The 72089-nt window shown below is 45.5% G+C and overlaps 1 long non-coding RNA gene across 1 annotated transcript; it reads left to right on the top strand.

Annotated features, from left to right (window-relative positions):
- The first annotated feature begins 5150 nt into the window (after positions 1–5150).
- On the top strand, positions 5151–51427 carry LOC117062444. The gene is made up of 4 exons (XR_004428376.1): positions 5151–5429; positions 25235–25441; positions 37992–38187; positions 50745–51427. It is a non-coding gene; the product is annotated as an uncharacterized LOC117062444 (long non-coding RNA).
- The last annotated feature ends 20662 nt before the right edge of the window (positions 51428–72089 follow it).

Below are 72089 nucleotides of genomic sequence, written 5' to 3' on the forward strand. Positions count from 1 at the left end.
CAGGAGTTCGAGACCAGCCTGGCCCACATAGTGAAACCCTGTTTCTACTAAAAGTACAAAAATTAGCAGGGCGTGGTGGTGCGCACTTATAATCCCAGCTGCTTGGGAAGCTGAGACAGGAGAATCACTTGAACTCGGGAGGCAGAGGTTGCAGTGAGCTGAGACTGCACCACTGCACTCCAGTCTGGGCGACAGAGCAAGACTCTGTCTCAATAAATAAATAAATAAAGTACATCAGAAACAGGACTGATCGTCACTGGAAGGGTCTATAAGGGGAGAGCCTTTCCCTTGACTAAGAGGTGATGACTTAGATGGAAAAAGTTTGAGTACTGCCAGAAGGTGTTTAGAATCATAATGGTTCCCATGGACTGCATGCTTCTGGCTAGCTATAGCTGTGTGGCCACACCAGCTGATGGAGCCTGGGAAACACCAACAACCTCATTACATTTCCTGGTCACGGCTCTTTGACAGCAGTCCTATTATCAGCCTGTTCGTAGATGGGGAGACTGAGGCTCAAATAGGTTGAGCCAAATGCCTGTTGGAAAGGGACAGAGCAGGTGCTTAAACAAGCAGCCTCAAAAGCTTTCACCTTGGTACTAACCCATCAAGCTAATTTCCCTCCCATGGGTCCAAGGGGCCAGAATCATCCTTCATTAGTTTCACAGGAAATCTCAGCTTCTTTGGTCCTTCCCTTCCCTGTTTATCTTCTTGCCACTCTCTCCTGTGTAACCTCCCTCTTCTCCCTCCATTTAGTGACAGTCTTTCCTCCATCTAGCCTGAATGCTTTATCTTCAGAGGTCTCCTTGGGCTTCTGCGTGCCTGATCATCCATCATAGCCCTAAAAAATAATCAGAGACAGAAATTTTTATTTAAAAACATTTTTATTCCCTTGTTTAAAACACAATCGATTCTGAATAATACTTATTAACTGAATGAAGGACCAACAGGTGGGTCCCTCTCAAATGTTGATGATGTTGGGCTGAGGTGGATTTTATAAATTAAATCACTGGTTTTGGAGTCCCAGAGCAATAATTTCCTAGGGAGTTAGGATGAGTAGACCACATCTTCCAAGCGGCTGCATGTGAATCTGACCCTGCCCTTTGCCACTATTCTCTCCTGGTTCGATTCTGAATCCTCTGGAGTAGGGTCCAGGAATTGTGTCTTTTTTTTTTTTTTTTTTTTTGAGACAGGGTCTTGCTCTGTCACCCAGGCTGGAGCACAGCACTGCAATGACAGCTCACTGCAGCCTCAATCTCCCAGGCTCAAGCAATCCTCCCACTTCAGCTTCCTGAGGAGCTGGGACTGCAGATATGCACCACCATACCTGGCTAAGTTTTAGAACTTTTTTGTAGAGATGGGGTCTCATTATGTTGCCCAGACTGGTCTCAAACTCCTGAGCTCAAGGGATCCTCCTGCTTCGGCCTCCCAATGTGCTGGGATTACAGGTGTGAGCCACCGCATCTGACCTGAAAGTTGGTCTTTTTCAGAGGTCCCCAGTCATCCTTACAATTAGGCCAGTTTGGGAAACACTGAACTTGAAGGAGTAAACCATTGGTCCTTTCATTTCCTTGCACTTCCACATAACCCATCTCAGAAGCCCCCTCTGGACATCCTGAGGCTGGGGGTCCCAGGACCAAAATTTGAGAACACTGCCCCAGAACAGATGTCAAACTCAGAGGCTTGTTCAAGTACAGATTATGGGCCCCACGTCTAGAGTTTCTGATCTAGTTGGTCTGAGGTGAGGTTGGGGAATTTGCATTTTTAGTGAGTCCCCTGATCATGCTGATGCTGCTGGTCCAGATACCACACTTTGAGAAATCTCCTGTGCTAGATCATTCTGTTGTGTTAAAGAGTAGATTTGCCCTCACCCAGACCAGAGACTTTTCTTCATGTCAAGCTTAGATGTATATAATTGCAATAACTGACATACCAGGCCTTCCTTATAAATCACCAGCTTCCTTAATTATTACAGAGCTCTGCTCTTGCAATGTGTAGAAACATTCTATTTACTGTTAGAAGTAGGTATTAGGTGGCCAGGCGCCATGGCTCATGCCTGTAATCCCAGCACTTTGGGAAGCCGAGGCGGGTGGATCACAAGGTCAGGAGTTCAAGACCAGCCTGGCCAACATGGTGAAACCCTGTCTCTACTAAAAATACAAAAAATTAGCTGGTTGTGGTGGCGGGTGCCTGTAATCCTAGCTACTCTGGAGGCTGAGGCAGGAGAATTGCTTGAACCCGGGAGGCCAAGGTTGCGGTGAGCCGAGATCATGCTGTTGCACTCCAGCCTGGGCAACAGAGCAAAACTCCGTCTAAAAAATAAAAAAAAAAGAAGTAGGTATTAGGAAACTTAGGTGCTAGGATTCCACTTACAACCCGGAGGCAAACTTCAGGAATGTCTACAGAGAAGTCATTTCCCTCTATATGGCCTGATTTTCCCCTCATTTGCCAAATACAACATCTTGAGAAGATGAAATGAGAGAATAAAATAGAACACACATTTACCCTCTGTTAACTGATCATAGGGTAAAAAGAAAATATTTAAAAAAAAAAAAAAAAAGGCTGAGCATGGTGGTTCACACCTGTAATCAGCACTTTGGAAGGCCAAGATAGAAGGACTGCTTGAGGCCGGGAGTTTGAGACCAGCCTGGGCAACATAGCAAGATCCCCATCTCTAAAAAAAAATTAGCCTAGTGTGGTGGTTGCACGTCTGTAGTCCTAGCTACTGGGGAGACTGAGGCAGGAGGATCTCCTGAGCCTAGGAATTTGAGGCTGCAGTGGCACAAATACAATTGTGTACACTGTACTCTAGCCTGGGCAACAGAGCAAGACCCTGTCTCAATAAATAAATAAATAAAATTCAAACACATTCAGAAAAAGTTTAAAGCTCAAGGCACAAATATTAGCCATTACCCTCAGCTTCTGACTTGGGGAGATGAGGAATGTGGCTCCTGGGTCCTAGTTTGTTATTAACTTTAGGGGCAGTGGCCAGGCTTCCCTTTCTTCATCTCTAAAAGGCGGGGATTAGCCTGGACTGTTTCAAACATCGCTCACAGCTGGGAGATCACGAGATTTCAACCCTGACCCAGCACCTGAGACTGGGTTCATTTTTATGTTGGTTCATATGGAGATCTGTTTCTACTCTTCAGATTGTAATCTAGGTTTGGGGCATGAAATATTCCATTTAAAACATCTAGGATGCTTGCAGCAAGTGGGCAGAAAAAGTGTGAGGGCCATTTAACACAAAACAAGGCCAGATGGAAACAAAAAGCAAGTGAAACGTGGGCCGTGGTGTTCTGCAGAGTGGCCCGACTTATCAGTGTGTTCTCTTCAATGCCTGTCAGAGAAGAGGCGATCACTGTGTGTTATGAAATCAGATCTGTAACCGGAGAAAAGATGAAATTGCTTAACTAGCCCGACTCATGTCAGTTTTTATTTGAGAAGAGAAAAAACATCCCTTTGAATAAGAGAAATATAGCAGTCCTTATCTGTCTAGCAACTGTACTCTCTGTATAAAAAAAGGTAGCCCCATGATTCTGCAATTATTATTTTTTAATTATAAATAAATACAATATAAATGTATTGAAGGAAGGTGTGCAAACTTATTTTACTAATGGTCTGTGTGATCATAGTAGTTTGGAGACCACTGCTCTAAGTGATGAAATTTCAGGGGTCACTGCTTTGTCCTTTGCATATTTCTTTTTAAAGAAACTTTGAAAAATAAACATTATAATTATTATTATTTTTTGAGACAGAGTCTTGCTCTGTTGCCCACACTGGAGTGCAGTGGCATGATCTCGGCTCACTGCAAGCTCCGCCTCCCGGGTTCACTCCGTTCTCCTGCCTCAGACTCACAAGTAGCTGGGACTGCAGGTGCCCGCCAGCATGCCTAAAAAATTTTGTATTTTTAGTAGAGACGGGGTTTCACCATGTTAACCAGGATGGTCTTGATCTCCTGACCTCATGATCTGCCTGCCTCGGCCTCCCAAAGTGCTGGGATCACAGACGTGAGCCACCGTGCCCGGCTGACATTATTTTTAAAAGTAGTTTTAGTCCACAGAAAAATTAACCAGAAGATATAGAAATATCTCATATCCTCCCTGCCCCCGTACATACATAGCCACCCTCTTATCAATGTCGCTTCCACCAGAGTGGTACATTTGTCACAATTGATAACCCACATTGACACATCATTATCACCCAAAGTCCATAGTTTACGCTAGGGTTTACTCTTGGTGGTGTACATTCTGTTAGTTTGGACAGATTTATAGTGGCATGTATCTTCCATTAAACCATCATACAGAGTATTTTCACTGGCCTAAGAATCCTCTGCGCGCTGCCTATTCATCCCTCCCTCCACCCTAACCCCTAGCAACTACTGCTCTTTCTACCATCTCCATCGTTTTGCCTTTTCCATGTTGCCATATAGTTGGAATCATACAGTATGTAGCCTTTTCAAATTGGCTTCTTTCACTGAGTAATATGCATTTAAGTTTCCTCCATGTATTTTCATGGCTTGATAGGTCATTTCTTTTCAGTGCTGAGTAATATTCCATTGTCTGAAAGCACCACAGTTTATTTATCCATTCTCCTACTGAAGGACATCTTGGTTGCTTCTAAGTTTTGGCAATTTTGAATAAAGCTGCTATAAACATCCATGTGCAGGATTTTGTGTGGACATAAATTTTTGACTTCTTTGGGTCAAAGAGTATGATTACTACATTGTATGGTAACCATATGTTTAGTTTTGTAAGAAATTGCCAATCTATCCTTAAAGTGACCATACCACTTTGCATTCCTATTAGTCATGAATGAGGGTTCCTTTTGCTCCACATCCTTGCCAGCATGTGATGTTGTCAGTTGTCAGGTTCATGACTACGCCAAATATTATGCTGAATCTGAAGGGAGTGGCTGGATGAGCAGAAAGAACACTCAGGGCTGTAGGCAGGTGAAAGATGGTTTTATTCAGCAGCAGCTCTCATCAACAGCTTTCTCTCACACTGCCCGCCCTGTCTCGGCTGCTTAGTCTGGCGGCTCCCACACACAGCTGCGTAGCCGGCTCTCCCTTGCCTTCAGGGTGAGCAGCTTAACTCTTTCTCTCTCTGGGCACGAGTGAGCTGAGCTATGTCCTGGCTCCTTCTGTCCATCTGCAAAGACGGACAGCTCTGACTCACTCTTTCTTTCTCTGGGCACCTGCGCGCCCACCATGTCAAGTCATGCTGAGGCGTGCCGAGTCCAAGAGCCATGTCTCTGGTGCACAGTGTTAACAGGGCAGTTATACCTTTTACAGACAACTGTGGCTCCAAGTCAAGTATGAACTTACACAAACAGGTTATATAACAAGTGGAGGTGTGCGCCTGCGTGCCAAACTTGCTGACTCACACAGGCCTGGATACCCGCCTCGGCCTATTCCTTGACCAAAGCACATCAAGGTACCTTACATCAGTGTTCTGGATTTTGACTGTTCTAAAAGGTGTGTAGGTGGTGTCTCATTGTTGATTTAATTTGCATTTTCCTGATGACATACGTCGTGGGGCATCTTTAATATGCTTATTTGTCACCCGCATATCTTTTGTGGTGAAGTGTCTCTTAAGGTCTTGGCCCATTTTTAATTGGTTGTTTGTTTCCTTACTGTTGAGTTTCAAGAGTTTTATTTACGTTTTGGATAATAGTCCCATATCAAATACATCTTTGGCAAATGTTTTCTCCCAGTGTGTGACTTCTCTTTATATTATCATAAGTATTTTTTACAGAGCAGAAGTTTCTAATTTTAATAAAGTCTAGCTTATCAATTTTTTCTTTCATAGATCACACCTTTGGTGTCATGTCAAAAAAGTCATAACCTGGCTGGGTGCAGTGACTCACACTTGTAATCCCAGCACTTTGGAAGGCCAAGATGGGAGGATCACTTGAGCCCAGGAGTTCAAGACAGCCTGGCAACATAGAGAGACTCTATCTCTACAAATATTTTCAGAAAAATTAGCCAGGCATAGTGGCATGTGCCTGTAGTTACAGCTACACAGGAAGCTGAGGTGGGAGGATCACTTGAGCCTGGGAGGTCAAGGCTGCAGTAAGCTGTGGTTGTGCCACTGCACTCTAGCCTGGGTCACAGAGACCTTGTCTCAAATAAATAAACCAAAGCAAAACAAAAAGTCACCACTAAAGCCAAGGTCATCTAGATTTTCTCCTATGTTATCTTCTAAGGGTCTTATCATTTTATGTTTTACATTTAGATCTGTGATCTATTTAGAGTTAATTTTTTGTGAAGGGTATAAGATCTATGTCTTCATTCATTTGTTTGAATGTAAATATCCTGTTGTCCCAGTACCATTTTTTTGAAAAGATTATCTTTTCCCCATTGTATGACCTTTGTTTTTTTGGTCAAAGATCAATTGACTATATTTATATGGGTCTGTTTCTGGGATCTCTATTCTGTTTCATTGATCTCTTTATTCTTTTTTTTTTTTTTTTTTTTTTGAGCTGGAGTCTCATTCTGTCACCCAGGCTGGAGTGCAGTGGCCCAATCTCGGCTCACTGTGACCTCCGCCTCCTGGGTTCAAGCAATTCTCCTGCCTCGGCCTCCTGAGTAGCTGGGGTTACATGTGTGTGTCACCACGCCCAGCTAATTTTTGTATTGTTAGTAGAGATGGGGTTTTACCATGTTGGCCAGGCTGGTCTCAAACTCCTGACCTCAAGTGATCCACCTGTCTTGGCCTCCCAAAGTGCTGGGATTACAGGTGTGAGCCACTGCGCCCGGCTCTTTATTGTTTTGCCAATACCACACTGTCTTGATTGCTGTAACTTTATAGTAAGTCCTGAAGTCAAATACTGTAGGTCCTCTAACTTTGTTCTTCTCCTTCAATTTTGTGTATCCTACCACTATTTTCAAGGAAGTTTAAAAAAAAAAATCCATCTTTTTTTTTCCCAACTCTTGCTATAACCCTCACACTGTGCACCAACTCAGCCTCTGTCTTTTACTCACTGGGTGATCTTAGCTGTTCTCTGCTTTTGTGAAGGAAAGAATCTACGTCAGGATATTTATAATTATAACTTATAAACAAAATCCAAACACACTCAGAAAAAGTTTAAAGCTCAAGAAAGAAATTTCATTACCCTCAGCTTCTGACTTGCGGAGATGAGGAATGTGGTTCCTGCGTCCTGGTTTATTATTACCGTCATGCGCGTCTGTGTGAAGAGACCACCAGACAGGCTTTGTGTGAGCACCATGGCTGTTTATTTCACCTGGGTGCAGGCGGCTGAGTCCGAAAAGAGAGTCAGCGAAGGGAGATAAGGGTGAGGCCGTTTTATAGGATTTGGGTAGGTAAAGCAAAATTATAGTCAAAAGGGGGTTGTTCTCTGGCGGGCAGGAGTGGGGGTCACAAGGTGCTCAGTGGGGGAGCTTTTTGAGCCAGGATGAGCCAGGAAAAGGAATTTCATAAGATAATATCATCGCTGAAGGCAAGGACCGGCCATTTTCACTTCTTTTGTGGTGGAATGTCATCGGTTAAGGCAAGGCAGGGCATTTGCACTTCTTTGTGATTCTTCAGTTACTTCAGGCCATCTGGGCGTATACATGCAAGTCACAGGGGATGCGATGACTTGGCTTGGCTTGGGCTCAGAGGCCTGACAATTACCTTTAGGGGTGATGTGGAGCCAGTGGCCAGGCTTCCCTTTCTTCATCTCTAAAAGGCGGTGATTAACCTGGACTATCTCAAACATCGCTCACAGCTGCGAGAGCACGAGATTTCACACCTGACCCAGCGCCTGAGATTGGCTTCAGTTTTACGTTAGTTTATACGGAGGACTGTTTCTACTCTTCTTCAGATTGTAATCTAGGTTTGGGACACTAAATATTCCATTTAAAACATCTAGGGCTGGGTGCTGTGGCTCCTGCCTGTAATCCCCACACTTTGGGAGGCTGAGGTGGGTGGATCACCTGAGGTCAGGAGTTCGAGACCAGCTTAAACTTATGTAATTATAACTCATATAACTAAGTATCCTGACTTAGAGCTGATCCCGACCACAGTGGAGCCTCTAGGATGCAGGTGAACACACAGCCAGGGGAACTAGGCATCCCAGCAGAAGATGAGTGTGTGAGCATGAATCCCTCCCTCTCTCTACACAGGGCTGTACACTTCACAAGGCTCTAAGCCTTGCAGCCAGCCAGGGAGAAAAACAGGGCTAGTAGCAGAATCTTTATTTCCCTAGGAATAAAACTCTGGCTCTTAGAAGTCAAATGAATTTCCCATAGTCCTCTAAATAGGACTGTAAAACACCTGGCTTGAGTTCAGTATTTTTTTCACATAGCTTAGAAGGGCAGGAGAACCAGGGTCTCTTTCTGAGTAAACCCAGGAAGGACCTGAATCACCAGCATCTCCTCAAGGAAGAAGAAACCCTGGCTTGAACGTGGGGTGGAAGCAGGTGAAACAAGGGACCCTCACCTGGAGCCAGCACAGAGGTTCCTGGACTGGAGAAAGCCTGGCTCCCGTGGGTGTCCTGAGGCACAAAAAACTCATGAATCCCAGTCAGTCCCTGGGGGCAGTTTGTTAAATTGAATTCTGAAGTAAGCTGGATGATCTGAGCTAAACATAACTAGACCTTGTTTGAGAATGGGTCTCTACAAATTTAGCTACTTCCCCATGCTTGCTTGTAGTTGGCAAGTTGCATTAAAAATTGTCCACTGATTGCTGTAACATCCATTCTCACTTATATGTTTGTATGTAAGTTCTTTCATTTTAAGGGGAGAGCTCACTGAAGGCCACTGCCTGGGTGGTAGCAGCAGGCTATTGGGCAGCAAAGGCTGGGGGTGGGGCCAGAGGGCTGCCATTGCACCAGCCTTGCTCTGGAGAACAACTTTTGGTTGTTGAGGAATGGTATGACGATTAGTGAGATGTCATTAGAGAATATAAAATATAAATGGCTATGAACACTAATTGTTGCAGTAGTTAGGGACTGACTGATAGTAAGATTTGCCAGGCACAGTGGCTCATGCTCATAATCCTAGCACTTTGGAAGGCTGAGATGGGAGGATCACTTAATTCCAGGAGTTTGAGGCCACCCTGGACAACATAGTGAGGTCCTGTCTCTACCAACATATTTTTAAAAATTAGCCAGATGTGGTGATGTGTGCCTGTAGTCCCAGCTATTTGGGAGGCTGAGGTGGGAGGATGGCTTCAGACTGTAAGGTGAAGACTGCAGTGAGCCAAAATCACACCACTGCACTCCAGCCTGGGCTACAGAGCAAGACTGTGACTCAAAAAAAAAAAAAAAAAAAACAAAAAACTAGAATTATGAAGTAACTGGTGTGCAATTATATTGAAATTGTCTGTTACTTGTCCGTAGCTAGACTATAAGGTACATTCAGGTGGGGCCCATCTTTGTCTTTTCACTGATGTCTCACTGTTTATAGAGTTAGGCATTTAAAAATTATTTGTTGAATTAAATTATTGAATGCAATTGAGGATAGAAATGAGTTAACTTTAAAAAATATTATCTTCTAGGCCAGGCACGGTGGCTCACACCCATAATGCCAGCACTTTGGGAGGCTCTGGATAAATTAGTTTCACCTTAAATCCATTTTGTAACAAAACAGGGATAAGTATGTTAATGAATGAATGACTAAGTAAGTCAATGATCAAAACAGTAAGCGAAACAAATGGGAAATAATACATCAGTAGCCTCTTGACCTGCCTTGGTGGAATGAGGCTCTGGGCATCTGCTCTGAAGAGTATTCTGGGCTCCCCAGAGGTCTGTAGTAGTCCATCCCAATTTTGATGGAGACCAGAGGAATGAGACCAAGGCCATCATCTCAGTTCACACAGGAACCACCTGGAGTTGCTCAACCTTGCAGCCCAGGTTGCAGCATGGAACCAAACTAGTCCTGCCAGAATGATGGTGTGAGCAATGTCTGCCTTCTCGGGGATTTTTCTTCCTTCCTATGGGAGCTGGAACCATGCTCCATGTCCTAGCACGTATTCTCCTTTGGGTCCCTCATAGGACTGACCATGTCCCATGTGTCAGCTTTTCCCTTGACTTTCTTTTACAGCCTCTCCCCATGGTGTCCTGCTCTGCTCTGTGTGGGATCTGGTTAACCTGGTGGAAGGGAACAGCCTTCAAGAGACGGAAACTCTCATGGTGAGAATGTCAGACATAACTGAAAGCCAGAGTTGAAGGCATTTCTGGAGGATGGGCCACGGATTCCTTCCTTCTATGGGTCACTTGGGTCACTTGTGTACACGCTAGAGACCAGGCCGGGTGTAGTAGAAGATTAAACACAGGACCAGGCGTGGTGGCTCATGCCTGTAATCCCAGCACTTTGGGAGGCTGAGGCAGCTGGATCACGAGGTCAGGAAATCGAGACCATCCTGGTTAACACAGTGAAACCCTGTCTCTACTAAAAATACAAAAAATTAGTCAGGCGTGGTGGCAGGCGCCTGTAGTCCCAGCTCCTCGGGAAGCTGAGGTGAGAGAATGGCGTGAACCCGGGAGGTGGAGCTTGCCGTGAGCCGAGATCATGCCATTGCACCTCTAGCCTGGGAGACAGAGTGAGACTCCATCTCAAAACAACAACAACAAGATTAAACACAGACACAGACCTTTTCCCTCCAGAACCTTATACATGAATGAAGGGACCAGCAGCTGCACAGATCATTGTAGTAAAGACAGTATATAATAAGAGCAGTCATTTTTTGTTTAAATATTGATTTGCTGATTCCTATAAAAATGCTTCTTTTGCCCTTTTTTTCTTCCCATGAGCCTTTCTTGCCTCTTTAATGTTATTTGATTGTACTTTCCAGCTCATGGACATTACACAGAATGGCAGTTCCTAGGAAAAGCGAAAATAGAAAAAAACCATAGCTTTTCAGTCAATTCTTGTTAACACTAGAGCCCAGAAGGGTCATGTAGGTCAATGAACTGTTGCTCCTGGCAATTGAAATAATTAATTTATCCTCTGAAAAAGAGAGATCAGGATTGCCCCAGAGCTAAGTTAAAAACTGCGGGGTTGGCCGGGCGCGGTGGCTCAAGCCTGTAATCCCAGCACTTTGGGAGGCCGAGACGGGCGGATCACGAGGTCAGGAGATCGAGACCATCCTGGCTAACATGGTGAAACCCCGTCTCTACTAAAAAATACAAAAAACTAGCCGGGCGACATGGCGGGCGCCTGTAGTCCCAGCTGCTTGGGAGGCTGAGGCAGGAGAATGGCGTAAACCAGGAGGCGGAGCTTGCAGTGAGCTGAGACCCGGCCACTGCACTCCAGCCTGGGAGGCAGAGCGAGACTCCGTCTCAAAAAAAAAAAAAAAAAAAAAAAAAAAAAAAACTGCGGGGTTAAGACAGGGCACACAGTGATGCCTGTAATCTCTGTGCTTTGGAAGGCTGAGGCAGGAGGATTGCTTGAGGCCACGAGTCAGAGACCAGCCTGGGCAACATAGTGAGACATGACTGTGTCACTGTACTCTGTCTCTCCAGACAGAGAGTGAGACTCTGTCTCTAAAAACAGAATAAAACAAAACAAGCCGGGTGTGGTGGCTCACTCCTGTAATCCCAGTACTCACTCCTGTAATCCCACCCACCCTGTAATCCTGAGGCGGGTGGATCATTTGAGGTCAGGAGTTCGAGACCAGCCTGGCCAACATGGTGAAACCCCGTCTCTACTAAAAATACAAAAATTAGCCGGGCGTGGTGGTGGGTGCTTGTGATCCCAGCTACTCAGGAGGCTGAGGCAGGAGAATCGCTTGAACCTGGGAGGCAGAGGTTGCAGTGAGCCAAGATTGCACCATTGCACTCCAGCCTGGGCAACAGAGCAAGACTCCATCTCAAGCAAACAAGCAAACAAACAAACAAACAAAAAACACACAAAAAAACCCTATGGGATTACCTGAGGTCTAGGACTAGATTGTCAAGGCAAGAGAAGGGTAATGACCTGGGCAGTACAGCAAAGTCTTCTGGAAATGACGCACACAGCTTATTATCTCTGCTCTCTATATCCTGCTCGTTACTTCAAGACATGACGGTGCTTTTCTGAACCTCGGTCTCTTCATTTGCAGCATGGCTATAATATCCATTCTATCCACCTCACAGGGTGGTCATAAGAATAGAATGAGTTACCATATATACATAAACTCCATGCTGAGCACACAATACAGGGCTTAGTGGCTGCCTCTCATTTCAGGAGAACTCACATTTCTTAGTTCCCTGGGAAAAGGTTGAGATTGGCAAGTATCCCACATCCATTAGAGAGGTGACTCAGTGATTATCCTTCTAAGGATTAAAAACAGCTTTATCAGGCAGCCACTCTGCTGCAATGTACACAATTTAATTTCAATTTAATCATCTCAACAACCGTACAAAGAAGGTATTTTCTTCTCCCTTAGACAGAGGATGAAATAAAAGTTCAGAAAAGGTAATTACACCCTGCCTGAGTTCACATAGGGATTTGAACTGAGGTCTGTCTGAGGTTCATTTACTTTTTACTCTGCCCCACTGGCTTTCAGCTTTGATAGGTATGGAAATAAAACCTAGCCCTTCACATCAGGCCATTATCCTATACACCCAAGTAGGCCATGGAGAAATGGCCTTTCTCTAAGGGGAAATGGGATCTCTGGAAAAGTCACCTTGCCTCTGGGCCATTGCACGGAGACAGCTGGGGTCCAATGAGATGCCAGTGCCCAACCAATGGGCATCAGCTCTTCATCCTCCTCTCTGTCTTTCTCTAGCATCATATCGGATGACCTCAAAGCCAACAGCTATGGAATGCATATTCCTGGCCTCACAGGTCTCTTGAAGCTGCGAACTGCCCCCAGCAATCAAGCCAGATGGAAGCTTTGGATGGAAGCCTAGCTGGGGAACAGCTTGCGGGCTGAGTAGGGGTGTTCAGTGGGCGAGGGGCAGGCTTCACGGTAACTCTTTCTCCATGCAGTACTGCCTCCTCCTTCTGGCCTGCTTTCTGATGTCCCTAAGGTCTTTTCAAGTAGGAGGAGTGGAAGGACAGAGTGGATGTGGCCAATCAAGAAACACCATCCTCTAATCAGGTCACCCAGGCAGCCCCTCATCTAACCCGGCTGGCTCTGAGCCCTTTGCCTGGGGATCATTCTGTTTTGTAACAGCAAGACTGACCTCAAGCTAGGCCACTTGGTCTGGATCTTTGATCTAAACAAGCACGAGGGCTTTCTCCCTGGAGAGTTCTGTCTTGCTGGCAGGCCTCCAGAAGGGGGCGTTGCTGTTGCATATGTCAATAGGATAGTAAGCTTTAGGAACAAGCTGCAGTAGTTTAGCCAAGGGAGTTTACAAGTTAGTCCTTTGCTTGGACTGCTTTGGTCACCAAGGGTAAGTGCTTGCTGATGACTTTTGCTCTGGTACATTAGTATCTAAACTTTCCAGAGATGTGTAAAAGAGAGCCTCATAAAATTTATAGGAGAACACATCAAAGTTACTAGATAGAAGGTCATTATACAAAAATTAATTTGCATTTTAAGGTACCCACCACAGTTAGAAAATAAAAAAATTTAAAACTAACACCTATAAGAGAAACAAAAGCTATAAGGTACCAGAAATATATACATGACCTTTATGAAGAAAATTATAAAACTTTACTTGTTTAGGTATTCTTTTTGTTTTTGTTTTTGTTCTTACGGTTTTTTAGAGACAGGGTCTCTCTCTGTCACCCAGGCTAGGGTACAGTTGGCACCATGATAGCTCACTGCAGCCTTGAACTCTTGGACTCAAGCAATCCTCCTGCTTCAGGCTCCTGAGGAACTGGGACTACAGGTGGGTGACACCACACCTGGCTTTTTTTTTTTTTTTTGGTAAAGATAGGATCTCACTATGTTGCCCAGGCTGGTCTCAAACTTTTGGCCTCAAGTGATCCTCCTGCCTTGGCCTCCCAAAGTGCTGTGATTACAGAAGTGAACCACCGTGGTTGGCCTAGGTATTCTTTAATAGATAAATAGATGTATTTATGATATGAAGGTTTGGTGTCATAAATTTCTTTTCTTTTTTTTTTGAGATGGAGTCTCCCTCTGTCGCTCAGGCTGGAGTGCAGTGGCACAATCTCGGCTCACTGCAAGCTCCACCTCCCAGGTTCACGCCATTCTCCTGCCTCAGCCTCCTGAGTAGCTGGGACTACAGGTGCCTGCCACCACGCCCGCCTAATTTTTTGTATTTTTAGTAGAGACAGGGTTTCACCGTGTTAGCCAGGATAGTCTTGATCTCCTGACCTTGTGATCCACCTGCCTTGGCCTCCCAAAGTGCTGGGATTACAGGTGTGAGCCACTGCACCTGGCCTTGGTGTCATAAATTTCAGTTCTTCCCAAATTATAAATTCTACGTGACTCCAACCAAATTCACATAGGATTTTTTTTTTTATGGGTCTAGACAATATGATTCTAACGTTATTGTAAGGACCAAAAATGGTTAAGAAATTTTGAAAAACTTCAAAATTGATGAACAACTTCAAGATGAACAACTCACCCTATAAGGCTATAAGGCCTGTTAAGACTGTGTCGCTTTAGCTCAGAAAGAGACAAACAGACCAATAGAACAGAATAGAGACTCCCAAAACAGATCCCTGTACTTGTGAAGACTTGATATATGGCAGAGGTGACATGCAGATCAGTAGAGAAAGGATAAATTATTCAATTAGTGGTACTGGGAGTTTGATAGCCTATACTGGAAAAAAAAACCCAACGATATGAAATTTTAGGTGAAAAAAAATTTAAAGTAAAACTTTCAGACTTCTAGGAGAAATACAGAAAAACTTCCAAGATCACAGTATAGGCAATAATATCATAAAACAGAATAAGTACAAGCACTAAAGAAAAACATTTGTCAATTTGTGTGCATTAAAATGTAAAGCTTTGGCTGGGCATGGTGGTTCATGCCTATAATCTCAGCACTTTGGCAGGCCAAGGTGGGAGGGTCACTTGAGTCCAGGAGTTTAAGACCAGTCTAGGCAACCTAGTGAGACCCCATCTCTACAAAAGATAGGAAAAAATAGTCGAGCATTGTGTTAGTCCATTCTCACACTGCTATAAAGAACTATCTGAGACTGGGTAATTTATAAAGAAAAGAGATTTAACTGACACACAGTTCTGCAGGCTGTATAGGCGGTATGGCTGGGGAGACCTTAGGAAACTTACAATCATGATGGAAGGTAAAGGGGAAGCAAGCACATCTTCACTTGGTGGCAGGAGAGAGAGAGAGAGAAGGGGGACGTGCTACACACTTTTAAACAAACAGATCGCATGAGAATTCCATCATGAGACAGCACTAGGGAGATGGTGCTAAACCATTAGAATCCACCCCCATGAGCCAATCACCTTCCACCAGGCCCCTCCTCCAGCACATGGGAATTACAATTCAGTATGAGATTTTGGTGGGGAAACAGAACCAAACCATATCAGGCATGGTGGTGTGCCCCTGTAGTCCCAGCTTCTCAGGAGACTGAGGTGGGAGGATTGCTTGAGCCAGGGAGGTCGAGGCAGCAGTGATCTGTAATCATGGCACTGCACTCCAGCCTGGGTGACAGACAAAGACCCTGTCTCAAACAAACAAACAAACAAAAAAAGGTAAAGTTTCTTTTCCTCAAAATATGCCATAAAGTAAGATAAAAAATAGACAAACACAAACTGGGAGAAGATATTTGCAATGTGGCAGTCAGGGGAATGTGCTGTTCAGCTCCTTTCAACAGAGACACACGTATGAGGTGTGACTGACTGACAGCCTGGAGCTGCCTTATCTTCAGGATCTACCACTGTGTTCTAGCAGAGTCCATGCTCGCTCTGAACGATCCTAGCCAATGACTGAGCATGGAGGGAGTACCAGAGTTGAGTCATTCTTGCTCAATGTGGGAAATCTTTAAAAGGCAAACTTTCTTCTGGGGCTCCCCATTTCTCAGAGGTGCCCTGCAGATGGAGGCTTTTCCTACCCAATTCTCTTTCCTCTTCTTCCCTTTCACAGGCATAAAGACCTGCATTGGTGTCTGAAAACCCTCCCCAACCATGCCTGCTCTTTTCCCCACTATCCTGCACAGGTGTTACCCCCCATTATTGTCTTGCGCTTCCAATTTTGTTTTGATTTCTGCTTCCTGGAAGACTTGAATGAACATAGCCTATAAAGAACAAAAGACTAGTATCCAGGCTGGGCATGGTGGCTCATGCCGTAATCCTAGAGCTTTGGGAGGCTGAGGTGGGAGGATTGCTTAGGGCCAGGACTTTGAGACCAGCCTGGGCCAAATAGCAACACCTCATCTCTACCAAAAAAAAAAAAAAGGACTATTATTCAGAATGTATATGATTTGGAATCAAATGCATTCTATAGGATTCAAATCATATAGACAAATTTATATGCAATCCAAACTGTAGATTGATAAGAAAAAGGTAAATGTCTCAATAGGAAATTAGGCAAAAGACATGAACATGCAATTCACAGAAGATGAAATCTAAAAGGCCAATAAATACATGAAAAGATGCCAATCTCAGTAGTAGTCAGGGAAATGTAAATTAAAGCAAAGCAAGGTACAATTTTATATCTATAAGACTGGTAAAAACGACCATTTGCCAAAGTATTCAAGAAGATACAGAGCAACATGTACATTGTGGTGGGAGTATAAATTGATGCAACCATTTTGAATAGTAATTTAGTAATTACTTATCTAGTAAAGATGTGGAAGTACTTAACCATCATTCCACTTAAGAGATTCTCCCATGTGTACATAAGATATGCAGAAGAATATATTGTAGAATTATTTGAAAGAAGAAAAAACCCAGAACAACCTAAATGTTCACTAAGAGAAAAATAAGTAAATATCATATAACTGTGAAAAGAAACCAGAACAAAAATTTCCAGGAAATTTCTGAAAAGAAAGTGAAAAGTTGACTTTGGCTGTGAAAGTCCTATAATATTTATTTTATTTATTTTAAAGTAAAAAGAGAGGAAGAAAGAGAAAGAGATACTTGTTTATCTTCTAGTCTACAGAAACTAAATTAATGAGTACTTTTGATATGATTTGTATTGGCCACATTAACTTCTGAAGGAGACAAACTATGGTTTTGTCAATCCTTCATCTATCAAAACAGATGAGGAAGAGTCATTTGGTAACAATTTGTTTTCTTTTCTTTTTTTTTTTTTCTCTCATCAGTCTTGACAACTGTTGAAGGTGCTAGAAGTTTGGTGGTGCTCTCTTAAATGTCTGGCCTGAGTGTGCCTGGCATTCAGAAATACAGATGAGAAGGGGGAAGGGGAGGTGGGTTATGGCGGGTGGAGCAGAAAGGAATGTGGGCCACCCTAGCATGTGTCCCTGCTGGGGAACTGCCTTGCTACCCAGCCTTCATCTAGCATAAGGCTGCCAGCCAGCTGCTGCCTCATGTGTGCTGTCCTGGAATTCTTATTACATCTCAGAAATCCTGTTCTGGCCAGTGATGAAATTACAGACAGCAAAGTCCAGCCTTGCCTATGTGACCTGAGAGGGGAAACCTCTCTTCTGGATCCCAGTTTTGGAAAATCTTCCAGGCCTGTCTGCCAGGGACTTGTCCTCAGTTGCCTTCCTGATCTGGGACCAACTGAGAAGCCCTGAACTGTTTACTGCCCCCTCCCTTCCCACTGGAATGCATCTGTTGACTTTGTTACCATACCCTCCGATCAAGCCGGCAGCAGGTAATAAGCATCAATAAAGAGCAAGACCTGGGGCTAGCACTGAACATAAGCAACTAGATCAGATCTGGCTTCCAAAGAGGTTCAATGAAAAGAAGTGTTATTTTATTTTTTAAAATCTTATTCAGAAAATATTTATTGAGCCCTACAATGTACTTGGGGGGAAACATGGGAAAAGATTCATACCTTGTTCTCAAAGTGTTGAAAGCTCAGAGCAGAAGGTAGACAAGAGAATGGATGATTACTTTTGGATGAGATAAGTGCTAGGACAGATAAGAGCAAGGTACAATGGCACCCACTGGAGACCCCAGGAGACTTAAACCTGAGAGCTGGGGAAGGCTTCCTGGGGAAAGGACATCTCAACTGAGACCTGAAGGAACAGGACTTAGCCAGGTGCTCTGTGTAGGGGTTGGGGTACAGTGGGGGGTGACTGTTAGGAAATAGAGATTGAAATTATAGACAGAGCAAATAACAAGGGCAAAAGGAAAGAGCAAGGCCAAGAATGATTTGCAGGGGGAAATATTGGGGTCAAGGAAACTAAGTAAGAGACTGGGAATGAAAGGCATCCGTTGCTTCAGGGAGTCTATGGGAAGAGGCTTTCTTCTCCTCTCTCCCCTTCTCTTTATTTTCTCCTTCTTCTTCTCTCTCTTTTGTTCTTCCCCTCATTAAATACTTTGTGATTCTTCTATGCATTTGGAAGTGTATTGGTGACTCCAAATGAAGGAGATGGTGGCAGTATTATTGGGGTAGGAAGTGATGTGTGGTAGGTAGAATAATGGCCCCCCTAAAGGGGTTCATTTCCTAATCCCCGGAACATGTGAAAATGTTACTTTATAAGACAAAAAGTACTTGGATTAAGTTAAGGATCTTGAGATGAGGAAGTTATCCTGGATTATCTGGGTGGGCCCAAGGTAATCACAAGAATCCTTAAAAGATGGAAGAAGAGAGAACTTTGTCGAAACGGTAGGGGCCAAGGGAAAATTTCCCCTTTACTCTCTGAAGGTTTGCTGAAAAATCAACTCATAAATGGCAGATTACTTGGAGAAAAGGCATATAAACATGTTTAAGGCTTATTTATTTAAGGCTCTGTGTATAACACAAGAGCCTTCAGAATGAAGACCCAAAGATACAGGGAAAATTGTCCATGTTTATGCTTAGGTTCAGAAAAGTATGGACAGCCATGTAGAAATATAATTGGACAAAAAGATTATGATCTAATGCTAATGTAAGTGCCTGATGGGTTCTTCTGGCCTGCTGCCCAGAAAAGCCAAGTCACTGAGAACAGCAGGTGTTGCAGCAAAGAAAGAATTCACTAATCACAGGATCAGTCAAGCAAAAGGATGGAAGATAATTCTCAAATCCACCTCCCTGAGAACTCAGAGCCTAGGGTTTTTTAAGGGTAGTTTGGTGGAGAGAGAGCTAGGGAATGGGTATGCTGATTGGTTGAGTTGGGAAGGAAATCACAGAGGGTTGAAACTGTCTTCTTGTGCTGAGTCAGTTCCTGGGTAGGGGGTCACAAGACCAATTGAGACAGTTTCTTGATAATGGGTTAACTGTTCTGGATGGCACCAGCTGGTTCATCAAAATGAAAAGTCTGAAAGATACCCTCAAACACCAATTTTAGGTTTTACAATAGTGATGTTATCTGTAGGAGCAATTGAGGAGGTTACAAATCTTGTGACTTTTGCTTCTGAGGCTGCTTCTGAGACCTTCATTTTGGGATGTTATTTTCTGAGCCCCAACAATGCTCTGCTGTTTTCTTTGAAGCTGGAGGAAGGGGCCACAAGCCAAGGAATGCAGGTGGCCTCTGGAAGCTAGGAAAGGCAAGGAAGCAGTGCCTTTTCTAAAGCCTCCAGAAGGACCACAGCCCTGCCAGCCTCTTGATTGTAGGAGTTTTGACCTTCAGAACTATAAGATAATAAACTTGCGTTGTTTTAATCCACTAAGTTTGTGGCAGTTTGTTACAGCAGCAATAGCAAACTAATACAAGGTGAATAGGTTCCAGAGTGGTTTAGGAAATAATTTGATTAGAAGGAGGAGGTGAGAGAGAGGCCTCCTTGGATTTCTGGGTCAGGCATTAAGATGAATTGAGGTACCATTCCCTGAGCTAGGGCTCAATGGTGAGAGGATGGCAGGGAGGGCTGGTGATGGCGTATTCACTTTTGGACATGTTGGGGTTGCAGTGTTCATGGGGGTTCAAGGTGAAGGTGTCCAGTAAACACTTGTCTGCTGGGACAGAGGCTGGTCTGGAAACTGAGGGTGTTCATAGTCACTGAAGTTCAGGTGGTGGGGCCATGAGAGTGACATTGAGAGGAAAAGAGAGCTGGGGCCAGAGCCTGACATTTGAGGGAAGATCTCTTTGTAGGTCAGGAAATAGAACAAATCATGCCTCCACGGGATTGTTTTTTGCTTTGTAAACTTTTTGACCCTTGTATATTCTTCGCTCCCTGGTGTTTTTTTTTAAAACTTTACCTTATGTACAAATGGGCAGATTTCAGTTCTCCACTCCTGGATTCTCCCTCTCATTCCTGCTAGTGCCTTCCCAGATACAGAAGGCCGTGGAGGGGGGATTTAAACTGTTTCTGGGCTCCAGCTGCCTCTCTTCTGACCCTGCCTTCTTCTTCTTCTTTTTATTTTCTTGAGACGGAGTCTTGCTCTATTGCGCAGCTGGAGTGCGGTGGCATGATCTCGGCTCACTGCAACTTCCTCTGCCTCCCAGGTTCAAGTGATTCTCCTACCTCAGCCTCCCGAGTAGCTGGGATTACAGGTGCATGCCACCACTCCTGGCTAATTTCTGTACTTTTAGTAGAGATGGGGTTTCACCATATTGACCAGGCTGGTCTCGAGCTCCCGACCTTGTGATCCACCTGCCTTGGCCTCCCAAAGTGCTGGGATTACAGGCATGAGCCACTGTGCCCAGCCCCTGACCCTGCCTTCTATGCTAGGCTCCTGCTCCCAAGCGTCCTCTGCAGAGGCTCACAGAGACAAGCCTCAGTGCTAGCTCATGATCCCAGCAATCTCCCTGCCCCCCGCTTCTCCCCACCCTTCTCTGCCCATGTCCTGACCTGTTCCTACCTACTTTCTCCTTGGGTTCTCCTACTCACATTTTGAGTCTTGTTGCTGGCCCCCTCCAGAGGAAGCAGCCCTCCTGACTCTGTACCTGGCATGGGAACCTTAGCTTAATTTTGCCATTTCAGGATTTGAGAACCCCAACCCCACTCCCCAACTTTTGCACTTACTATTCTCCCTGCCTAGAACACACTTCTAGAAGGGACATCTGAGTTAGCCTGACTCAACTTTCAAAGCACTGCAGGATTTTTGTACACCGAAGGTAATTTTGCTTTCTGTATCACATGAATTGTACACAACTGTTGACTTGTTTGTGTCCATCTTCTTGATCACAAGTTCCTTATGAGCAGGGACCCTGGTTTATTCATCTCGTATCCTCAGCACCTAACATACCACGTGGTTCAATAAATTTTCCTGTTGGACAGAACCCTTCTAGACTGGATCATTGTCTTCACTCTGACAGTGAGGTGAGCATGCGTCGGAGGAAGATGTTTTCCTAGCCTGAGTCCTGACAGGCAGTGCACTAATTAGCAACAGGTGAATAGCAGCGCGCAACCCACAAGCTGCGCTTACATAACATGCAGTCTTCTGCTCCTCACTGTCTCCAAGCTTTGCACAAGCTCCGGCTGCCTGCTTCTCTGCACCAGAGGCTGCAGGGATCACGCGCCTCTTGGCCTCTCTAAGAGATACCTGTGCTTGGCCTCACATATCTGGCTTGACAACCTGAGCCAGGCAGCCAGCAGGAAGGAATCGCCTCTATCCTGGAATGTCTTGGCAGGTCTGGAATCCAGTCAGGGAGAGTGCTAGTCAGAATGTGTGGCTGGGAGGAGCGGGGAGGCTAAGGGATAACTGCATAACTGAGTCTCCAGGGCTCTGAAATCCCATTTTTCCTGGGGTTAGGGTGGAGACTCAGATGAGAAATGCAAGATGATTGAATTTGGACAGGAAAAGGAGATGGAAACCATGTGAGCAACCTAGCTGCTGCTGGTGGATCACGTGCCGGCCTCTGAGCACTTGTTTCCAAAGGCGAGAGCCAGCTGGTGCAGGTCTTAAGGACACTTCTCAGTTGCCTCGGACAGACAGCTCATGGGGAGCCAAATGCAGCCGGAGCCCCCCTCCCCACATCTCTGTGTACTGTTTTGCACTCCCCTTAACCTAGAAAAAGAAGGCAGATTGAGTTGATCAAATTACATGCTGGCCGTGCTGTGCCTCCTCCTCACCCCCAAGGTTAAAATTGTGGATTCAGTAATATGCATAATAACCCCGGAAACATTGAGTTCACGGCACAGAAACCTTGTTCATTTCTGCAAAGGCAGTTTAAATACTAAAGCCAAAAGTAGACCCACAAATAGCACAAGGGTGAAATATTTAAGACTCTGATAGCGCAGTGGGTCTTCCGTTTTGCTAAACAAGTGGTTCTCAAACAAGATGGCAAGAAGGGCTTATTAAAATACAGATTGCTGGCCCTGCCCCTACAGATTCTGCTTCCGTAGGTCGGGGCCAGGCACATCATTGGTTCAGGTTCTAAGATCCCCAGTGATGCTGATGTTGTTGTTCCAGGGACCTTGCTTTGAGAACTTTTTTTTTTTTAAACAGCTGAAGAAACTTAATTAGAGAGAACTACATAAAACAAATAGACGTAAAAGCTGCTATGTGAAAACCTGGCCTCAGAGCAGTCACAAGCAGAAGCCTCCAGATACTTTATATTGTCCCTTGTGTAGTAGGTCAGCCTCTCCCAATGGCTTTTCCAAAGGGTACCCTAGGATTCACAGCCTTTCCTCTTTGTGGCTCCTATAGTGCCCCTTCCCCATGGTGCCTACTGCATCCAACCTCTTGGTACACAGCTAAGGGAAGGTGAATCTAGGATGCAGTCCACCAAAGACTGTGGGATTTAGAGTTTAGAAAGTTCAGCTTGTATAGGCTGGGCGGGGTGGCTCACTCCTATAATCCCAGCACTTTGGGAGGCCAAGGCAGGTGGATCACCTGAGGTCAGGAGTTTGAGACCAGCCTGACCAATATGGTGAAACCCTCTCTCTACTAAAAATGCAAAAAAAAAAAAAAAAAAAAAAAAAAAAAAATTAGCCAGGCATGGTGGTATGTACCTGTAGTCCCAGCTACTTGGGAGGCTGAGACAGGAGAATTGATTGAACCTGGGAGATGGAGGTTGCAGTGAGCCAAAGTTGTGCCACTGCACTCCAGCCTGGGCAACAGAATGAAACTTGGTCTCAAAAAAAAAAAGAAAAAGAAAACTCAGCTTGTATCCACCAAAAATATCACCAAGTTATTTCCAAGCCTTTCTAGTTTTCTGTTCCCTTCCATGACCCCAACCCCATCTCTGAGTCTATTGACTTTAAAAGCCAATGTTTCTCCTTGAATGATTTCCTCCACTCTTCCCCAAGAACACACATTTCTCTGTGGAAACTGAATTGTTGCTTTTGTCCTTAGTTTCCTGGAAGAATCAAGATAATTTTCTGCATGGCCTTCATGTCAACTCTTTTGATTTCACTCCAGTATTACTCTCTCATGGGCTCCAACAGCCTCAGTTCTTTCACAGAAACTTCCCGAGTTAAAGTCTGCTATGTCTTCCCCACTCTGACATTACGGCATCAGTTTCATCACCTCTTGAGAATTCTCATTCCTCTTCCAACCAGCTGCCTTGGCCTACTTTAGACCACTTTGCTGTGAAAGGAAGTCTCTCTCTCCCCTGGGGTTAAGCTCTCACTTTTGAGCCATAACCTCACACCTGTCACTCAAGTGCAACCCCTCCCCCACCCCCACTTTCCTCTGGTGGATGAGCATTGTGGTGGAGACGGGGTGGAGGGATGGGAATAAGGTGGGGGGCAGAAGATGGGAGAGGTGGAGATTATTTGCTACTGAAACATTCATCTTAGGAAAAATCAGATCCTTGATTTCCTTCCCTTATGCTTAAAAAAATGCAATTTGGTGTTGTCTTTAATTTGGGGTGAGGTTCCGTAATGGGTCCTGTCTTTATGGTCTCTGAATGTCTTAATCGGACTCTGACTGCTGCAGCCCAGCGACCAAGTCTTATGACTCCAGGCTGTGTTTCAGCGGGAGAACCTTGCACATTGCTTAACGAGCTGTTTTAGTTTAGTTTTACGCTGTTCAACTATTCGCTGAAGGAAAGAGTGAATTATGCTCCATAGGCCTTAGCTTAGCTGGATGGTGGAATTCACAATTACAGTGTCACACCTCACGTCTTAAATTTAAAACTCTCTACCTCAGAAAACATCTTAAATTTAAAAATATTTTTGAGGTTAAAAAAGGTAAAATCTGCAAAACATTTTTTTTTTTTAATTTCCACAAAGAATGCCTCCTCCCCTCAGGCAAGTATTAAGAGTGTAATTTTCTCCTTGAGGAAAGTGACGTAAGTCATCTGACAGGGCCTGCATGATCCGGGTCACTCACTGCAAGTGCTCCGGCAGGCTCTTCCTAATGCAGAAGCTTCCTGAGCTTGCACATTGGCATCCGTTCGTGGTAAGGCTGGAGGATGGAGCTGTGCTATTTCTTACCTTAGGACTTATGAAGCAAGCATCTGTGGAAGCCAGGGTGACAGAGTCCAAGGTTTGGCTTGCGATTGGCTTCAAGGACAAAGACTTTTGTGTCATCTGAGCAAATATTAGGAATGGGTCACTGCTGTGTGCCACTCACGGCTCACATCTGGGTGTTAGGAAATCCAAACCTGCAGCCAAAGCTGTCATTCTGGCTGGGTATGAATGTGTCATCTACAAGAGGCTGCAGCCAAGCGCAGAAATCCAGCCAGCAGCTAACCCAACACAGAAGAGTCACTCTAAGTGCAATGGCCACCCTCTTCCTCTCCTGTTCTCCTGCTCCAAAGGGGACCTTTCTAGGAGTCATCCAGGTGATCCTCTCTGGACAGCCTGAATTAGAACCACTGCAGAAAACCGAGTGTGCACGGCTGAAACCACCCTCTGTCCCGGCCCTTTACCAAGCAGACTGGTCAGTCCAGCGAGGCCCCCAGCATATGGGGCTCAGTTCTTCAGGCTGCCTCCTTGGAAATGGCAGAGCAAAGTCACAGCAGGCTGGGTGCATGCCCTCCCCAACCCTGGGGCACGCCAATGGGGTCAGTGACAACTGTTTCCAATTAAGGGCTTTGCTGAGAAGAACAGACTGTGTTCTGGAAATAAAACTCCCTTAAAAAATGTCCACTTCATCCTGGACTCAAGATAGGAAATTTCTGTGTTCCCAACCAGAAAATGTAAAGGCAAAGGAAAAGCTGGAGAGTCTCTTCTCTAAACCTTCTTTAGAGATATTTAAAGCAAAAATAATTCTCCATGCCTTCCTGAGGGAGCTCCTTAGGCCCAGGGTTGTTTCCTCGACTTCTCTTGCTGATTTAGTGGTGTGTGTGGGCTCATACGCCCCTCTGCAGTAGGGTGTACATCCAGGAAATCATGGAGTAGGGGTTTTGTCCAGGATACCACAAATGAGGTAATCTAAGTGACCATTTGTGGGATAGGTCATTACAAATGCCTTTCTTTTCTAGGGCAGGAAACGGAAGCGCTTGGGAAGGCAGAAGTTGCACGTGCTCTCACAGTCAACTGTGCTGGAATAGGAGGCCAGGAATCACCTCTGTTGGAGGAGGAGGACCCATCAGGCATCCCTTCAAGAATGCCAAGGTCCACAGCAAGCGCTTCCCTTCTATGGGCACAGGAGGGCTGTGGGAGCCCAGAAAATGTGCTTCTGGCCAGAGGTATGTGGCATTCTTTATAATAATAGACATTTGGGAGCATTTACTATATGCTAGGCACTTCTCTTGACATACATTAACTTTTTATTTTTATTTTTTTTGAGACGGAGTCTCGCTCTGTCGCCCAGGCTGGAGTGCGGTGGCCGGATCTCGGCTCACTGCAAGCTCCGCCTCCCGGGTTTACGCCATTCTCCTGCCTCAGCCTCCCGAGTAGCTGGGACTACAGGCGCCGGCCACCTCACCCGGCTAGTTTTTTTGTATTTTTTAGTAGAGACGGGGTTTCACCGTGTTAGCCAGGATGGTCTCGATCTCCGGACCTCGTGATCCGCCCGCCTCGGCCTCCCAAAGTGCTGGGATTACAGGCTTGAGCCACCGCGCCCGGCCGACATATATTAACTTAATTAACAACCCTATAAAGTAAGTGCTATATTATTGCTATTTTACAGATGAGAAAACTGAGGCCTACAAAGGCTAAGTAATTTGTCCAAGGTCACTCTTGTAGGAATCGGCAGAGCCATGATCTGAACCCAGTCAAGTCTGATTCCAGAGCCAGTGCTGTTAGTTCCATGCTGTCCTGTCTCATGCCCCTCACTGTCTGGGTTTTAAGGAAAATTATTTATCTAGTCCATTGTATGACTGAGTATGTTCATGTACATGATTCCATTTGATTTCTTTCTACAGCAGCCCTAGGAGGTAGGTAGATTAAACAACATTGTCCCTATCAGATGAGGAGGAAACTAAGACAGAGGTCAAGCATCTTTTACAAGGTCACGCATCTTTTACAAGGTCACCTTATTAGTAATAAACTACTCAGGCTCCTGATTTTGAAGAAATGTTTGCTCCATTGACCCATGTGGAGCTAATCTTCTGTGTAAGATTAGAAACAAGGAGTAATGTCCAACACCCGATTTGCAATCCCAGTTGATTTAAGACCCAGGACTTACCTCTTACACATCAGGACCTCCTTGCAAAATAGAATGGAATCATCGCCTCTAGGTGATACTAGGTTGCCAGGGCAAGATGGGCTTGACCTGCCTCTGGTGATGGGTGTTGACCGTAAGGCCACATGGGAAACTGAGTGCTGGGTCGCAGTGCTCCCGGAACTGGCCTATGGGGGTGCCCTGAAGAAGTGGAGCAACGACAGTCCTTGTTCAGATTACCCTCTCTTCCTGGGTTGCTCCAGCATGTTCTCTATAAGAACTTCAATCATCCTCCTGGCATCGGAGAATCTCAGGTCTGGTCACCATCAATAAGGAGGGCCCACTTTGGATAGAGTAACTACGTACAGGTCACCTGACTGGTGGCTGGCTTCCCTTGGTCCAGTGTACGGTTGCGTTTGGCCTGAGCAGGGTTACAAGGCTGATTTCATTCAACATGCAGGACACTTTCCAGAACAACTTCATTGAAAGAGCCTCCTGGACTCCTTTGTTCTGAAGGGGGCTGAGGACTTACTGCCATGGAGTAACTATCAGTGGCCTGTTAAACACAAAGATAGAGCTTAGAAGAGGCCTTGTTTATTTTATTTTATTAACAATATAGGCCAAGTTTTATTTTATTAACAATATAGGCCAAGTTTAAAGAGTCAAGACATTTGCTGAGGGTCACTGGAACTGTTCACTGCTGAGCTGGAAGCAGAACCAGGCTCCTGACTCTAGGTCCGGCACACTACCACTGCTCCCAGGAGATGTCAAGATGTAGATTGCCTAGTCAAGCAAGCCTCTTAGATTAAGGACAAAGGGATATGGAGTCTACTACCTGCTCCACTGGATGCTTGCTGAGTACTACCCAATATATTTTTTAAAAAGCAGGACTTTCTTGAGTATTAACATTTCAGTATCTTCTCTTCTCTCCCAAATCCCTGCTCTGTAATTTGAGATGCTTCCCTGATCTCAGACTCAGTGCAGATGCAGTACAGAGAGGGTGAGAAGGCATGAGGAAACCCCAAACAATGGAGCCAGGAATCTGTCTGTCGAAGGGAGAGATGCTGGAAGGGTCAAGCAGGTGGGGAGGTATCAGATGCCACATGTCTGTGGTGGTGACCCTGCTGCCCAACGCCAACCCTGCTTCTTGGCAGTGTCTGCTGGACCGTCAGAGGCATGATTCAGCCAGAGGGCACATCCGAACCCATTAGGCATGGAACACCAAGTAAACAGCCCCTAGGAATGTCTCTGACTTGAATTTCAGCTCATTTACTTGGGAGCATCTGTCCTCTCTGGTTGGAGAAAGGAGGAATGGGGGATAGGGAAGGCTCAGCTTACAATGCCCTTTGGCTAAAGGAGGCTGTGTGGTCTGGGGGGCAGTGGTTCTTGGGATGTTTGCTGGGGGTACTGCAGGGACAGAGGGTGGGGAAAGGGGTGACTGAGGGGAAGCCTATTCCCGGCACCCCCACATCCCTGACTCTCAGCCACTCAGTTGCTATCTGCTCCAGTGCAATTCTGCTTGAATTTCATTTCAAGTGAAGGTTCTGGGACTAAAACTTTCTGAGAAGAGTTGAACTCATGGGGATGTGTAGGATGAGAGCAAGCAAGGTTTTGAGCTCATACCTGCCAAATAGTTTCCGAGTGACCTTCATCAAAGCTACTCATCCTAGAAGCCAGACCTCGGTCATTTCCACTGCAAGGAAGATTTGCCTGGGCTCTGTCCTCTCTTCCCACATGGGAAAGGGGTCAGGGCAACCGTCTAAGCAGGTGACCCTGCCTCGGAAATGCTCTCATCTTGAGGGCACTCAGACTAGCCCTCCAACCTATCCCCTCTCCCCTCCTATCCCAGATGAACTCAAAGGTGTGACACTAACTGGAAAGATAAAAAGGAAGATTAAAAATCGAGGTATTGGCCAGGCATGGTGGTTCACGCCTGTAGTCCCAGCACTTTTGGGAGGCTGAGGTGGGCGGATCACCTGAGGTCAGGAGTTCGAGACCAGCCTGACTAACATGGAGAAACCCCCATCTCTACTAAAAATACAAAATTAGCCAGGCATGGTGGCTCATGCCTGTAATCCCAGCTACTCGAGAGGCTGAGGTGAGAGAATCGCTTGAACCTGGGAGGTGGAGGTTTTGGTGAGGCAAGATCATGCCATTGCACTCCAGCATGGGCAACAAGAGAGAAACTCCATCTCAAAAAATAAATAAATAAATAAATAAATAAATTAAGGTACTGTTATCACATAAGTTGACAAGGAAGAAGAAAGATGGGAGAGGACAGAGAGGGGGAGGAGGAATTCTGAGTCTTTTAGCCATTGATATTTACTGTCTAGTCAAGCAAGCTTCTTAGATTAAGTAAAAAGGGATGCAGAGAGTTTGAGACAGTTGCTGCTGGCTCAGGTTAGGTAAAGTACGCTAATTAGAATAGGGTGGGAAGCCAGAAAAGACATAATTACCCATCTGATTCCAAATGAGGCTCGTTGAGCCAATGGGAAGCTCGCCATAGCAACACAACCTGCTGGAAAGATCAAAATCACTGAATGCAAACTGCAGCAGGTCAGGAGTGTACTCTGATATTCAACTGAGGACTGACAGGTCTCCAAAAAAAGGACTGGCACCTTTGCTGACTGCTGAATTCCCAAACGCAAGCCTGCTCTCCAAATTCCATGACGAGCATAACGCCCCACCTCCCTGAGTGTCTCCTTGCTGTTCTGTGCAGTTATCTATTAAAGGAAAGATGACTTTTAAAAACAGCATTCTCTAGGTAGTAGGTGTGCAAGTAGGGGGACTTAAGTGATCTGAGGAGTAATGATGATGATGGAGAAGATGAAGCTAAAGAGGGAATCAGAACAAGATTATAGATGGGTTAGCAAATCTGGATTATTTAACAGTAGTTTTTGGAGAATACCTATGCCCCCAACAATAGAGGTTATGGAAGAAAAAAAAATCAGACCTAACGTTTCCATGAAGATTCTTAGTAGCTGATGCATTTTAGCCCAAGGAGATGATACCATAGTAATTCAAATCCCTTGTCCCCATGACTAAAAATAAGGATGATTAAAGAATGGAATCTTAGCTCTCTGACATCCCAGACAGTAGGCCTTGTCCCTGGACTTGCAAGTTGAGCAAGACAATCACAGTGGAGAAAAAGAAATGCCTTTATATTTAGATTGTTTTCCACCCATTACTAAGGCAGTAAGGTTGAGGACCACAAGATCACTCTTGGATCCTCATTGGGCCTTCCTCTGGCCAACTGCTTTCTGAGAGGGTCATTGTGCATTCCCGAAATGACTCCGGAATCATCCACCCTCAGATCATCCGTCCACATGTCCCAGCATCTACTGTAGCTGGCAGCAATTTGCATGCCCTCTGGAATTTCTTGGGCTGGATCTCCAAATGCCTGCAGCACTATTTGGAATGTCATCCTCATATCACAGCATCTTGTCTCCAACCGGAGATTTCTCCCACAGTGTTCACTGCATTTATCTTGAGGGTTGACATTGCCACAGCTGTGTAGAGGAGATAGAGCCTGTAGATGCATGAAGCTGTCCCTTCAACAACTTCTCAGACACAGCAAAATAATTCCAGCAAACAACAGAAACCAAGGAGTGTCTTCCATATGGAGGCTAATCAGTGGACACATGAATCCTTAGGGGCAAGGCTAGGAGCATTGTTTTAAATAATTCTGATCAGGGTCAAGGCTAGTACCATGACCAAATGGGCCAGTAAAAGACTGCCCAGGACTTGGGAGGAGGAGAGGTGAGGGATATAAATACATCTGGAAACATCCTGACCTGGACCAGGGAAGGACAGGTTTAACACCATTTTATGATGATGTGTGTGTGTTTAAACTACTTTTGGAATTCCTCTATATTAAATTATCTGAAACTTTGACATCACAGCAAGTCTAGGGTATAAATTGCTATGTATTCTATCTGCTATCTATTAGAGGTCCACAATTTATGGCAGTCTTTGACCCATATGGGTTGGCTATCACAAAACTGCACAAAATCCTGTGAAAGGTAAGGACAGTTTATTAAACTCTCCTGCCAGGCTTTTCAACCCAGAGCCCCACACAGGGATACATACAAACACACACACACGCCCACACACACACGCCCCGCTACAGGACTTCACTATTATCTGTGTTGAACCCCTGTTTCTGCTGTGTTGGGAAAGGGAGATGAGATGTTAATAATATGTGTACTTACTGGAGCACGCACAGGTTTTTTTTTTGGGAGGCACTAAAAATTGGGCAACCAAACTTAGAAAAAGTGACCCTGCCATCTAGAAATCTTGGGTGATAAGGCAGCACAATTGAACTTGTATTGTTGTATCCTCAAGACTTCTTCTTGGTTCCAGTCATCCTGAAGAACCCAGGAGGGCAGGACCCTCACCTCCCATAAACATGAGAGGTCTATGGGTAGGCTGACTCTGTGGGGCCACTCCATGAGAGAATGAGGCCTGCACACAGCTACAGAGGACCCTGGATTGGATAATGAGGGTGATTGTGACATACGGCATGGCAGGAAGAGCCTGATCTGCAATCTGGACTCTACCGCCTCCGAGGTATGTGATCTTTCCCACCTGCTTTAAGCTCTGAGCCTCAGTTTGCTTACTTGGTAGAAGGAGTAGAATTGTCTAAAGTGACCCTAGGGGCTTTCCCTAGGTTGCTTGGGCTGGATGGGAGATTCCTATCTCCTCTCTATTGGAGAAGCTGCATCTGAACCTAGCCCATGGCCTTAGCAGTTCTTTCCCTGACAAGAAGGTCTCTTCTGTCCTGTGGGCTCCAAGGGTCAGGCAGTTGGCACTTTCAGAAAACTTCTATAAACAGCTGGCAAATCCAGACTGCATTGCACCAGACTGCCTTGTTGAGTTTGTTTTTTACTTATAGGATGTGAAAAAAGTATGACAGGTGCAGTGGGGGCCTCCATTGCTAAATAGACCCACAATGTGGTCCAGCAGCTGTGGGAAGATGGATGGGTTCAGGGACCTCTGCCTTCATTTATTTTGCAGGCCCTGGCTTGATAAGTTTGCCCTTCCCCTAGTCAAGCATATTCCTTAACACATGCCTTGTGTCATCATGAAATTTGTCTTGAACCCTAGTAATAGGGACCCAACTTTCATTGCACCTTGTTTGCAGAAATGCGGTTATAACACCTTAAAGGCTGGTGGTAAAAAAAAAAAAAAGCCAGGCACAGAGGCAATACTGTGAATAATGGCACCAAGTTGTGCCTGGGCCTGGCCTATTCAGGAAATGATGATAAATGCAATGTGGCTTTGGTGCTGGGTGTGTGGTGGGGGTGGGCCCTGAGGCTGCAGAGGCACTGGGGCTAAGGAATCATTTTTCCCTTGAGAGCCACTGAGTGTCTACATCCCCACTCTCAGCTTGGGAAAGACAAGTAGAGCCTCCCCTGGCCCCAGCCCCAGGTCCCCAGAAGGTGGTCTGGAGGAGTGGGGAGCAGTTGGAGATTTGAAGGCAAATAGTGATGAGGTCCCCAGTGGAGTGCTGAATGTGGGGTTGATGAGAAGCGTCCTTCAGGAGGATGAATAGGATTCTGTGACCATTACGTGATGTGGAGAGTGAAAAGGAGAAGCAAATGTGCTCAATACACATCACTTTTCTTCCTTTCCTTACCCTCAGCAGACAGAGGTACCCAAGAGCAAAGGGGCCTCCCTGGAGAAAGAACTGACCAGCTAGTGTTTCAAGGCCAAGATGCTAGCTTCACTCCTTGGGCGCTGGACGTCCCCCTCAGCCTTCACCGGACTTGGCTGAACCCTCCCTCTCTGCCCACCTGTCCATACCTGTTTGTGTTGGTCCCCGACCTACACCCCTGCCCACCTTTTTAAAAGAGAAAGGATGGATGCCAATAGCTGTTATTATTTTGGAACTTTATAAAAGTTACCTAAAAAAAAGAATCTGTCAAGAAGAAGAGAGTCAACTATTAAAAATGGAGCTGGCCAGGCGCAGTGGCTTGTGCCTGTAATCCCAGCATTTTGGGAGGCTGAGGCAGGAGGATCACTTGAGCCCAGGAGTTCAAGAACACCCTGGAAAACATAGCGAGATCCTGCCTCCACAAAATTTTTTAAAAAAAATTAGCTGAGCATGGTGGCGTGTGCCTGTAGCCCCACTACTCAGGAGGCTGAGGCAGGAGAATCACTTGAGCCCAGGAGGTTGAGGCTGCAGTGAGCCACGATCAGGCCACTGCACTCCAGTCTAGGTGACAGAGCGAGACCCTGCCTCAGAAAAAAAAAAAAAAAAAAAAAAAAAAAAAATATATATATATATATATATAGAGAGAGAGAGAGAGAGAGAGAGAGAGAAAGAGAGAGAGCGTGCAAGAGATGAGGTTTGGCAAGGGCCACGAGCCTATCTCTGATCTAGGTAATTTTTTTTAAACTGGACCTGGTAAGCAAGGACAAGGTATGCTCAAGACGTGTAGGGGGTGGGACAGGTTCAGCATTTGTTGGGAAGTGGCCTGATATTTTACAGACCTGGAACCTGTAGGTGTCTCATTTATATAAAATTTTTTTTTGAGACGGAGTCTCTCCCTGTTGCCCAGGCTGGAGTGCAGGGGTGCGATCTCAGCTCACTGCAACCTCTGCCTCCCAGGTTCAAGTATTCTCATGCCTCAGCCCCCCAAGCAGCTGGGATTATAGGTGCCTGCCGCCGTGCCTGACTAATTTTTGTATTTTTAGTAGAGACAGGATTTCACCATGTTGGCCAGGCTGGTCTCGAACTCCTGATCTCAGTGATCTACCAGCCTCGGCCTCCCAAAGTGCTGAGATTACAGGTGTGAGCCACCGCATCCGGCCTGTAGGTGTCTCATTTAACTCCCAAGGACACTGTGAGGTATTAGTGTTCCCATGTCGCAGCTCAGGAAACTGTGGCACAGACCATATCTATCTGACACTGAAGCCTCTGACCTGACCCTGAGACACATGCTGGGCATAGGCAGGAGGACCTGTGGTCCTGGGCGTGAGTCCTAAAGGAGCACACGCTCTGCCCCAGTACTTGCTGCTCCCCGAGAACCCCATGTGCTCTTCAACCCAAACCAGTGAGTTCTTTGACTCTCCTCATCATAATCATCGTTAGGATGATCAACATCAAATGGAAATAAGATTGTTTAAAAATCCCATGAAATTAAAATAAATTGCAGCACAATTTTTATCCGTCTGTAGCAAATTAAAGCAGGCAGCCTCTGAGAGTGCCAGGCTCTCCTTTGGCCCATGTTCAAGGACAGGATCAGCTTCCTCACTATCAGCTCAGCACCAGTTCTTGATCACAATGATTATGTTTATGTTTGTTTGTTTGTTTGTTTATTTTTTGAGGCAGAGTCTCACTCTGTTGCCCAGACTGGAGTGGTGCAGTGGCGCGATCTCAGCTCACTACAACTTTGCCTCCCGAGTTCAAACAATTCTCCCACCTCAGCCTCCTGAGTAGCTGTGATTACAGGCACCCGCCACCACCCTTTGCTAATTTTTGTATTTTTAGTAGAGACGGGATTTCACCATGTCAGCCAGGCTGGTCTCAAACTCCTGGCCTCATGTGATTCACCTGCCTTGGCCTCCCAAGGTACTGGGGTTACAGGCGTGAGCCACTGCACCCAGCCTGATTATATTTAAACAGATGTTAAAAATCAGCAGGTCACAAGTCATATCGGGTTTGCAGATATATTACCAATAATATGTTGTTAGGCCTAGCAACTGGCTTTAATTTCCTTTTTAAAAAAAACTGAAATCATTGCCAGCAATGAAATTAACACCAAGAGATTTCACCTAAAAAACATTGTTTTGGCTCCTCTTTAAAAATCCAGGAGCACTGGCAACACAAGGCCACTTTCCCACATGGCAGCAAATGGCTGGAGCTTCGTGGCAACAGCTAACCCCATTTGCTGTCTTCTCTGCCTGGCCTGCTGGGACTGGCTTCATTCACCCGGGTTTCAAATCTGCCCCTTGTAGGCCTCTGAGTCCTTGACTCCTCTATGATGCAAAGTGAGTTGCCTAATTAATTATCATGTTAGACTGACCACACTCCATGCACACTTGTGTCCCAGGGCCTGGGGTCCAAGGCTATGTATGTGGTGGTGGTAGGGACTAGCGACCACAGTGGGGAGTCAAGGGAGGAAATATGGATGCATAAAACATGTGGCCTCTTGCGTCTTAGTGCTCTGCAGCCAACCTGGTCAGCTGTGAGTCCTGATGGAAGATAGCGCTTCTTTACTTCTTGAGCTCCCTATTCCCACTACCCCATACCCGGGACCAGCTCCAAAGGTACAGAGAAATGAAGGAACACCATTAGCATCCGTTCAAGGCCTGCCCTACCCTGGGGGGTCTTTAGCTGCCAGATGAAATGACTGAGGTCCTGGGAGATTGCATTTGCCTGCAACAAATTCCAAGAAATTCTGCTGGAGACTGCGTGGCCCTAAAATGGCTCTGGGCGCCAGGAAGAAGGAAGTCTGGAGGGAGACCGTGGCTGAAAATAATGTCACTCTGCTTGTCCAATTATGGGGTTTTGTTTCTTTTTCTTCTTCTTCTTCTTCTTTATTTTTTTTTTGGTCTTCAAATTTACACAGCTCTTTGAATTTGACCCAGAATAGTAATCTATTTTTATAAACTATTTTATTGAGATATCATTCACATATCATACAATTCACCCACTTATAGTGTAATGGTTTCCGAGATATTACAATAATTTTTAATATTGTGCTAAAATATGTATATAACATAAAGTTTGCTATTTTAGCTATTTTTAAGTGCACACTTCAGTGGCATGAAATATATTCACAGTTAGTATGCAGCCATCCCCACCATCTAGTTCCACCATGTCTAGCTGACATAGCCCCCAACAGAAACTCTGCATACATTGAGCAATAACCCCTTATTCTCACTCCCCTCCCAAGCCCTAGTAGCTGCCAGTCTACTTTCTATCTCTGACTTTCAGTATTCTAGATATTTCATATGAGTAGAATCATGTAATAGTTGTCCTTTTGTGTCTCAGTTTATGTCACTGAACATAATGTTTTCAAGGTTCATCCACATTGTAGCATGTGTCAGAACTTCATTTCCTTTTTCTTTTTTTTTTTGAGATGGAGTCTTGCTCTGTCGCCCAGGCTGGAGTGCAGTGGCACAATCTTGGCTCACTGCAACCTCCACCTCCTGGGTTCAAGCAATTCTTGTGCCTCAGCCTCCTGAGTAGCTGGGATTACGTAGGTGCCCACCACCATACCTGGCTAATTTTTGTATTTTCAGTGGAGATGGGGTTTCGCCATGTTGGCCAGGCTGGTCTCAAACTCCTGGCCTTATGTGATTTGCCCACCTCTTCCCCCCAAGTGCTGGGATTACAGGCCCCCCTCAAGTGCTGGGATTACAGGCGTGAGCCACCACGCCCAGCCAGAACTTTATTTCTTTTTAAGGCTGAAGCATATTTCATTGTATGTGTGTGGCACATTTCATCCATTCATCTGTTGATACACTGGGGTTGCTTCTACCTCTTGGCTATTGTGAATAGTGCTGCAATGAACATGGGTACACAAGCACCTGCCCTAGTCCCTGTTTTCAGTTCCTTTGGGTAAAGACCTAGGAGTGAAACACCATCTCCTTTCAACTACCTCCCCCATCCTGGCAGCTCACACCAAGCCAGAAAATTAACTCTGGTCCTAAAAATAGATGGAGTTTTAGATGTTCTAGGACAAGCTAACTGCAGTTGGACCACTTAGGAGTACCTGTGTGAGTGCTTTGTCTCTTCAAAGCCCAAATGATGCCACTTTTCTTTGCAAGTAAGCAGCCCCCCATGGAGGGCATCTTGTGGAGAAGGCAGACACCCACGAGGCAGAAATGTCCTCAGGGGGGTTCCTACTGCCCCCCTCCTCCCCAAAGAGCAGAAAGAGGGAAAAACCCCCATTGTGGCTGAGGAGAGTGGTCCCTTCGGGAAGAAGGAGAGAGGGAATTAGCCTAGCGAGCTTTTCCTGTGGGGCAGGCACTGGGGTAGGAGATTATCTGGTTGCTCATTAAACCCCCGGGAGTATCGTTGCTCCCATTTTATAGGTCAGAAAACTGGCTCTGAGAAGGTGTCTTATGGACTCAAGAACTCAGTGGCCGACACTGAAAATGCAGAAATGAGAAAAGACCAGCAGATGATGCTTCCTGAAAAGGGGACACACAAAATGCTATGGGAATTTAGGACAGGGAGGGACGCCGCTGCTTCGGGGTTCAGGGGAGTTTTGGGGAGAAGGTGGGCCATGCAGCCAGACCATGAAGGGTAATTTTATTTCCACAAGAAGATGGAGTGGGGAGGGGGGCAGCAGGAATAGATGCTGTAAATCGGTTTAGAATTCTTTTCTGTTCTACCTGGTTAAATCCTGGAGTCCAGGAACTCCTGCCTATATTACAATGGTGCAGGCGGTTTCCTGGGAAGCCGACTCGGATGGAGATTAGAGAGCAGGATGTTTACTAGGGAGTGCCTTTAGGATCAGCGCCTGAGGAAGGGAGGGAAAAGGAAGGGAAGGAAACTGGACTACAATTCAGGCCCCATGAAGGCCTCAGCCAGGCACCAGGGAGCTCTGGAGCTGGGCGAGCCCTTCACTTATTCCAGTTGAGGCGAGGGAGCCTGACCTTCCTCCATGCATCGGGGTTACTGGCTGCGCTTGAAAGGAGGCATGATCTTGGGGGAGGCAGTTATCTTCAGCCATGACAATCCCCCAAGAGAGTTGACAGCTGAGACCTCTCCAGCTGACAACCCCTCCAGCATCTGGAGCAATCAACTTTCCTTTCCCAAAGGGGGATCTGGGCCGCACATTACAGGGTCCACTGGGCACTGACTCACCAGGGTTTTCCCTGCCCTGCTGTTCACTCAAGGCTGAGGACAGTCAGGCTCCCTGGGCCTCTGTCTCTCCTCATCCAGGCTGTGGTTTAAAAAAAAAGAATCAGCTTAAATGTATTGAGTAGTTCATACGTGCAACATCTTTGATATTAGAAAGGAAGAAAAATCTATTTTTTTTTTAGTTTTATGAATATGTATTGATCATTTGTGTTTTCTCTGTGGATATTTTTAATATTCCTTATACTTAAAAACATTTTTTCTATTTTAATTTTTGTGGGTATATTGTAGGTATTTGTGGGGTACATGAGATGTCTTGATACAGACATGCAATGCATAATAATCACATTATATAAAATGGAGTAGGCTGGGCACAGTGGCTCATGCCTGTAATCCCAGCACTTTGGAGGCCGAGGCGGGCAGATCACTTGAGGCCAGGAATTCGAGACCAGCCTGGCCAATATGGCAGAACCCTGTCTCTACTAAAAATACAAAAATTAGCCAGGCATGGTGGTGGGTGCCTGTAGTCCCAGCTACTTGGGAGGCTGAGGCAGGAGAATCGCTTGAACCTGGGAGGTGGAGGTTGCAGTGAGTCGAGATCATGCCATTGCACTCTAGCCTGGGCAACAGCGTGAGACTCCATCTCAAAAAAACAAAAAAGAAAAAAAAGAAAAAGAAAAATACATTAGTTCTTATTAATTGGTTTGATTAATGAGAAAGAGTATTCATCCAAAATGCAAAATTTTCTATACAGTATGTATTTTAAGATATATCTGAGAGTGCAATAATGTGTTCTGATGTTATTACTTTTCAGTGGCATCCCCAAGGAAGATGTTAAGACCTCTAAAATATTTGAGAGCAAAATTAACACAGCTCCAGCCCATGGGCAAGTTAGAGACAGGAGTGGTGTCTGTAGAATGGAGGAAAGGAGAGGCTGCCACTGACCCTCCTGCAGCCCTTGCTCTGACTGCTCCCAGTTCTCCACCTTCTCTGGACTTTGTCACTTCGGTGTGAATAGTTAACTTTTAAGGAGCTGGAGGACTGATCTCAGTAAGCCAGTGACCACTGCCTGCATGTTCAAGAAAATAATCAAAGTCAGTCTTTGATAACCTTCATCTATCTGTTTTTCTTGCAGATAACAACTCGAATTGACTTAAACAAAAAGAAAAGATATTGGTTTATGTACCTAAAAAGCCTAGGTGGCTTTTGAATCCAAGGGTTCAAAATATTATATTGGCTTTGCCTCATCTCAGTTGCTCCATTTTTCAGACAGGCTCTTCTCTCGCAGTGGAAGGTGGATGTAGCAGCTCCAGATTTTTTCGTGTTCAGCTGGAAATAGAAAACCCATTTTCCAGGAACTTAAGCAAAAGTCCTGAGGTTTGATCAGCTTCAGCAGCCCACAGTCATGTGACTGCCTCAGCCAATTACCGTGACCAGGAGAATGAACTATGTTAATTGTCATGCATTGTAACCCTGGATTCTGGGCTAGAACTCCTCCCTTCTCCCCTTCAACATATGGACTGACCCAAATCAAAGGTAGAAACTGTGGAGAGAAGGGGGTGGCAGACACAGCTAACTGCTGTGGTAGATTTTGGGGGACTGGAGCTCAGCATCTTCCACCCTTCTTCTGTAGTGCCTTCCTGTAATTGCAGGGGATTGAGAGCTAACAATCACATTTTCGAGACTCTCTTGCAGCTATAATTTCAGCTGTGACTTGATTCTGCCCATTGGATGCTCTCCTGTGACATTTAAATGACTGAAGTTGGGGGGTTGGCAAGATTCTATTAGAAAATTTGGTTGGGGAAGTGTTTGGTTTCTCTGCAGTAGCCAGGGTGGACATCTCAGTGTCTGGTCCCTGGCTTTGTGGGTGTTAAGAGGCAGGCTGAGTCACCTTTTGGATGGTGTGCCCTATGGTGGGCACCATGTAGTCAGTGTAGATGGCAACACTCTTGGGGACTTCCTGAGTTTGGCCGTGGGAGTCTGGCTATGGAGCCCTTGGCTTTCTGAGCACAGACCAAGCAGCAGCTCGTTTGGTGGCCCAGGTCTGCAGGGTGACCATTAGGATCTCTTTAGCCTCCACAGCAATTTTGTGGGCCAGTTAAGACTCAGAAACAAATTCCTCTTGCTTTGCTCGGCAAGAATGAACTGAATTCTTGCACCTGAGCCATTCTGTGCACTTGAACTCTCTCCCCATCCCTTTAGCTCTCTGCTCCACACCACCCCCTCACCCTGTCCTTCTTCCTTGCTGGCAGGGCCCACTCCCTCCAGAGAGGCTGTGTCTATACAGAGTGGGTGTGTGTGAGAAGGAGAACATTCCTGAATATTTTCTGCCCTAATAAAAAGAGACATTGGAGAAAAATCTCCCCTCCTGCTTTTGGACGTGGCTGGGGCAGAATGTACTATGTGGCACTAAAGCAGCCTTTGTGACACCCTGTGGCAATAGGCCTGAGGACATCAGCCAATGTAGGAGAGATGACAGGAAGGAAATGAGAAGTTCTGAGTCCTTCATGGCACTGAGGTGCCACTAAATTAACACATCTTGGAACTGGAACTAGTTATGAGAATTTTCTATTGTTTAAGCCACTTTCTTTCTTTCTTTCTTTCTTTTTTTTTGAGACGGAATCTTGCTCTGCCACCCAGGCTGGAGTGCAGTGGCACAATCTTGGCTCACTGCAAGCTCTGCCTCCTGGGTTCACGCCATTCTCCTGCCTCAGCCTCCTGAGTAGCCTGAACTACAGGCGCCTGATACACGCCCAGCTAATGTTTTTGTATTTTTTTTTTTTTTTTTTTTTTTTGTTGAGACGGAGTTTCGCTCTGTCGCCCAGGCTGGAGTGCAGTGGCCGGATCTCAGCTCACTGCAAGCTCCGCCTCCCGGGTTTACGCCATTCTCCTGCCTCAGCCTCCGAGTAGCTGGGACTACAGGCGCCCGCCACCTCGCCCGGCTAGTTTTCTGTATTTTTTTTAGTAGAGACGGGGTTTCACCGTGTTAGCCAGGGTGGTCTTGATCTCCTGACCTCGTGATCCGCCCGTCTCGGCCTCCCAAAGTGCTGGGATTACAGGCTTGAGCCACCGCGCCCGGCCTGTTTTTGTATTTTTAGTAGAGACGGGGTTTTACCGTGTTAGCCAGGATGGTCTCGATCTCCTGACCTCGTGATCCACCTGCCTCAGCCTCGCACAGTGCTAGGATTACAGGAGAGAGCCACCACGCCCGGCCCTGTTAAAGCCGCTTTCAACTGAGTTGTGTGGCTACCTGCAGCTGGAAGCAATGTCCATATCTTTTTGTCTCTATCTCTCTATCTCTACCTATACCTATACCTCTAACTATCTATACCTATGTATCCACCCAATGGGTTCACCTTGCCTGCTGCTTAGACAGAGCCGATTTATCAAGACGGGAATTGCAATGGAGAAAGAGTAATTCATGTAGAGCTGGCTGTGTGGGAGACTGAAGTTTTACTATTACTCAAATCAGTCTCCCCGAGCATTCAGGGATCAGAGTTTTTAAAGATAATTTGGTGGGTAGGGGCTTGGGAAGTGGGGAGTGCTGATTGGTCAGTTAGAAATGGAATCATAGGGGGTTGAAGTGAGTGTTTCTTGCTGTCTTCTGTTCCTGGGTGGGATCGCAGAACTGGTTGAGCCAGATTATGGTCTGGGTGGTGTCAGCTGATCCATCAAGTGCAGGGTCTGCAAAATATCTCAAGCACTGATCTTAGGTTTCACAATAGTGATGTTATCCCCAGGAGCAATTTGGGAAGGTTCAGAGTCTTGGAGCAAGAGGCTGCATGACCCCTAATCTGTAAATTTCTTTTTCTTGTTGTTTCTTTTGAGATGGAGTCTCACCTCTGTCGCCCAGGCTGGAGTGCAGTGGTATGATCTCAGCATATTGCAACCTCCTCCTCCCGGGTTCAAGTGATTCTCCTGCCTCAGCCTCCAGGGCAGCTGGGATTATAGGCATGTACCACCATTCACAGCTAATGTTTGTATTTTTAGTAGAGATGGAGTTTCATTATATTGGCCCGGCTGGTCTTGAACTCCTGGCCTCAAGTGATCCGCCCGCCTCTGCCTCCCAAAGTTCTGGGATTACAGGTGTGAGCCACCGCGCCTGGCCCTAAACTGTAATTTGTAATCTTGTAGCTAATTTGTTAGTCCTGCAAAAGCAGACTGGCCCCCAGGCAAGAAGGAGGTCTTTTTGGGAAAGGGCTATTATCAATTTTGTTTCAGAGTCAAGCCATGAACTGAATTCCTTCCCAAAGTTAGTTCAGCCTATGCCCAGGAATGAACAAGGACAGCTTATAGGTTAGAAGCAAGATGGAGTTGGTTAGGTCTGATTTCTTTCACTCTCATGATTTCCTTAGTTATAATTTTTGCAAAGGCAGTTTCATCTATGCTGATCTTTATACTTATCTATATCTATCTATCTCTGTTTCTAACTATATCTATATCTAGACCTGTTTATATCTGTATCTATGTATATACCTATACCTATCTATATCTATATCTAATCTATGTATCTATATCTGTATCTGAGGATGGAGATGGAGGGAGTGGAGGAGGGGAACAAACTCCAATTCTGCTAACGTTCCTTGTGGAATGAGCAACTTTGGTGTAGGCAGGTAGCCACAGCCTTTGGGTTGTTTGGGAGGGATTCAGAGATTGATCTTTTGGCTTCTTTAGTTGAGACCATTGAGCTTGGTGGAGGGGGATGGTAGGGACTTCTTGGCTGGTTGACATGAGTGATACCACCCTCATACCTCCCATTTTCATTCCCACTTCATGAAACAGTGTTGCTCTTACTCATGCATTTCCAAGGCTTCTTGTGCTGTTTTCCCACGTGATCTTCATATGAAACCTTCAACGCAAATATTATTTGTCCTGTATTTCTGATGAAAGAACTAGGACATAGACTTAAATTACTTGGCCAATCTCACACAGCTAATTAAGGGAGCCACAGGTGTGTGACCCTGCTCTAGTTTAATTTCTGCTGTACAACATTGCTGACTCTAAACTTTGCCAAACTGATTTGTAAAATAAAAAAACCAAAAAACATATTAAGCGCCTAGCGGGGAAACAGAGCTGTGGGCTCACCCTCTTTGTTCCAAAATGGGCAAAGAGCTGTAGGAAAGACCACCCTGGTCTCCTTGGGACCACATCATGGTTTCCACCCTTTGCACTCAAGAGAGGCGGGAAGTTTCTGGCACAACTGCCATTTGGCTCATTTGTTTGCCAGAACAGAAACTTTCTCAAGCACACTCAAGTAAGAGGGGTTTGGGGCAGTGAGTTTGATGTTGCACCAAGTGGAGTGATGTGGCGCATCCCACAGATATCCACAGATATCTAACAGATATCTAAGACAGGAGCCAGACGGGGTCAAGCCTTCCAGGGGCCATGCAGTGGGGAGGACAGCAGGTGGCTCTGGAGCCTGTCTGGTTTGCTCTGAAGACCCTGCAGTGGCATTGGCCACTTTCATCCCAGGCCCCTTCAGGTGCCTTGGCAAGCTCAGGGCCTGCTCCTTCCCATCCTGCCACCAGCTTCTTCCCTGACTCCCTCTTGCCTTTGGCTATTCATGCCCTATCTGGCTTACTCCACATCACCAGGAGAAAGGCATATTCAACAGAGCAGCGTGCAAACAGCAATAGATGTAAAACAATACTGTCTCCGGCCATACCCAGCGGAGTGAGGCTGCTCTCATTGCTATGAGAGAGAAGCCAAGTGACCCTAGCCCATGTCCATATAGGGCCTGAGGGCCTGGGTCACCAGCCTGGCAGATGGCCCCTCCCAACCCTCCTCCAGTCAGTGTGGAGAAGGAGGGGATGGCAAGAGCACAGGGTCACATGGCATACATCCTGGGATCCTGGGTTCAGCCCTTTATCAGGGGGCAGTTCCTGTAGTAGGATGGCAGGTGGAAGGCACCATGAAACTCCCCACAGTCCCCAGCCTGGGCCCTGATTCCCACTCTCTCCTTCAACAGTGGAACTTCCTGGGCAGCTGTGTCTTTGCCAGTCTCACAGATGAGCTTTGAGGAGGAAGCTTGCTTCTCAAGACTGTTGCCCCGGGTTACAGCTGAGTAGATGTGAGCTGCGGCACATCTGGGGCCTTACTTCCTTCTCCTGTATGTGCCCTGGGCCTAGCAAGCACCTGGCACACAGGAGATGCCAAGAAAGTGTTCAGGATTTTTTTTTTTTTTTGAGACGGAGTCTCGCTCTGTCACCCTGGCTGGAGTGCAGTTGTGCGATGTTGGCTCACTACAACCTCCGCCTCCTGGGTTCAAGCGATTCTCCTGCCTAAGTCTCTCAGGTAGCTTGGGGTTACAGGTACCCACCACCACACGGGGCTAATTTTTGTATTTTTAGGAGAGATGGGGTTTTGCCATGTTGACCAGGCTGGTCTTGAACTCCTGACTTCAAGTGATTTGCCCGCCTTGGCCTCCCAAAGTGCTGGGATTATAGATGGGAGCCACCATGCCCAGCCAAGTGTTTGGAAATTTTATGCCTGACCCCACTGTGGTTCTACTTTTGTTTGTCTGAAGGGAGACAAATCAAAAGGGAGATTTAAGAGATGAACTTTCCTTGTAAATCACTCCCAAGTCCTTTCCAACTTTCAGCAGCTCCTGTTAACATTTTCTTCCTGGTTCCTGAAACTCCAAGTTCTGGACCTCGGCCTCAGATGATGCCAGTGCATGGTTGAGTATAAAGATGGCGAAGGGGGCTGGGCATGGTGACTCACAACTGTGATCCCAGCCCTTTGGGAGGCTGAGCTGGATCACTTGAACAAAGGAATTTGAGACTAGCCTGGGCAACACAGAGAGACCCCGTCTCACAAAAAAAATACAAACAAACAAAAGATGGTGAAGGGGACCCTCTTTCTTCCCAATCTTGGCCTGATAAAGTCAAAGAAGGCGGCAGACAAACTGTGAACCCAAATGAACTTGAAACCTAATAGGGTTTGGCTACTGCATGGAATTAGACTGTTTTTAGATGAACGATTTTAATATTGTCCCCACCTGTTTTGCATTCATATTTTAATACTTCCCTGAAATTTCCATTTGTCAATATTCTGTCTCATTTAATTCTAAACTGCTGTTAAAGGTTGACATGAACATGTGGTCTTGCCCTCTGAGTTATTGTGGGACCAACTGCTGAGCTATCGGCCAACTCTCTTGCTATTGACAGGTGTCAGAGTGCAGTTTTAGCTTGCTAATCAGCTTCGCTACACTTGCTGTTTTGTATAACTGTACCCTGTACTAAGCCCAGATGTTGAATTAAGGTGGGTATGTTGGTGCAACATAAGTGCCTTTTGAATAAATAAATAAATGAATGAATAAGACAATGGTGAAGTAGCTGTAGTTCAGGCCCCGGTGGTACTTTGCCCTTCTGCATTCCCTGTCCCCCTCTGGTGGCCTCTTCTTTTGGACACCAGTGTCCTCATGGTGCCGCCGGATACCTTTAGCTCTCCTCATAGGCACAGCATCCAGGCCTGACCTCCAGGATTCTATTTTCAAACAGGATTCTGAGAGAAGGAAATGTTTATCCTAAAAGGAAGGAGGAAAAAATGCTCTACTGCCAGACATTGGCAAACTGGTCAGAGGACAATTTTTTTCTTGGCAGGGGATTGGGTGTGCATGTGTGTATGTGTGTGCATGTGCAAAGAAAGCTTTCTGGGATTCCAGCTCTGTGAGGCTGGCCCTGGATGTCTGAAACCCAAATCCTAGCTAGTGGAAGCGATGACACTTCTCATCCAAACCTTTATACAAATGAGCTAAGCAAGGGAAAATATACATTTCCAGATGAGGAAATCTGAGACCTGGAGAGTTGTCCCTCATGGAGCCTGAGTAGAAGAACCAAAAGCTACCAAGTCACTGGATTCCAATTTAGATTGCAGAACATGCCTGTAAAGCTTAAAAACATATGTTCTAGAACTTACATGCCCACATGAGGACTGTCCTATAGTGGAGAAATATCACTTGTTTCAGTGATTCTATAAATTTTTTTTTTTAACAAAAAAAACCACCTACAATTGAGAATTCGCTCCAAGTCAATTTGGAAGACACATAAGAAAAGTATTCTCTTACATTTTCACTTAAAAAAAAGGAGGGGGGATTCCTCAGCTTGGTGATGGACCTTAGTCCTTACTTTTTACAGCAAATAACTTTTTAAATATAGCTTTCTCAAGGTAGAATTGACCTACAATGAACCACACATATGTAAGTGTACAGTTTGATGAGTTTTGACTTATGTATTCATTCATGCAGCTATCACCACAATCAAGATAAGAAGCAGATCCAACACCTTTCAAAACTTTCTTGTGACCTTTCTGTATTGCATCCCTCCTGCTCCATGACCCCATCTCCCTGTCCCAGTCAACCACAGATCTGCTTGCAGCAAATGACATTGCATCTCTTCCAAAAATCAAAATTTTCCTAAAAGGATGAGAATTTTCTAGTTCTTGGCTACGGTTATGAAGGGAAGTCCCCTTCGGAAGCCCAGTGTAATTCTTAGTAGCGACATCACTGTAGGAGAAAACGCATACCCTCCAAGGAGGTGATATTGAGATATGTAAATCCTGTTTTTTTTCTTTTTTTAAGAATTAATGGCATTTCATATCTCATCTTATATTTTGTGATATTCTGTAGTTGGAATCTACTAACCCAAATTCATTGGCCAGTTCTACAACTGCTGTGTTAAAGCCAATATCTGTCTTCTATGAGAGAACAACTCCCTTTTCCCCTACTCTTGTTTCTTGTGCCCAATATCTAACCCCCTTCCGAGTGGTGTCAATCTTGTCTTCACAATAGCCATCAGTTTCAGCCTACTTTTTCCTGTCTTCTGTCAGTCCCTCTGGGCGGGCCCAGGGAATTTCTCTGCTGGATTACCATGGATCTGTCAGCCTCTTCACTGATTCACCTGCTTCCATGCTCTCCCTCTTTTCATCCTCTGTGTATCAAGGGAATCTTTATAAAAGGTGAGTCTGATCAGTTTATTTTTCTGCCGTAAATTAAAAGTTATGGTTTTATGTGTGCTCCTGGCTTCCTCTCTAGAGCCTCCCCATGACAGTACCACACCCCAGCCCACTTCTTTCATTTCAACTAGGAAGGATTTTAATAGTGTTACAGAGAGCATTTTAATAATGTACAGAGGGTACAGTGACACCCACATTTCTGTCCTGACGTCCAATTCTGTCCTCATTTATTTTTTTCTTTCTTTCTTTCTTTCTTTTTTTTTTTTTTGGAGACAATGTCTTACTCTGTCGCCCAGGCTGGAGTGCAGTGGCACGATCTTGACTCATTGCAACCTCTACCTCCTGGGTTCAAATAATTCTCGTGCCTCAGCCTCCCAAGTAACTGAGTTTACAGGCATGTGCCACCCCGTCCAGCTGATTTTCATAGTTTTAGTAGAGACAGGGTTTTACCATATCGACCAGGCTGGTCTTAAACTCCTGGCCTCAAGTGATCTGCCTGCCTTGGCCTCCCAAAATGCTTGGATTATGGGCGTGAGCCACCATGCCCAGCCTTCTTCTTCTACTTTTTACTTGCTTCTGTCCTCATTTCTTGACACTCACCTCCCAATCAGACCAAAAGAGGATCTCTGAATGCACCATCCTCTCTACCTCTGTGCCTTCATGCCTACTATTTCCTCTGCCTGAAATTATCCTTCTTCCTATTCCGGAAGACTTGCATGTTGTACTTCCCTCCTTTGCAACATTTTTACTGCAATTGTAACCTGACCTGCGTGGACATTTTTTGATTCGTCACAAATATCAGATGGGCAAGGATCATCTGTATATTTCAGCACAGAATCCTGGCTCATGGAATGAAATAGTGCAATGTCTTCTCCCTAAATCGGTATCTAGTAATCTCTCGGGCCCAGGTGCGGTGGCTCACACCTGTAATCCCAACACTTTGGGAGGCCGAGGCGGATGGATCACCTGAGGTCAGGAGTTCGAGACCAGCCTGGCCAACATAGTGAAGCCCTGTCTCTACTAAAAATACAAAAACTTAGCTGGGCATTGTGGCAAGTGCCGGTAATCCCAGCTACTCGGGAGGTTGAGGCAGGAGAATTGCTTGAACCCAGGAGGCGGAGGTTGCAGTGAGCTGAGATCGTGTCATTGCACTCCAGCCTGGGCAACAAGAGTAAAACTCCATCTCAAAATTAAAACAAACAAACAAACAAACAAAAAGCTAACCTCTAGGACAGTGTCATCAGCAAGGTGGAGTTGATGAGTCAGAAATCATTGGTACTCGATGGAAGGTATTTGTAGCCTGACACGGTGCTGTTTTTCCCCTGCCAGGAGCTCTCTTCTCCCAGACTGTGAGCTGCCTCATGCCCTTACTTTCTTTAGACCTCTGCTTCTTGATTCACAAGGCCTTCTTTGACTACTCCATATGAAATAGTAACCACCCACCCTCAGAAATCCCTATTTTCCTCTAGCCTGCCTTTCCCTATTCCTTCAACTTTATTGCCATCTGATCTACCATGTGCTTATTTACTTATTTGTTTACTGTGTGCTTATTTGTTACTATTAGAGTATAAGTTCCCTAAGGGCAGGGATTTTTCTGTTTTGTTCCCTGCTGCATTCTTAGTGCCTGATACATTATGTGTATGTGTTCAATGAACAAATGTGCATGGAGAACAGTGCATGCCACCGAAGGACAAGGCTATGCATTTTGGTTTCCCAGGGTTTATTCTCCATATGATAAAACTCGTTAAATAGTGGCTTATAGGCAGAAACGGGTCACAGGAATGGTTTAGGGAGTTCCAAGAATGAAAATAGCTTCTCTCAGCCTCAAGCAATATAAAAAATGTATTTTACAAAAAGGGTATCACCCTGTGTCTCAGAAAACCAATAATGTATGGGAAGAAAAAAGATCAGAGCAAACAAAGAAAAAGAAAAGGAGAGGGGCCGGGCGCGGTGGCTCACGCCTGTAATCCCAACACTTTGGGAGGCTGAGGTGGGTGGATCACGAGATCAGGAGATGGAGACCATCCTGGCTAACACGGTGAAACCCCGTCTCTACTAAACACACACACACACACACACACACACACACACACATACACACATAATAATATTAGCTGGGCTTGGTGGCAGGTACCTGTAGTCCCAGCTACTTGGGAGGCTGAGGCAGGAGAATGGTGTGAACTCGGGAGGTAGAGCTTGCAGTGAGCCAAGATCGCGCCACTGCACTCCAGCATGGGTGACAGTGCGAGACTCCATCTCAAAAATAAATAAATAAATAAATAAAAAGGAAGAGGAGAGACGGAAAGAGAGACAGAGAGAAAGATGCTCAACCACACCACACCAACCTTTTGATGCTACCAGCAGATCTTTGGTGTTTGTTCTAAATTCTGTAAAATCAACTGCACTGAGCTGTGAGAAAAAGCAAATGGCAATAGACAAGCTAAAGGCTGTGCTTTCGTCTTAAGCAAGCCCAAGGGTTATTATGCATGATTTCACTAAGATTCATCCCAGTTTCACAAGAGAGTTGGGCAAGTGATTTATGGGCTGAGGTCTTGGCTTGAACCCTCAATTGACCTTAGGGCCTAGGGCAAGCCATGTTCTCCTTCTGGGCCTCAGCTTTTGCCAGCAAGATAGTGAGGGAGTTGGTGAAAACCGATTTCCAAGGTCTCTTCCACCCATAATGTTCTATGACTCTGAATTTGACAAGGGTTTTCAATTTGTCCTCATTAATGAAGAGATTCAATTAACCAGGACGTTAAATTCCCTGAGTGTTCTGGTTAATTGGATCTTACTAAAATAACTTCTAAATCTTGTTTACTACATTAAAAAATAAAAGCATTTTTGCATTAATTTCTACCTGCAGAGAATATAAAAGCATTGACTGTAACAGCTGGGAGTTTCTCCAGAAGTTATTCTGGAGCAGAGTTTTCAAAACATTTTGACAGTGACCCACCATTTAAAAAAAAAAAGCAACCTTTTTACATCACATACACATACGCATGGTATCAAAGATTTTGTGAAATAATATTTAACTTTATCATATGATACAGTGTTGATATTTTATATTCTATTCAGAAAGGGTATTCAACCCACAAGTTGATTTCATGATCCAGTGTTTGAAAAGCACAGCCCTACAGTTCCACAGGAGTCTGTCTGCCCCTCGTGGACCTCTTTGCATGGGGATAAAAAACGCCCAGGACATCCCAGGGCTGTCATGTGGATATCTGAGGACATTGTGGTTACTTTATTGGTTTCAGTTCCAATTCACACTCTTTGAAATGTCTTCGGCATTGCCTGAGAAGTGCTCCTAAGTAGCCCAGTGGAGAGAAAAGAGCACTAGACAAGAGTTTCTGACTTCTAGTCTGGGTTCTGTTACTATGTGGCTGTGTGACTTTGGATAAATCACTTAACCTCTCTAAGCCTTAGCTACTTTCAAGCATGGGAATGAATGACATATCCAGGTGCCCCTCTCCTGTACCCTCTGTGATCAGGTGACCCAAGAATCACTGCCGTTTTCATCCAGGATGAATCGAGGATGGGGAAGACGATGAACTGCTGATCCATTCTGTCCTCTGTAGGCATGATGAGAGGGACCGGAACTGTGCTTTGTGTCCACTTTAGGTGGGACTGGCACAGATGAAATGCCTACAAAGGGCTTTTGATTTCTGTGGCAAAATGGTTTTAAGGCCCCACCCAGCTTTAAAGAATTATTTCTGGACTAAATATTCCTTGGGAGAGTCCTGCTGTTTCTCAGAGCTTCTCATGTACTCCTTTTTCCCACTTCCCTGCATGAGGTAGCTGTCCCTAGCTGTCCCTGCTGGTGTCAACAATTCTTCCTGGAGTTGTGTGCTGTTTGGCTGTTTTCCTGCCCTTATATGTGGATGTAGTGAAATAGCCTTCCTGGTGATGTCAAGTGACATGGAGTGATGGACCACAGTGGGAACCCCTGGGAAAGAGGACCTGGGAAGACCCGAGCTGAGATCAGAGTTGAGGCGTGTGTGGTTGTGGGGTGCACGCCAAGCAGAACTGTCCGGCTGATACCTGAGCTGCAGCAGGAAAGATGGGAACGCCCCTTACTACAATATGGCAACCTCAGATCTCTTTTTTTTTTTTTTTTTGAGACGGAGTCTTGCTCTGTCGCCCGGGCTGGAGTGCAGTGGCCGGATCTCAGCTCACTGCAAGCTCCGCCTCCCAGGTTTACCGCCATTCTCCTGCCTCAGCCTCCTAGTAGCTGGGACTACAGGCGCCAGCCACCTCGCCAGGCTAGTTTTTTGTATTTTTTAGTAGAGACGGGGTTTCACCGTGTTAGCCAGGATGGTCTCGATCTCCTGACCTCGTGATCCGCCCACCTCGGCCTCCCAAAGTGCTGGGATTACAGGCTTGAGCCACCGCGCCCGGCCTCAACCTCAGATCTCTTATTTGCTTGCTAGTTTTTGTTTGGTTTGGTTTTGGTTTCAGTTTGGTGTTTGCAGTAACACCAATCTGAAGAATTAACAACATTCTTCAAAAATATTCGTAATAACCAGCTTTGTAGTCCAAAGGGCAGCCTTGATTCCAGCTTTCTGCAGCTCACTAAGCCTATAGTTGGGTGTATTATTCATTTTCTTTCCAGACATGAAACAACCATTTCAACTAGGTTGGACAAAAAAGAGAAGCCAAGATGGGGCTGAGAAACCAATGCAGCCAGGCCCAGGGATCCAGGACTCAGGCCAGGTGCTGCCGGATGTTTGCTCCAACTCGTGTTGCTGCTGTCTTCTCTGTACCTCAATTCTGTCCTCTATCACTGCAGGCAGCTTCCTCCCAAGGTGGTGAGTAGGGTTGCTGCTAGCCCTGGTGAATGACATCTTAGCTTTTACGCTGGAGATACACTGACCCCCTTTCTTGGTTCCAGGATGAAAAAGTCTGGGGAGGAAAACTCTTACCCACCCCCTGGAAAAATCAACAGGGGAGGTGGAATTCGTGGAAGGACATGGCAGCTCCTGAGGTGAATGTGTGGGTTTAAAGAACACACCATTCATTCATTCATCCATGTGACACATAATTATTATTATTATTATTTTGCTGGAGTTTTGCTCTGTCGCCCAGGCTGGAGTGCAGTGGCACGATCTCGGCTCACTCATGCAGCACATTTTTATTGAGCAAAACTGAGAGGCTGAGTGAGGGACCAAAGTCTTCACTGATGAGGGAGAGGGTGCCCAGAGATCAGCAGATGAAGGTGAAGAGAAAAGGTAGAGGACACCAAGAGCCCTGCCAAGCAGCAGAAGTAGGAGGAATTGAGGAGCTTCTTCCAGAATGAATCAGTTGCACTTTTTTTTTTTTTTTTGAGACAAGGTATTTCTCTGTTGCCCAGGCTGGAGTGCAGTGGTACGATCTTGGCTCACTGGTGACCAACCTCTGGCTCCTGGCTCAAGCGATCTTCCTGCCTCAGCTTCCTGAGTGGTTGGTATTACAGGCACGTACCACCACGTCTGGCTACTTTTTGTATTTTTAGTAGAGATGGGGTTTCACCATGTTGTCCAGGCTGATCTTGAACTCCTGAGCTCAAGTGATCAGCCCGCCTCGGCCTCCCAAAGTACTCGGATTTTAGGTGTGAGCTACCGGGCCCAGCCCAATTGCTCTTTTGAAAGGAAGTCCTGCTATGAAAAAAGTAGCAGTTGAACTAAATCGTGACTTGAATGATGTAGCTGCTTTATATCCTGGCTCAAGCTCCTGACCTTGTTGTAAAGCAATAAAAGTTTGGGCACCAGTAGTGAGTCTGCCAGCTACACTTCGAGTAGCTCTGCCCGAGGGGAATTCTTGCACATACTCTATGGGAGACATGTACAAGAATGTGTGCAATAGCATTGTTCATAATAGCTAAAAAAGGAAACAACCCAGATATTCATAAGTAATAGAATAAACAAGTAATTTTGGCATAATGGAATCCCATAAAGCAAAGAAACCAAATAAACTACAGTTATACCCATCGACATGAACAAATTCTAAAAATACTGTTGAGCAAAGACAGCATGTTAAGAAGGTGAAATTCACAAAAGGCACCTCTGAGCAGTATATTGGTTAGGGATCCACAATAAATGGATTAAAACTATAAAGGAAAGCCAGGGAATGAGTAACACCCGTGTCAGGTCAGTGGCTTGCCCCGGGGTTTGGGAAGGGACAGCAAGACAGTTGGGAAGGGTGGGCATGGAGTGAGCTTCAAAGGTATTGGCAATATTCAATTCCTTAAGCTGAGTGGTGTGGACATGGGTATCTGGTTTTTATTATTATTCTTTAAGCTGGACATATACGTTATGCACATTCTTTCGTAATATGATCCATTTCACAATGAAGAAAAATTTGTAAAGCATATATAGCCAAAACCAAAGCTCCTTCACACCCCAATAAAAGGTAGAGTTTGATGTGGTTGAACAGTCTGAGCCTCAAAGGAATTAGGACTTTTCTGAATGTGGTGCTGTACTGGTCTGGAATAGCATCTGGGAGAAAGGAGGATGGCAAACTACCCCACACGACCCCGTGGCCAGGGCATCAGCAACTGGACTGAGGGGTGCCCCGGTATCTCCAGGACCTCCTGTTCCTATGGCTCTGGGACCACAGCGTGCCCACTCTATGTTCCTTTCTTCCTGCACCACCATTCTCAGGGGTTGTCTGGCTTTTCAGAGTCACCACCGTGTACTTTATTTCTCGCAGCTTTCCCACGGCTGCCTGCTGAGTAGGAAGCAATCATCCTAACTCTTCATGTTTTTGATCCCCAAAGCAAGTGCCCCAGTCCATTTGGAGTTAAAAATATGAAAGCATTTTGGACCACATCCAAAATCTGGTCACTCACCATGTGATTACCTTTTTAGGGAAGGCTTATCATTTGCCTGCTGAAGTTTACTTTAAATTCTGACTGTTTTGCAAACACATTCTTTGTTGACAGCTCTGGTTGGAAATGTTTGGGCTCACCGTGTTCTGGGTAAAACACATTGTCAAGTCTTTTTTTAACCTCTCACGTTAGATGGTTTTTCTTGGCCTGCATTTCAGTGTCCATTAACCTTAGTGTCGTAAGAGCTTGGAGTGAGAAGGAACCTTGGAAGCCACCCATCCAACTTCCCACCCAGTGGGAGAATTGTTCTGAAGCTTGCCTGATCACAGCCTCAGATAGCTTGCTTTTTAAGGGCATTGCTGTACGGACACAGAGTACCATAGTTTACCAATTCCACATAACATTTTGCATACATTTTCATGAATCTTGGAGAATCAGAAAACAGTGTGAGCAATTCCAAGTTTGCTAATTAAATTAAAATGAGCACAGACTCTTACAAAACAGGTTTGAGAGTTACAGGAGGCCTTACATGGTCAAAGACATTTTTCACCTACTTAAAATAATCCTATCCTGGTTAGGAGGTACAGAGAGACAAGGGAATTGGACACATCACATGCTTGGAATGAGAAACAGAGAAGGATTGCTTGGCAGACCTGTGTGTACATTTTCTTCTGTCCTTTTGTTATTACTTTCTTGCCTCCTTAAAGGAACAGAGATGGCCGGGCGCGGTGGCTCACACCTGTAATCCCAGCACTTTGGGAGGCCGAGGTGGGCGGATTATGAGGTCAGGAGTTTGAGACCAGCCTGACCAATGTGGTGAAACCCTGTCTCTACTAAAAATACAAAAATTAGGCATGGTGGTGGGCGCCTGTAATCCCAGCTACTCAGGAGGCTGAGCAGCAGAATCACTTGAACCCAGGAGGCAGAGGTTGCAGTGAGCTGAGATCGCACCACTGTACTCCAGCCTGGGCAACAGAGTGAGACTCAGTCTCAATAAAAAGAAAAAAGAAAAAGAACAAATGGTACAGGAATGAAGAATGTAGACATCACCCTGCTGAAGGGCACATGACTGGCCTGTCATCCTCTCACTGCCACCCTCTGTCTTCCCACCTAATGGCCACTGGATGCCTTTTCCCATTAGTCTGGGCCCACCCCAGTTTCTGAGCCCACCGAGAGATGGTGCAATGTGTGTTAATAGTTGCCTCTTCCACATGTCTCCCCACCTTTTGTTCTGCTCCAGTAGAACTTGGAGCCAAGTGGTGATACCAGCTGCCATGGTAGTTAAGTGGGCTTGAGCCTTGAGCCACTCTGGGACCTTGGTGGCACAGGCCCCTCAGAGTGAGGGGAGGAATCCGGCCTGGGAAAGACTGAAGTTAATCCATCGGAACAGCAGGGTCATTCTCTGTCTAACCCCTCTCTCATGCAAGCTGAGGAGAGTTTCTGGGTTAAAGAAGGTAGCTGAAGATTGTTTTTTTTTTTTTTTTAAAGTTAGGGGTAGGAAGCTCAAGCAGGAGTAAGGAGGGAACAATGAAAGGTGCTGACCCAGCCTGGACACACAGGTGCATGGTCCCGGGGGCATGTGAAGTTCAGGTAAGCTTAAGTAATGGTTGTGAGAAGGCCTAGTTGGTGGCACAGGGCCTGGTGGAGTCTTCACAGCATGATACCCCAGTTGGAGCCTATGCAGAGAGGCAGGAGAGAAGTGGCAGGATATTGGCGCCACAAGAAGCAGCTCAGGGCAGGCCAGCATGCCCTGCAGGCCACCAGGGGCAGGCGCCTCCTTCAAGGTTCTGATCCCATTGTGTGGTCCCTCCCCAGACACCCAGATCTCCCCCAGCATGCTGGGCCCTGGGGACTGGCCCGGGACTGATGCACTCACAGACCTGCCTGGGTCCCATCTGATGACTCGAAGGAGCCAAAGGCGACTGGGACTGACTGCCTGAACTGCCAGGCCCCAAGTTCCATCAATTCAAATCGACAAATACCTTACTGTGTATCTGTGGGTGAGGGAGTTGGGGTAGGATAAAGACAAGGGGCTAGGTGGCCGACTGGGAGGGAGATTAGGAAATGCTGATAATGCCATATCATATGAATTATACAGCAGATTATGCAGCCAGAGAACACTGCTTCATTGGTCCATATGGGCATCCATTTGCACTGGGCATTTGCATTGGAAAAAGAGAAAGGGAAGACAACATAGGGAGAGAGGAAATGGGGGAAGAATTTTGCATAGAAAAAAGGCATTACCAACCCCTGACCTTGTCTTCCAGTCCAGTGGCAGGTGGCAGCAGGGAGGGACTAAAGGAGCCATTTCCACAGGGCGTCAGGGAGACAGAGGCCACAGCTATCTGCTTAGGTTCCAAAGTTACTTCAGGGATACTGAGTGGAGGAGAGGGTCATTGTCCTCACCCCACTGTGCAGCAAAGCATCTCTGTGAGTGTGAGGGCAGCAGAGGCGTAACTCCATGTTGGCACCTACACCGCTGGTGTAGTGGAAGCAGCACTCTTGTCACGTACACAGGTGTATCTCCAGAGGGCAGCCTGAGAGCGCAGCGCAGAGCATCCACAGGACTTGAGTGTGATCGGAGGGCAGGAACCAGTGATGTTCTGGACACACCTGTTATTTTCAGCTGGTTGGCACCAGGTTGGGCCAGTAGGACCTGGAAATACTCCAGTTGTAGAAGTTAACAGAGTGTCCTCTCCAGGCGCTTTAATTGCCACCTTCATAACAGCCTTGAAAAATTCCACCCCTCCGACCTTTTTAATTTCTTTTTTTTTTTCTCTTGAGACAGAGTCTGGCTCTGTTGCCCAGGCTGAAGTGCAGTAGTGTAATCTCAGTTCATTGCAGCCTCCACTTCCCGAGTCCAAATGATTCACCAGCCTCAGCCTCCTGAATAGCTGGGACTACAGGTGTGTGCCACCACGCTGGGCTAATTTTTATATTTTTAGTAGAGAGGGAGTTTCACCATGTTGTCCGGGCTGGTCTCGAACTCCTAGCCTTACGTGATCTGCCCACCCCAGCCTCCCAAAGTGCTGGGATTACAGGCATAAGCCACCGCACCCAGTCCCCACCTTTTAAATGTCATAGAATTTTTCTGAATCTGTAATTACCTTGTTTTTTTTCCTTTAGTCCAAGGATCAGTCAATTTAAAAAATTTTTTTTCTGTAAAAAGCCAGATAGTAAGTACTTTTGGCCTTGGAGGCCATATGGTCTCTGTTACAACTGCTCAGCTCTGCCACTGCAGTCTGGAAGCAGCCATTGACAATGCATAGACTAATGAATGTGACTGTATTCAAATAATAGATGATTTATGGACTCTGACACTGGAATTGTATATACATCTTCACAAATTACAAAACATTCTTTTTGATTTTTTTCACAAATCCAAAAATGTGAAAAACATTTTTTAACTTGTAGGGTGCAAAGACAGTCCCTGGCCTTAGTTTACCAATCCCTGAGGGTCAGGAAGGGCTCATAGTTGTGTTGCTAGTGCCTAGCACAATATCTGACATACAGTAGGTGCTCAATAGATATTTGTTGGAGGAGTGAACTGCACTTTACATACAAGAAGACCACGGCACAAGAGGTTAATCAACTGTCAAATGTGGAGTTAGAACTCACACTTTCATGGTTTGCAATAGTTTGGAGAGTGAGGTGGTTGGCAGCTCTTCCAGCTCCAAGTCCTGCACTCCTTCTACCAAATCACAGCTTTGCACTTCCCAGAAAAAAATATTGTTACATGGAATTTCACAGAATTGGGGGCCGGGCATGGTGACTCATGCCTATAATCCCAGCACCTTGGGAGGCCGAGGCAGGTGAATCTCTTGAGGTCAGGAGTTCGAGACCAGCCTGGCCAAGATGGTGAAACCCCATCTCTACTAAAAATACAAAATTTAGCCAGGTATGGGGGTGTGCACCTGTAATCCCAGCTACTCGGGAGGCTGAGGCGGAGAATTGCTTGAATCCATGAGGCGGAGGTTGCAGTGAGCTGAGATCACACCACTGTACTCTAGCCTGGGCGACAGAGCCAGACTCCATCTCAAAAAAAAAAAAAAAAAAAAAAAAGGAATTGGGGATTGAGAACTGCTCTTGAGCAGTAAATCAACCAGTGAGGTCAACTCTTGTGGTATCACCTTTCAACATGGTCAAGCTATGGAAATGTGATTTTCATTTCTCAGGGATTTTTGTTTTTGTTTTTGTTTTTAACTCTGCCAAATGGAGATCATGCCATTGCTAGTCTACCTGAAAGACAGATGTAAAGAATCAAGTCAGGGGCTTTGCAGGTATTAAAAAGTTTCCATGAGGGCTGAATCATATGTATATTGTTCAGTTGAGCATTTTCTTTATAATCAAAATTTGTTTGTTTTTTAAAAAACAACAACCAATGGTTTTGTGTGAGCCAGGGGCCACATAAGACCTAAAAAGTTCCTGCTTTTGGTAAAAGCAAAAATTAGATCTACTCTAGAAGGTAACCTGCCCTTAAAAACATCCAGGCTCCTGGTTGGAAAAACAGGTTCTTTTTCAAAGTCAGTCCTTGCAAGTCTGTATCCACCCTCATTTCTGTCAACTCCTACACTTGGTTTCAGCTTAAGTCTCTGTTGGTTGCTATGCTTTTTTCCCATCTCCCATGACTCATTCCCAGGCTGTGTTCTCACTTGGCCTCAAGCCTGCTCTGCTCCTCAGGTGGTGAGGTTGACCACAAACCAGAGAGCATTCCAGGAGGTGAATATGTGAACTCCTCCTCTGGAATCTGCACCTGTGTTTCTTCCGCAGCTTTAAGTTTCAGTGGCTTCCTACACTGAAGCCTCTCTTGGGGCCCTGGCCATCAGCTAGGCACCACCGTGATGCCTCCTAACAGGCCCTTGGGTGCTGTTCTGACAAGCAACAGAATTGGAGATTGAGGTGAGGCGCTCTCGCCCCCGCACTTCCCACTGTTCCAGAAGCTTGCCCAGCCCAAGGGTGTGGTGTTGCAGGGGCTGGGCAGTGGATGACACTCCCTTCCGAAGGCCTCATATTTGATGTGTTTTGATTGTTCTGATCCTAGGAAGCATAGTTAATATCAACACATTCTTCCCACTCCCCCGGCCATGCACTGGCTCCAATTTTTATTTTTATTTTATTTTATTTTTTGAGACGGAGTCTCGCTCTGTCACCAGGCTGGAGTGCAGTGGTGCGATCTCCGCTCACTGCAACCTCTGCCTCCCGAGTTCGAGTTCATGCCATTCTCCTACTTCAGCCTCCTGAGTACACAGGCACCTGCCACAACACCTGGCTAATATTTGTCGGCCTCCCAAAGTGCTGGGATTACAGGCATGAGCCACTGCGCCCCTCCCCAATTTTTAAAAAGTAATATACACTCAGTGTGGAAAGTTTGAAAATATCAATAAGCAAAATGCAAATAAAACCCATCTCTAGAAATAAACACTATTAAACATTTTAGAATATATCCGTTGAGTCATTTTATATTCATAATTTTCTAAATATATTGCATCATATTGCAATGCTGTTTTGCCACCTGGTTTATGTTTTTACTTAATACATTATGAGTACATTCCCATGTCATGAAGCATCTTTTTATAATTTTTTTATTGTTATACTGGGTTCGATGATAAGTGTGAGCACAGTATATTTAATAAACACTGATTGTTGGACATTTAGCTTGTTTCTGGTTTTCCATGCCATGAAAAACATCCTTAATTATAAATTAATTATAAATGCTTTTTTGCATCTCTTGCTGCTTCCTCAGGATACATTTCTAGAAGTGGAGTTAATTAGGTCAAAGGCTCTGCACATTTTTAAAGGTCAGATTGCCTTCCAGAGATGATCCAATTTTTGCTTCTACCTATAGTGCAAAATGTCCCTGTTCCCCAACACTTGCCAACATAGTATTGCATATTAATAACTTTTTTTTCTTTGAGATGGAGTCTCACTTTGTCACCTAGGCTAGAGTGCAGTAGCTTGATCTCAGCTCACTGCAACCTCTGCCTACCAGTTCAAGCGATTCTCCTACATCAGCCCCCAAGTAGCTGGGATTACAGGTGTATGTCACCATCCCTGGCTAATTTTTGTATTTTTAGTCGAGACAGGGTCTCACCATGTTGGCCAAGCTGGTCTTGAACTGCTATTACAGGCGTGAGACACCATGCCCGGCCAGTGTATTTAATAACTTTTGATTGGTAAAAAAAAATTACTATTTGAAAGTTGATGAGTGAGGCTGAATTTTTCAATGTGTTTTTTAGTCATTTGTATTTCTTTTGTGATTTATCCTTTGTGAGCATAATTATTTGCTTCTTCCTTCCTCAAAGGTATTTATTGTTAGATAGCTCTTAGGTTCAAATTTTGACTCTACCAATAACTAGTTTTGTGACCTTGGAAAAATCATACCATTGAACCTCAATTTCATGATCAATGAATTAGAATAATAATCCCTACTGAATAGAGTTGCTCTTAGGGTTTAATGAGATAGCATATGTAAAGCAATTTCCACTATCTCTGGCACACGGGAGGTGTTCAATAAATGCTAATTTGTCCCCTTCGCCTACCATGGGCAAGGTGCCCATGAAACACACAAATGTGAAAGATACTCTGTTTGTCCTCAAGGAACACACAATCCAATAGAGGCAATAAAATATACACAAATATTTGACATAGGCTTTATAAGATGGGTAGCATTTTGACAAGGTGGGAAGAATTCCAGGGAGAGAGAGTGGCAGAGGCAGAGTGAAGAGACTGCCTACAGCATGGGTAGCTGACAAGGATTTGAGCAGGGCCACAGGGGCGAACAGAATGGAGACACTGAACTGCTTGCCAGGGATTAGAGGAGTCAGCAGTGAGATATGGCCTTGGTGGTCTGGGCCGCTGTGGAGAGAGGGAGATGCGCGAAGTTCTCCAGGAACAAGTAACCATTTTATTTGATTTTATTATTTTTTTGAGATGGAGTATCGCTCTGTTGCCCAGGCTGGAGTGTAGTGGCACGATCTTGGCCCACTGCAACCTCAGCCTCCCGGGTTCAAGTGATTCTCCTGCCTCAGCTCCCTGAGTAGCTGGGATTACAGGTACCCGCCACCACGCCTGGCTAATTTTTGTATTTTTAGTAGAGATGGGATTTCCCCATGTTGGCCAGGCTGGTCTCAATCTCCTGACCTCAAGTGATCCACCTGCCTCGGCCTCCCAAAGTGTTGGGATTGCAGGTGTAAGCCTCCGCACCCGGCCACAAGTAACCATGTAAAAGTATACAGTTCTTTGGGGCCTGGCATGGTGGCTCATGCCTGTAATCCCAGCACTTTGGGGGGCCAAGGCAGGCAGATCACGAGGTCAGGAGATTGAGACCATCTTGGCCAACATGGTGAAAACCCATCTCTACTAAAAATACAAAACATTAGCCTGGCTTGGTGGCGGGCGCCTGTAGTCCCAGCTACTTGGGAGGCTGAAACAGGAGAATGGCATGAACCCGGGAGGTGGAGCTTGCGGTGAACCAAGATGGCATCACCGCACTCCAGCCTGGGTGACAAAACAAGAGACTCTGTCACAAAAGAAAAAAAAAAAAAAAAGAAAAAAGTATACAGTTCTTTGACATTGAGTGCATGTGTAACACTGTGCAACTACCACCTCTGTCTAGGGGTGAAGGGAACTTTGTCCACCTAGAGCCAATGCTCTTTGAGAAGAGCTCTTAGGAGAGTCAAGAGTGAAGTGTGAGGCCAGGGGGTGGACAGGAGTGGAATGAAGCAGGTGACAGCAGGGTGAGAATCAGTTGGTCTGAGGTGCAAAGGTGGTCAGGAAATCAGGGTGATGGAATCCCAAAGGAGAGACACACTAGAGGCTGGAGAAGTGATATGGTTTGGCTCTGTGTCCCTACCCAAATCTCGTCTGGAATTGTAATCCTCATGTGTCGGGGGAGAGGCCTGGTGGGAAGTGATTGGATCATGGGGGCGGATTTCCCCCACGTTGTTCTAGTGATAGTGAGTGCTCACAAGATCTGATGCTTTAAGAGTGTTTAGCAGTTCCCCCTTTGCTCCCTCTTTCTCCTGCCACCATGAGAAGAGGTGCCTTGCTTTCCCTTTGCCTTCCACCAGGATTGTAAGTTTCCTGAGACCTCCCCAGCCATGCAGAACTGTGAGTCAATTAAACCTCTTTCCTTTTTAAATTACCCAGTCTCAGGAATTCTTTACAGCAGTGTGACTATATGGACTAATACAAGAAGTAAGGACAGAGAAGAACAGCTGCTGGAACTCATGGATATGTGGGGAGAAGGCCCACGTTTCCTAAGGGTGAAGCGTACAGGCACCAGCACTGGAGCACTGAGGAACATGTGCATACACACCCATGCCTAGAAGGTCAGGCTTTCCTCTAGCATTCCCAACTGGGCAGCTGGTGACCAGCAGCCATCTTGTTCTCACAGACCCACTTCCCAGCAGGCAGAAACGGGATGTTCTCTCCCAGGACTCTCTCTTAACAGGGAAGAAAATCTTTTCCAAAAGTCCAGGTGGACTTTCCTTACAGCTCATTAGCCAGAACTTGGTCACATGCTTATTGCTAAACCAATCACTAGCAGAGGAAGATGGTATTTCATGACTGGTTTAGACCAATCACCATTCAATCCCAGGCCCAGTCCATTGTTAGGTAAAAGAAACCCAGGTTCTGTTAGCCAGGGAGAAAAGGAGAATGACTGTCCAGTGGACAAACACCAGCTATGCAGCAGACCTCTGACATCCCTCCCAGCTTTATTCAGTGGGTTGAAGAGTGATGGAAGGAAGAACAAGGTCAAGGATGGAGTTATAGAGTAAGTGAAACACAGCCCCTTCAGGAATTTATAACAGGGGAGATGGGACCAAAATGAAAATAAATATATATGAGGACCTAGATAGTAAAGAATAGGAAAGCAGGCCAGGCATGGTGGCTCATGCCTGTAATCCTAGCACTTTGGGAGGCTGAGGCGGGTGGATCACCTGCGGTCAGGAGTTCGAGACTAGCCTGGCCAACATGGTGAAACCCCTTCTCTACTAAAAATACAAAAATTAGCCGGTTGTGGTGACGGATGCCTATAATCCCAGCTATTTGGGAGGCTGAGGCAGGAGAATGGCTTGAACGCAGGAGGCAGAGGTTGCAGTGAGCTGAGATTGCGCCACAGTACTCCAGCCTGGACAATGGAGCAAGATTCTGTCAAAATAAAATAAAATAAAATAAAATAGGAAAGCAAACACAACCATTGGGAAAAGGCAGGAAAGTGCAGTGGAGTAAGTATGGGGCTGGGACTTTGAATTCCCGTTTTGATGTGTATTTAACTATGTGACCGTGGGCAAGTTTGCTAACCTTTCTGTGTCCATCTTCTCTTGTGAAGTGGGGACTGTAATATTTCACTATTAGAAATTAATGGGAAAACAATCCAGCAGTTCCTTGAGTGGTTCAGTATAGAATTACCATGTAGCCCAGCAATTCTGCTCCTCGGTACCCAGGAGAAACAAAAACATGCATCCACACAAAAACTTGTATACAAATGCTCAAAGCAACATTGTTCATAATAGCCAAAAATAGAAGCAACCCAAATGTTCATCAACTAACTAATGAATAAACAAAATGTGATGTCTCTATACCATGGAATATTATTTGGCCACAAAAATGAATGAAGTACTGTTACATGCTACAATATGGGTGAAACTTGGCAACATAAATGCTAAGTGAAAGAAGTCAGTCACAAAGGACTACACACTGTATGATTCGATTTATTGAATAGAATAAGGTGTCCAGAATAGGCAAATCTCTAGAGACAGAAAGTAAATTAGTAGTTGTCTGGGGCTAGGAGGAACAGGGGAATAAGGAGATGACAGCCATAGGGAATGGGGTTTCTATTTGGAATAATGAAAATATTCTAAATTGGTTATGATGGTGGTTGCACAAATCTGAATATACTAAAGATCATTGAAGTTTACACTTTAAATGGATAAATTATACGGTACTATCTCAATACAGTTGTTACCAAAAAAAAAAAAAAGAAAAAAAGAAAAATTAATGCTGGAGTAAGGTGCTAGTAAGAGGGTATTTGACTGGGAGACCTAAGTGTATCTATGAGGTGGACATTTGTCATACTTTGTTGATAGTTCAGCATTTGGGGAGTGCCCCACCCCATTTTATGAGGACTCACCTCCCAAGGTAAGTCAATACTTGCTTCCCTAGCCTCTCTTGCTGCCTAGGGGCCAGCATATGAGCCAGGCTCAACCTGACACACTTGCTAGACTCTGTAGGTGGTTATTGTAGGAAAACAATACCCATAAAACAGGCAAATACCAACAAAACGTGCAAAGAAAACCAGGCTGTTGCACGGCAAGAATAACGCCATCTTGAAGCAAAACCACCACAATGACCGATGTCTGACTCCTTTATACCAAGGGTTCCCACACCGACTTCAAGAAACAATGCTTGTAGCATAGACAACCCTTCACAGAGATGTGTATCGAACTTCCCCAGCAGCCAGGAATGTAAAGTGTGACCAGCTGCCCATGCTTTACCCTAAAAGCTTGCTATAGAAAGAATACTTTCTGGAGCATGGATCGCTGTCTCGCAGCAACAGCCCCAGACATGGCTGCTGTTCCTAAGTTCCCTATTAAATGCTTCCTTCTGAGAAACTGAATTGTCAGGCTCTTCCGCCTCTCAGCTCCCTTGGCCTTTGGAGATAGGTCTGCAGGTCGGCATAGACCTGCTTAACATGGCAAGTCATATAAGGAGTGGGCGCTGTGTGAACCTATTGAAGTGAGAGTGGCATCAGCCACATCTACTTTCTCAGGCAGCATGGATGAGGTTCCTGTGGTAGTGTTCAGTGCTCCAGGCCCGGGTATTGATGGGGTGAGCCCTAGTGAGCCCAAGAGTGGCAAGAACACCGACTCCCCCAGGACCACTTTTGTGGAGTGATTTGGGGCGTTATTCCAGCTGCCCAGCCTCTAGGCTTGTTTCTCTGACCTTCCTAGAAATTCTGTGAACTACCTACCACTCTTGAAAAAAACATATTTTCTACTTAAATTAGACAGTTGGGATTCTGTTGTTCAACTAAGAACCATGACTGACAATCTGGCCCTTTCCACCTTGAGCCACCTTTTCCAGTGAGAACAAGGAAATGGGTGACCCGCCATTTTCTAGGTAGATTAAACTTCAGGCCGAGACTGACTTCTTTCTGCAGACCTCTTGACAGAAACGAAGCCAATGGGGAGAAAAGAAGGAGGAAGAGGTCAGAGTCTGGTTCTTTTAACGGTTCGAGTTTAAGAAATAGAAGAAAACATACCATATATTCTGAGATTTTTAGCCAGGCAGAAAGACTTCACTCACTAACACAACAGCCATGAAAACATATTTTAGAACACCCAACCCCTGCATGGGGAGGATTCTCAGCTTCCCGGGGAGGCCAACATTCACTTGCACGGCTACCTTGGAGGTTGTGATCAATGCAAAGTACCTGCCTCTCAGTAGGCATTGATTCCAAGAATGTTTATTGAGTACTTGCTATGTGCCATACACTGTTCTAGGTGCTGGAATAAGAGAACAAGATAGACAAAAATCCCTGCCTTCTTAAAGCTTACAGTCTTGTGAAAGAAGACAGAAAGCACATAAATAAAAATAAATTGTGTCAAAGGCGAAAATTCCTATGGGAAAAAGTAAAGTCAGGTTAGGAGATAGGGAGTCCTGGAGAGGAGAAAGGGCCACTTCAATTAGCATATATGAGAAGGCCTCCCTGGGAGGGGGTATGAGGAGGTGAGGACCTGGGAAAGGGGATCCGTTATTATTACAGAGATGAGTGCCATGGCCGCTCTTTCCAATCTCCGCCTTCCCCACTGAGAACACCTGTTAGACACAAGCCTACTTGTGGGGATTATGGTGAAATCTTTGGAGGGAAACCCTCGGCCATGTGGGTGCTTCATGTTCTAGGGGGTGAGGATTAACAGCTTCCTGGGGTGATCTGGTGGAAAAGCTGAATAGAGTCAGCTGGGTAGGGCTTTCCAGAGGAAATGACTTTCGAAGATGGGAAGGGCAGCCACCTAGCCATGCTTACCAGGCTGGCAAAGCCTTGTTATAACCTTTCGGGCCTTCCTAAAGGTGGATACTCTCCCTGATGAAAGAGGAAGTCTCACTGGGCACAGTGGCTCATACCTGTAATCCCAGCACTTTGAGGGGGGGTGGATCACGAAGTCAGGAGTTTGAGACCAGCCTAGCCAACATGGTGAAACCCCGTCTCTAGTAAAAATACAAAAAATTAGCCGGGTGTGGTGGCAGGCGCCTGTAATCACAGCTACTTGGGAGGCTGAGGCAGGAGAATCGCTTGCACCTGGGAGGTGGAGCTTGCAGTGAGCTGAGATGGTGCCACTGCACTCCAGCCTGGGCAACAAGCAAGATTCTTTCTCAAAAAAAAAAAAAAAGAGGAAGTCTCATCGTTATATCAGTCTTTTTCCTTCAAGCAGCAAATCTACAGATGGCACTGAGAAACATTTCCTAGTCATATTACTCTATTAAAACAAACACAGGCCAGTGTGCTGGCTTGTGTGTGTAATCCCAGTAGTTTGGGAGGCCAAGATGGAAGGATTATTTGAGCTCAGGAGTTCAAGATCAGCCTGGAAAACATAGCAAGACCTTGTCTCTACATTAAAAAAAAAAAAGAAAAGAAAAAGAAAGAAAAAGAAAATCAGCCAGGCCTGGTGGTGCACGCCTGTAGTCCCAGCTACTTGGGAGGCTGAGGCTGGAGAATCTCTTGAGCTTGGGATATCAAGGCTGCAGTGAGTTATGATGATGCCACTGCACTCTACCCTGGGTGACAAAGCGAGACCCTGTCTCAAAAACAAAACAAGACAAACAAACAAAACCCCACAAAAGGCTGGGCATGGTGGCTCATGCCTGTGATCCCAGCACTTTGGGAGGCCGAGCCGGTCAGATCATTTAAGGTTAGGAGTTTGAGACCAGCCTAGCCAACATGGTGAAACCCCATCTCTACTAAAAATTCAAAAATTAGCCGGTGCTAATTTTTGGGCAGGTGCCTGTAGTCCCAGCTACTCAGGAGGCTGAGGTAGGAGAATCGCTTGAACCCCAGAGGCAGAGGTTGCAGTGAGCCGAGATCATGACACTGTACTCCAGCCAGGGTGACAGAGCCAGACTCCAACTCAAAAAAAAAAAAAAAAAAAAAACCAAGCAAAACAAGCAAGCAAACAAACGAACAAAAAAACCCACAAACAAAGCCCACTCTGGATTCTCTGGGATTGTGATTCCCTCAGGGTCATTATAAGCCAGTCTGGGCCTTTGCTTCCTTCTCAAACAGACTCATCTTTTGAATATATCTACCCTGGACTATAATAAGCCACTCATATTCATCAACCACCTGCCTTCCCCAAGCTCTCACATTCACAATGATTCCTAAGAGATCAGGAGGGGGAAGCCCAGAAGACGTTCTCTGGATTGCTGATGGCAGGGAATAAAGATAACTCCTAGGTTGTTTGGCCCTTGCAGATTTTTTATTACTGAGGGACTCTGTGCCTTAGAAACTCTATTTTATAGGTTTTTGTTGTTTTCAGGAGCGATGCCTTGTACACACCATTGTGCATGGGGACACAACTGAATGGAAAGCACCCAGTTGTGATTCATAACCAGATTTTAATGTATCTTCTCCCAATATGCAAGGAGAAATTCCTGTATGAGAACTTGTTCTCCTTAGATCCTGTGGCAAGGAGCCAGAAAGAAATCCAGGGGGAGGATAGAGCTTTGCATATATGACTTTTACAACATTCCAGAGACTCATTTAATGTCTTCCCAGTCAGAGTTCTTAATTTCTTTGCCTTGCACATAATTACTGCTGAGGGATTTTTGACTTGAAAGCCTTTTGAGAGGAGCATACATTGAGAGGCAAATTGGTGTGATGTATCTTTTTTGTTTTGCAAAATTCTCATATGCAATCTAACCCAGCCATGCAAAGCAGCAGGATCTAAAGCCTTTGGATTTAATGTCCCGAGAGAAACAGGTGGCAGGTAAGGGCAAATGGTAGTAAATATTAAGCTCATGTCTCCCTAGCCTTGGATTATGTATTTCCTGGGTACTGATATTCATATGTATCAGAAGTCATTTTCAACTAGTTAGTTGAAAAAATATCCATGCATCCATCTACAAATATTTATTGACTATCTACTATGTAGAAAGACCCTGCTGGCCACAGGATCTTAGTTCATGTCCTCAGTGAGCTTTACAATTTGGTGAGAGCAGGAAGCAAACAACCAAGCAAGAATGTAGTAGATGGCCAGGCACGGTGGCTCACACCTGTAATCCCAGCAATTTGGGAGGCTGAGATCAGGAGTTCAAGATCAGCTTGGCCAACATGGTGAAACCCTGTGTCTATTAAAAATACTAAAACTTAGCTGGGCATGGTGGTGCATGCCTGTAATCCCAGCAACTTGGGATGCTGAATAAGGAGAATTGCTTGAATCTGGGAGTTGGATGTTGCGGTGAGCCGAGATTGTGCCATTGCACTCCAGCCTGGGTGACAGAGTGAGACTCTGTCTCAAAAAAAAAAAAAAAAAAAGAATGGAATAGAGCTAAGTACAGCAAACAGGCAACATTGTTGCCTTCCCAATCTTCCCAGTCAAAAGATAATGACAGTCAAAGGGAGATTACTCTCTCCCACCGCAGACCAACAACACATTGTTGGGCCATTTGTTGAGCCCTAGTTATGTACCACGCATTGTGCTACGCACATTACATGTGCTCTGTAATTTAATCGTCACATACATTCTATGAAGTTCATACTATTATTAACTTCATTTTATAGTTAAGAAAAACTGAGACTCAGAAAAATTAAGTAACTCTCCCAAGATCACACTGTTCAGAGTTGCAGGAATGAGATTTATAACTAGGTCCAAGACCAAGTCCTGAGGATTAGTATTTGGTGGTCTAACTCTTGGCTATTCCAAACACAGCCACGACGAAGAACAGTGGAGAACAATCTGCAGTTTCAACACTCCTGCTGAATGGCTGTTGTTGGTTTCTGGAACTGTACAGAATAGTGCCCCATGTCAGGGGCCTACGGGCTGAGAACTGAAGACTGGTACCAACTGTAAAGGAAGGGAATAAAAATGCCTGTTTATTACTCTTGCTCTGTATGTAATGGCTCTTTAAGACTGATGTTTCCTTCATCCCGTGTTCCCTGGGGAAGAAAGATGGTGAGCTGTTTTGCAATAATTCCTCCAAGTCTTCAGACTCTGGCAATACAAGAAAAATGTTCAGAAACAAAGACCACACCTTCCTCACGCCAGCTCAGAGAAAGATGAACTCAGCTGCCTGCATCATTCTCTTAAGGGCACAGCTGCAGGACAGCTTCAGCTGCGTTGGTCTGGAAACTCTCAAAAGTGGGTCAAGACTCTCAGACTGGTTTTAGCATAGTTGTATATTCCTGACCCATTTCTGCAGGGAAAGGGAAGGACCTGAAGACTGCAGTTGCAGGCTTTGGACATATGAAAAAACCAACAGATGGTGGCACTGCCAAATTACAGGCAGAATGTGTGGGGTGGCTTGGCCTTCCCCACCACCTGTTCCTCTTCTTTCACACCTTTCCCCCAGGATCAAAGATATGCATTTGTGCCAGGAGAAAAATTGCAATAGAGCTTGGTTTAGTTGTCACTGGGGCAACATTCAGAAGACTAATTGCCGTGACGGTAGCAAGTGAGCCCTAGAAAAATCTGAGGATGTAAAACTGTCTAAGACCATTCAGTTAAAGCTGTCTCTAAGAGCTGTCAGACTTTATGGTCAGTCCTCCTAGCAGAGAAAAGAACCTTCGGGCTTGCTGTTTCCTCTCTCTAGTCTTACTGTCTTCTTATTCCCAATGTCTACAAAGTGGATGGCACATAATGGATACTTAGATAATGTTTGCCAAATCAGTCTAGAAGGAGACACTTAGGGAAAGCTTCAAGGCCATTTGGAAAAATGGCCTTTCTGCTTGGTAGGTGGTGCCCTGGAAAAAAGAGGAGCTGCCAAATAAGACTTTGGATCCACCCAGAACCGTACTTTGGGGATGGTCTCTTTTGGAGGCTTTAGATGACACTGAATGTTCTGGGGTTAGAGTCTGAAAGAACTTCATGTTGAGGTAGGAAAGTTCTATAGCTAAATCTAGAGAGACAGAGGCTCCTAAAATCAGAGTAGAAAAAATATAATCTGGAGATACAGAGTTGTTTTTACTGAAAACTCAAATGGGCAGTAGTGAGGCCCCAGTCCAGTAATGCTGGCAGTCAGACCTAAGGTCTAGGGCAGTAAGAATCTAGTCTTAAAAAATAGAATCAGGCCGGGTGCAGTGGCTCACCCTTGTAATCCCAGCACTTTGGAGGGCCGAGGTGATCACCTGAGATCGGGAGTTTGAGACCAGCCTGACCAACATGGAGAAACTCGGTCTCTACTGAAAATACAAAATTAGCCAGACGTGGTGGCACATGCCTGTAATCCCAGCTAGTCGGGAGGCTGAGGCAGGAGAATCACTTGAGCCTGGGAGGCAGAGGTTGCGGTGAGCCGAGATCACGCCACTGCACTCCAGCCTGGGTGACAGAGCAAGACTCCGTCTCAAAATAAATAAATAAATAAATATAATAATAATAGAATCAAGTCAAGCAACCTGATGGAGAAAAAGCCTGCAAAAGCTTCCAAGGATTACCCTGAAATAACACATTGACCCATCTGATCAATAGATGCTACAGAAACTCTAGATGCAGATGTGTTTTTCATTTTGACTAACTTCTTTTAAGCTTGCCCTCAACATTTCTTTCACCCCTTATTTGCAGCTACCTTAAGGGTGCCAAGCTGAATCTCCACCCCAGAATTTCTCTAGGTAATTTAAAGCCGACAAGTTTCCCAAGAAGAACAGCTTTTCTGCCTGGACATTCCTACCAGACCTCATTTCCAGGTAGCATGACGGTCCTGGGTCTAGACTTGTCTGAGAGAGACAGTCTGGGCCAGCCCTACCAGCCCTGCCTTGCCCAACTTCCATACCTCCTCCTGCAGCAAATGCATCTCCTGAAAAACAGCCAGGAGCTTCCTGCAGAGCCAAAGCCTTGGGAGGAATTTCACGGTGAGGTTACACTCCTCAGTTTCCTTGGGAGGAACGCAGCCTGTTTGGAAGGTGTTCACCCTGCTGCTTTCAGCAGAGCACCTGGTAAAGCTGACATACATGTGTGTTTAGTGGGAGCCTTTTCTTTCCCATCATTCTCTCCACCCCCTCCTGCACTTCGCTTCTGCCCCACATATACATAGACTTAATCTAACATCGCAACTGCCACAGGGGAAAGATAATGTGCAGAGAGACTGTTCCAGATAAAGTTATTCCTTTTAGTTTCAGCAAAGCTGCTCTCAAGCAGAATTCTGACTGCTGTGCTGATTCAAGGCTTCTTCTTTCAGTTGCCACCTCAGATGCAAGATCTGGACTTTCTTGCCTGGATGTACAGCCCCCAGGGAGCTGAAGGACTCTCAAGTATGTCTCCCTCATGGCAGGGGAGCTGGCGCTGTGGAGGCCGCAATTTTTTCCCTTCAAATTTCTACTGCATCTGAAATTCTTGTTAATCTTCCAGCGCTTTAAAAAGGTAATCTCCTGGGAGGATTAGGATAGCAACCACTAGTGCATACCTTAAGAGTATCAATTAATCAGAACCATCTTCATAGCACTTAGCTAAGATTCAAGATTCCTGGAGGAAGAAGTGCTTCTGGAAGACGTTAGTCACCTGAGGAGGTCAGGGAGAGGAGCTAGTCTGAGGGAGAATTGCCCAGATGACAAAGACAAGTCTCACTTTTTCCGGGCATGACAGGCTTGTCCTCACCTTTCACTCCCTGCCCTGCTAAAAGGCTCCTTGGAAAGAATGCCCCAGAAGCAGCCCTTCAGATGCAGTTCGCAGCCTTGTGATGCTCCTGGAAAGTCACTCAAATGGTCTTGCAGACAATTCAAATGACATGGATGTGGTTCCTCAGTATAATCCTCCGCCCTGTACTCCAAATGATGCTGGACAGTTAAATCAGAGGTGCCCACTTATGGGGGAGGGATTGTAGTGTCCTATAAGCATCATCATCATTACTATTCTAGAACACTTCCCTATAATTCATGAATTCAGCCTTTGGCATTCATTCATTCGATGAGGTTTTATCAGTTATTTTTTCTATGCATTGTGTTAGGACAGGAGACAATAAAAAAACAAACAAAAAACAAAACAAAACAAAACAAACAAACAAACAAAAAAAACAGTGCCCCTGTCTCAAAAGAGTTTGTGTGTCAGCAATGGGTTGGGGGACAGGGTGCATGTGTAAAGTCATAACTACTGATGACATGGGACAATTCTCTTAACACATACAGGAATATAGAGGTGCTGTGGGCACCCTTCCCATGGCTCTAGGGGCCAAGGACATCTTCCCAGAGCAGCCAACTTTGAGCAGAGTTTTGGAGGAATGGTAATTTACCATGCAGATGAGAAAGGAGACTATTCTCAGGAGGCAACATGCCTCCTACTCTTCAGGACATGGAGCATGGACTTGCTGAACTTTACTCCTTCCTTCATTAAAAAACTAGATTTTTGCCTGGTGTAGTGGCTTCTGCCTGTAATCCCAGCACTTTGGGAGGCTGAGTTGAGCCTGGATAACGTAGCAAGACCCTATCTCTACAAAAAAATAAAAAAATTAGCCGGGTATGGTGGCACACACCTGTAGTTCTAGCTCTCAGGAGGCTAAGGTGGGAGGATCACTTGAGCCCAGGAGTTTGAGGTTGCAGTAAGCCATGATTATGCCATTGCACGCCAGCGTGGGTGATAGAATGAAACCTCGTCTCTAGGAAAAAAAAAAGCAACAACAACTAGATTTTTGAAGGAAGTGGAGAGTGAGTTGTTCAGTCCAGAGTATATGAAGGAAAATCGGGAGAAGTTAGGTTGGAGTTAGACCTTTTACCCATTGGCTAATCCACCATCTCTCTCCTATCAATTCTACTCTCTAAATGCAATGGCTGGCTGGACACAGTGGCTCATGCCTGTAATCCCAGTACTTTGGGAGGTCGAGGCAGGCAGATCACCTGAGGTCAGGAGTTTGAGACCAGCCTGGCCAACATGGTGAAACCTCATCTCTACTAAAAATACAAAAATTAGCTGAGTATGGTGGTACATGCCTGTAATCTTAGCTATTCAG

Source organism: Trachypithecus francoisi, unplaced genomic scaffold (assembly GCF_009764315.1).
Source record: "Trachypithecus francoisi isolate TF-2019V2 unplaced genomic scaffold, Tfra_2.0 Lachesis_group17, whole genome shotgun sequence".
NCBI lineage: Eukaryota > Metazoa > Chordata > Mammalia > Primates > Cercopithecidae > Trachypithecus > Trachypithecus francoisi.